Raw genomic sequence first — 72089 nt, 5'->3', positions numbered from 1 at the left:
TCAGCTAAAGATCTTCCAAAGGACTTGACCATCTCCTGAACAGTGGCTGACTTCACGTAAATCAACAGAACATGAGTGTGCCATCCCCTTACGCCTAATACCGTCATTTAAATATATTCCGGTGTCATCTGTTGACGTGGAACGCTCATTCTCGGCATAGAAGATGCTATTGAAAGACAAAAGAAGCAGTTTCTCAACGGAAAATCTGGAGAGAGTGTTAGTTACTTACTGTGACAGTAATTATGGTTATGGACAATAATATAATGAGGATTTTTGTCAATCTGTTTATCTTTCTAGACAATAAAATTTCAGACTTTGGTCATCTGTTTTATTATGTTTGTAACCTATTTTTGTAAGAGATAGAACCTATTGTAGGTACATAATTTGAGATTTTTATAACCTAAAAGTCCGTGGTCTAATAATGACAGCTGTCGATCTGATCTCAACTTTAGAAAAAATTTCGACATGTCAGCTAAATTTCATAGGTAGTCATGTATAAACTAAAATTAACTGTACGCGAAGTCTACGCAATGCGTTTTTACCTCTGAACACTAAATAAAATTTTATGTAGTGGTTTACTTAAAAGTGTTACAGCAAAAAACCGCGATGAATAACGAAAAGAAATTCCGTCCCTTATCGATGGAAGATATCAGGCCGTAAGATGCAGAAGAATCAATACTTTTCACCGGATAGTTTCCTTGAAATCGGGTGGAATGTACTTCATAACTGCCGCCGCGCACGCGCCAGCGCTTCGTTGCAAGTACGTGTAGTTGGACTTTCTGTATCTGACGTCACGCTCAGCGTTTGTAGTAATTGGCGGACGTGGCATGTGCAAACCGCGACACAAAGCGTGCTACGCGGCGTCGCTTTCGGCATTTCCATGGCAACCTAGTCCCTTACGCGCTGTTTTGCCATGCGGCAGCTCTACCGGAAACTAGGCCGTCGTGTCTAAGCCCCCTGCTCAGAGTTACGTGGCGGCGAGTGAGAAGCTCGGCAGGCTTGGATCGTCAAATGCGACCACTGCGCACGTAGCACGCACGTGAGCAGTAAGTGCTGCCAGGTGTACTCAGGGCGTACATGTTTGTGCTGCGCGCTGCGAGAGGCAGACAATAGACTTTGCCCCTGGCACTGGTATGTGCGTACGCAGCGGCAAAACCGCCCGGCAGCAACGTGGTTGCCGTGGAAACGCCGTGAGCGGCGAGACACAGCGGTGTCTGCGTCGCGGTTTGCCCATATGCAGCTATGAAATACTTATCACTCGACTTCAAGGAAACTATGCGGTAGACAAATTTTATTCTTGTGCATGTTACTGCCTGGTATCTTCTCTCTTTACTTTAACCATTACACGAAATTTTAATGACTGTGCAGAGGTAAAAACGCATTGCGTGGACTTTGCGTACAGTTCATTTTAGGCAATACATTATTGCGTATGAAATATAGTCGACATATCGAATTTTTTGTTTAAAGCTGAGAGCAGAGCGATAGCTTATCACCGTTCTCGAAATATTGAATGATATGTCGGCGGACGGGGTGTGCGGTGACCGCGTGCTGGTCGCCTGCGATGAAACCGATACTTCGTCGTGCTCGTCGTAAACCATATGGTTGTATCAACCGCAAATTTCGTAAACGGTTCAAGAAATCAAAAAGTGTATTTTTTCAAACGATAACTTGTCAAAACTCTTGTATTTCGTCGCACTATAAACATCCAAAATCTATTTATCTACCGAGATATGAAAGTAGCTGCAGTTTTTCAGAATGGATAGATGAATTTTTTAAACCGCATTTAATAGCATGTGGAATGAGAACTACAGTGATATGGTACACGTTTATATTTACAATATTGTATATAGACTTATAGAAGTTAAACCGAAACTAATTATTTGGTATGTCATAAGATGTAATTTGCTAAGTATCTACAGCTATTGATTATTTCCTTTGGTCAGTAACAGTTAAAGCAAACTTAGTCAAATGGGGCTTCAAGGACGAAGGAGATAACAAATGCGACTGTGGTGAAGTTCAGTGTTCCATCTGCCCCACAACGTGTACCCTTGACGAACTATGGCTTGAGAAGAGAGAAACATTGGACTTGGCCCGACATTGGGCTGAAAGGCTTTGAAACAAATCTTTGGACAGGAAAAAGTAAAGTAAGTAAGGTAAGTAACAAGCGTTTTTTTCTTGCCCCAGTGTACTTTATATGTTCAAGACGCGTTTCACCTTATACTGTATGGTATATTCGGTGGAATCTAGAATGATTCCGTTTTGTTTTAATATGTGATACTTGCAGATTATAAAACAGTTCACATCTTTTCTTACGTGAATAACTGATTACTTACAGTTAATAGTGTTTTTGGATGACATGTGCTTTTCCTCTCACCTGGTCACATGCTGGAGGTTGAGCTAAAACTTAGCTTATGGAACATAAGCACTTTTTCATGTTCGCTATTTTTTCTTCAGTCACTAGCTGTAGACATTTTACCGAAAACTCTGATTTAAAGTCGTAACTACAGTGTGTTCACCTCATGTCCCTTCCTGTTTGGTTTGTTTCTGTACATGTTGCCAACCTAAAGAATTATATGCTGGAAACTAATGTTTGTTTATTTCTGTTCTCCTTATATCTGTATGTGTGTGGCTAGCCAGTGATAGTTATAGAAAGTTGTAAGTGAATGCAGTAGATGTCAGACAGTCGTTGAAAGGTTTGGTGTTCAGCTGATTTCAGTTTTGGTTTAAATGTTTTGTGGAGGAGTTGATGCAAGAGTAAATTCACTGCTTCCATTAACAGATCAAATAGTAGAATAACATTTCAACATATGATTATTGTCAGAATACTAGCACCCAACCCCTTTCTCCTCACTCTTACATGAACTGCCCCACAAGATATTTAAATCAAAACTCGAATCGCCTGAACACGAAAACTCAACTACGTTCCGGCATATATTAAATTCACATTCAATTTCTTCAGCTCAACCTGACAAACTACACGCACACATAAACAGATATAGAGAAAATAGAATGAACAATCTTTAGTTTTCAGCATATTGTTCGTTAGGTTGGCAATGTGTACATAAATAACCCAAATAAGAAGAGACATCAATTGAATACACAGCAGTTACGACTCTAAATCAGTTTTTGGTTAAATATTCGGAGCTAGTGCCAGAAGAATAATTGTGCTCCACACCAATTAGCGCAAAGAACATAAAAATTGTGAAGGGAAAAGATTGTAACGTGAAATTAATGTGCTTACGTCTCGTAAGTGATTTTATAGTGCAATCTACAGCCTGCAAGCAAATGAGTGAAAACGCAGGCGCCAGCCAAAAATTCGATTAACTGCCAGAAATCACTTATTCCCGTAAAAAGAATAAGACCTGAAATGTTTCATAATCTATAAATAACACAAAGATTCGACTGGTAGTGCCTTAAAGTAAAAGGCGAAAAGCGTATAGAACAAACAAAATACGTCACAGGAAGAAAATGGCGTTTGTTATTTACAAAAGGAATATTTCTGTGCTTGCTGCAGGTGATGGCCAAGTAAAAAAAATCTTATTTATTATTTCGTTTTGCCTTAAGATATTTTGTTTATTTGCAACGTTTAGAATACTTTATATTTACATGTAATAACACTTGATTGCCAATTACTCTTTCCAGCATCGCTAAAACCGTCTTTACAGTCAGATGTATAGTCTTTGATAAGTCGATTTCATTTACCTAAAGAGTTTACATCCCTGACCGAACCTTTGTATCAAACACCTTGGCAAAAAGCACCAAATATAATATTATGTGAATCATTTTCCATTTTCATGAAGTCTCAACGATCACAGTTTTGCAAGTAGTTATGAAGGACCAGTTATAATACCGGATTTCACAGTTACCATTTTAGGTGTTATAATCCAATCGCCAATTCCATATTTGGTTGCCAAAATACCGTTTTTATTTTTCGTTTAACCTGCTTTCCCCGACAAAAATGGCAATAAAAATAGTTTCATACGACGTTCGTGCATTCTTTAATATGTCTGAGAATGGTTACGTGACATCTGAAGTCAGCGGAAAAGCCTCCACGGCACAAAAAACGTATGCCAGCACATGTAAAAGTTCATTACGATACATTTGCCACTTCTACACAGTTAGAGAACTGCCAGTGCATTCGAAAGTCATGGAGAATACGTAACCAGTCATTGGTTGTTGTTTCATGAAGGAATACATGTCCCATGGAAAATGCTACAAATGGCAGAGTAGCCATAACAGTAATTAAACTTCATCATTTGCTGACAGTCGCCATAAGAAAACTGCATTCAAGTTGGAACTTGTTTGCAGAGACTAATAGAGATGTATACACAAATACATTACCAATGTATGTGCTAGAGGCTACATTAAACAAATATTCTGGCAATAAGTACGCAACTGACCAACCTAATGAAATGTGATGTTATATGCTGTTCGGCTGCATTAACAAGAAATACAATTCGTCTGTGTGTAGATGCAGTGTTCCACAGTAGTCTATCCTCTGCAGGCCTCTTCATCTCTACGTAACTACTGCATTCTATATCCATTATAATCTGCTTACCGTTGCTAAGCCTTGGTCTCACTCTACTATTTAGCCTCCATTACCAAACTGACGATTCTTTGACGCCTCATAGTATGTCCTGTCAACTAACCCCTCTTGTAGTCAATTCGTCCCATAATTTCCTCTTCCTCCTCTATTTAATTCCGTACCTCTTCTTTAGTTACACCATCCTCGTATCTAATCTTCAGCATTCTTATTTATCACCACGTTTTGAAAGCGTCCATTGTCTTCTTGTCAGAACTGTTCATCGTCCACGTTTCACTCACATACAAGGCTACACTCCACACAAATACCTTTGTAAATAATAACCAACCACTAGTAATTATATTCGATGTGAACAAATTTTCTTTTTCAGAACGCTTTTCTTGCTATTGACAGTCTTCATTTATATCCTCTTTACTTCTCCCTTCTCAATTACTGCTTCCCTTTCAAGTCATAGAAGTCTTAGAAATGCAGTTTGGTTTCTGTACAATTTGTAGATTATCTTGTGTCCCTGCGTGTTATCGATGACATCTCCAGGGCTTTAAATAATTTTTTCAATTAAGATTGTCAAATCCGTTCTCTAAACATGCAAATGCTGTAAACACAGTTTTGCAGTTCTTCAGTCTGTCTACTTAGCTAAGTGGTAGGATCAGTACTGCCTTGCGTGTTCAGACATTTCACAGGAATCTAACAATGTGCTTATGTTAGTTTGTACAGTCTCTCCCCCTCTCCTCTCTACATATTCCTTCCACTTTCTAGACTTCTCTTATTTGCTTAGTTCTGGCTTGCTAAATGGGTTTTTTGACAGCTGGATCCCCTTTGAGCAAAGTTTTCTTCCTTCTTTCTTCTTTTCATTCTCCTATGATTTCCAAGTGCAAAATCACGTTGCGATTTTGGACTCTATGTCAACGTCATGCTTAGAGATTTCTATTTCTCAAGGCCTACTTTACTTACTGCATTTTAAAATTTTTCCCTGTTGTCAATTAAATTTGATATATCACGTTTTATCCAACGATTTTTACCGTACCTTTCTCCCGTTCACATACTCTGCTGCATTCACCACTCCTTCTCTCAAAGATATCCATTCGTATTCTAGTAGATTCCTTCCTCTTTTTCAACCAGTCGTTGCATTACAATAACTTTAAGATTATCGGCCGCGCGGGGTTAGCCGAACGGTCTTGGACGCTGCAGTCATGGACTGTGCAGCTGGTCCTGGCGGAGGTTCGAGTCCTCCCTCGGGCATGGCTGTGTGTGTTTGTCCTTAGGATAACTTAGGTTAAGCAGTGTGTAAGATTAGGGACTGATGACCTTAGCAGTTAAGTCCCATAAGATTTCACACATATTTGAACGTTTTTTTAAGATTATCGAAAAACTGTGGGTCTAGACTTATTCAAGTTCCATCTCCTTAATTTGCTACCGTTTACTGCCTCTTTAGTTGTAAACTGCAGCTCGTAACCAATAAATTATTGTCGGTTTGCGTCCGCACCGGGAAGTGTTCAAATGGTTCAAGTGGCTCTGAGCACTATGGGACTCAACTGCTGTGGTCATCAGTCCCCAAGAACTTAGAACTACTTAAACCTAACTAACCTAAGGACATCACACACATCCATGCCAGTGGCAGGATTCGAACCTGCGACCGTAGCAGTCGCACGGTTCCGGACTGCGCGCCTACAACCGCGAGACCACCGCGGCCGGCACCGGGAAGTGTCTTACAATTTAAAATATGGTTTCGAAAACTCTGTTCCAAATATGTATTATTCTTTGATGATTCTAAGCAAGGTGGTGGCAATGATTAAATTATGCTCTGTGCAAAATTCTATCAGGTTTCTTCCACTTTCATCCCTTTCCCTAACCCTTTGTTTTCTTACTGTTTTCCTGTACCTGTTACCGTATCACATTTTAAAATTTTGTCTCCCTGAACTATCTGAATAATCTCTTTTATCGTACATTGTTTCAATGTGTTAGGAGATAGTGAACAATCATGAACGGTGCTCATGAAATCTGTTTATGAGAAAACATGAATGATGAAATATGGGAGAGAGAATATTGCACAGAAAATGAAAAATTGGTATGTCTTCACCCAACTTTGTCTTGCCTTCGTGCAGGTGTAAGATATTTTGTTGTTGTGGTCTTCAGTCTTGAGACTGGTTTGATGCAGCTCTCCATGCAGCTTCTTCATCTCCCAGTACGTACTGCAGCCTACATCCCTCTGAATCTGCTTAGTGTATTCATCTCTAGGTCTCCCTCTACGATTTTTACCCTCCACGCTGCCCTCCAATACTAAATTGGTGATCCCTTGATGCCCCAGAACATGTCCTACCAACCGATCCCTTCTTCTGGTCAAGTTGTGCCACAAACCTCTCTTCTCCCCAATCCTATTCAATACTTCCTCATTAGTTATGTGATCTACCCATCTAATCTTCAGCCTTCTTCTGTAGAACCACATTTCGAAAGCTTCTATTCTCTTCTTGTCCAAACTAGTTATAGTCCATGTTTCACTTCCATACATGGCTACACTTCATACGTATACTTCCAGAAACGACTTCCTGACACTTAAATCTATACTCGATGTTAAGAAACTTTTCTTCTTCAGAAACGCTTTGCTTGCCATTGCCAGTCTACATTTTATATCCTCTCTACTTCGACCATCATCAGTTATTTTGCTCCCCAAATAGCAAAACTCCTTTACTACTTTAAGTGTCTCATTTCCTAATCTAATTCCCTCAGCATCGCCCGATTTGATTCGACTACATTCCATTATCCTCGTTTTGCTTTTGTTGATGTTCATCTAATATCCTCCTTTCAAGACACTGTAAATTCCGTTCAACTGCTCCTCTAAGTCTTTTGCTGTCTCTGACAGAATTACAATGTCATCGGCGAAGCTTAAAGTTTTTATTTATTCTCTATGGATTTTAATGCCTACTCCGAATTTTTCTTTTGTTTCCTTTACTGCTTGCTCAATATACAGATTGAATAGCATCGGGCAGAGGCTACAACCTTGTCTCACTCCCTTCCCAACGACTGCTTCCCTTTCGTGTCCCTCGACTCTTATAACTGCCATCTGGTTTCTGTACAAATTGTAAATGGCCTTTCGCTCTCTGTATTTTACCCCTGCCGCCTTCAGAATTTGAAAGAGAGTATTCCAGTAAACATTGTCAAAAGCTTTCTCTAAGTCTACAAATGCTAGAAACGTAGGTTTACAGTTAATCAAACGCACCGGGCGTTTCAGTGGGTTCCGCCCGTACCTCAGTGGCTGTCCGTCATTGGCTACCGCTAGCGTCTGCCGCTTCCAGACTGGAACGTCAATTCCGCGAGCCGCCGCGTCAAAGCGGAAAACGCATGCTGCTGCCGTTGCCGCACGCCGCGATGCCGCGCTGTAGTGGGACCCGGTCTTTTTAGCCGACGCGCTGCAGCATCCGAGCTTGGCTCGCATCGGAATAACAGCGGCGGATACTGACCGACCAAACAACATCGAACATGAACCAAAAGCAAACGATACCTCTACGGACCGCACGATGGGGACGAATCCCAGTTCTGACACCAACGTACATGTGCAGGGAGAGGAAAAAGATTGTTGCATTCGGCTTATGATGACGGTGTATAGTAGGACTAGCGGTCAGGACTTGTGAGTGGGCATCTAGGGACGGATTGAAATGACAAAATAGGAAATTTGGTCAAACAAAGAGTATATATTTCAATGTACAGAATACAAAGGGCGCACCTAGGGGCAGTATTTAACTGATATAGACCAGTGTAGGAGGTCAAAAACCATTTGAAGTAGGCAGCTGGGGGGGCAGAGCCAGAGGCTCTGCCTGCCCAGAAAGACGTCCTTCTCGTCGAGGCCTGGATCACAAGCGAGATAAGAAGTGATGTTCTGCTCTGCAGAGTCCTCTAACCTCACACATATGACCTGTATCTCATACGCCCTATTGGCTAACACAGATGGGATGAATTCGCTATCAATTTCAGCAGAATGCTGAGGATGTCTCGTGTCAGCAGCTTTAACCGACAGAACTGCCTCGGTTCTGAAAGGCAGGCAACTTGTTCAAATGGCTCTGAGCACCATGGGTCATCAGTCCCCCAGAACTTAGAACAACTTAAACCTAACTAACCTAAGGACATCACACACATCCATGCCCGAGGATTCGAACCTGCGACCGTAGCGGTCACGCGATTCCAGACTGTAACGCCAAGAACAGCTCGGCAACCCGGCCGGCAGGGGATAAGAAATTTGAAAGAAGGCCCAGGTTATTTCTAATATCCTTAAAAACACTCATCACCACAAATTATACCCCAAAAGATGTAAAAGCATATGGTGAGATATTACCAACGCACACAGCCCTTCAGTAGGGCGAATTAAAGCCTCGAAGATTGACAAAAACAAGAGTACAGTTAAAACAACTGTAGAAGCTGCACATGGCGCTAGTAAAGGGACTGAAATTCAGCATTAAGAACTGATCACTCTACCTCTAGAGTTTATAGGGCCTATATTAAGATGATGAGAATGAAATCATAGATCGACTACGCCTACATACAGCATCAGCTGCAACAGCGAATACAGGTCATATTAACGAAAAGTTACCAATCATATCTTAGCTTTGAGAAATGCGTATCACCGACTAATTATGGAGACAGCTGTACACACACACAACACGCAGAAAATTTCTGCGCCGACATGTGATATTACAAGCATTGGATGATTTATGGCAGGCTGATCTCTGATATATGGGAGACCACTCGCGATCGAATAATGGTTTCAAGTATATTTTTTATGGTCAGAGATGCATATTACAAATTCTCTTGACCCCTACCTGTGGAGACAAAGATGAGAAAAAAGGTCTCTGTGGTTTTTGAACAATTGTTGCTGATTGGAACAAATCCAATCTCAGACAATCTCAGACTGAGTGTGGAGGTAAATTTTTGCAATTTCAACACAGTAATTGAACGATATGAAATAAATCACTGATCGAGATTGTCACCATACAATTAAGAAGAGATCTGCTGATATTCGTGATAATGGACTTCTAAACATAGAAAGTTCTACCTACCATACTGGCTAACAGAAATGTTTACTGTTTACAATGTGCAGCACACAAACTCAGAAACAGGTATTTTAAAAGACAGTAATGTCGAAGAAATTTCACATGGTTTTTGCACAGAGGAATTTCATAAAAGCTCTGAATCATAAGTGTTCCTTGTAGAGCTGGTCGTAAGACATCGATGGAACAAAACACTGTTGAAATGGCACGGCTTCTCATAAAGATACAACAGCTGAATGAACGCTCACAATTTGCTATATAATAGGAAACACAAACATCAAGCCACTGAGTAGTGTCACGTTAGTGATAGGAAACGTATCAACAGAGGTGATGGCGATATTCTCGAGAATCTTTTATTCTTATTTCGTATCCCTAGATACAATTTTTGTAAATTTGGAACAAAATTGAAACAGTGCTTAAATTGCCTAGCTCACAGTGATAAGGGAATTAATATCCGAGACAATGCATTTGAAGAACACGACGTAGGTTATGCTACAAACAAAGGCCTTCGCATTGCAGACGAAATACTAGCTGATAAGTCAGGACAGATACATCGGACAAAAGGACAATGGCATTCGTCAACATATTGCTGCATTCGTGATCGATAAGCCAATGTGTGCCAAACTTAAAGTAGAAGCTGAAGTAACTTCCGAGGAAATAATTAATTTAACTCGTCGCACGTTAAAGAATTAAAAACTGCATCAAATCAGAAGTGACAGCTGCGAAAGCTGCCTTGAGGCAGAAAGATGGAAGGAAAGGACATGTTAAAACCCCCAGGATCTTGCCAATACCAAAGATATCTGGCGCCATTTCTAATCCCTGCATTAAGGGTCTAACACTCAAGCAGTAAAGATTGCCTGTATGCAGAGAAGCAATTAAGACAAGCTCAAAGGCATAATATGACCATGGATACCATCGTTATAAGTAGTGACCTGTATTTCAAACAATACAGGTAAAGGCTTGGGTTGTACAGACACCAAAAAGCCCATAGCGATACTACTGGACAGACCGCTTACAAACATACATCTACTTAAGCTCTTCAGAAAACTCAAAACCAGAGGCTTCACGGTGTGTTTATGGGGGACACATTGCCTGAGGCAATATAGAAATACAATGAATAATGGACTGTCACAGTGATTAAAATTCTTCTGGGTATTATGCAGCGTCATTGCCAGAGGAATTTTAATCACTATGACACCGGCCGCGGAAGCCTACGTTCTTATATGGATTGTCAATTTAGAAGTTGTTTGGGGATATGGAACTCTCTGAGTTGTGCATGTTTAAAAAATAATGAAAAAGAAACAAAATACCAACTACTACTTTGACTGATTCGGTGTCAGCTGAAAAACTGCGTCATTACTTCAGCAAAGGGAATCAGTAGTTGCACAGTTTTCAACGTTAGCAATACTTCAGTTCATATCGCTGTGGTTATGTCTGCTTATGTTTCTTCTGAGAACTGCATAAAAACAAGCAATATGCACGTCAACGCATCATTTGACGTTCAGATGTGATATCATTTACTCTAACCCTAAAAGAACATTCGTCTAAAATAAAAGCGAACTACATTTCTCCAATAGCTCGTAGCAGGATGGAGTGTTGTATGGCGTTGACCGGTCTGGAAACATACAACAGCATAGCTAATGCCACTGAGGTAAATAATGATCTATGTCTAGCGAGTAGGGAAGTCGTAGTAATACATCCTGGCTGCTGCGACATTGACGATTTAAATGCGTGTATAAACCGATTTGCAAAATGATTTGATCTACATGAACAGTTAAGCACTTTGAAAACTGAAATAATAAGAGGAGGAGAGACAGTGGACTTTAGTGGCAAAGGTTCAATAGAATCACTACTAGGTTTTTCTGCGGACCAAGTGCTGGAGCATAACGCCGATAAGACTTTGGAGTGAAATCAGTCAGTGGACATACTGCCAGTCAATGTAATTTGTGCACAGTATAACATCACTATGCATTCGTACATTAACGACAGACTTGTCCATGCTACACTATGTGATCAAAAGCATCCGGACACCTGACACTGACATTTTAATTTTTTACTTCTCTGGCTCAAATGGCTCTGAGTACTATGGGACTTAACTGCTGTGGTCATCAGTCCCCTAGAACTTAGAACAACTTCAACCTAACTAACCTAAGGACATCACACGCATCCATGCCTGAGGCAGGATTCGAACCTGCGACCGTAGCTGTCACGAGGTCCCAGACTGTAGCGCCTAGAACCGCACGGCCACTCCGGCCGGCTTTTACGTCTTTACTACGAACTCTGTTCGCAACACATTTTTAGACAGAATTTACACATACAATTGCAGGTAACTGCAAATTATATCGACACATTGTTCAGGAGATATGACGTCATAAAGGTGAGGAAGGAGATGGATAGAGTTAGGGGAAAAAGGAGGAAGACAGAGAGAGAGGAAGGGGGAAATGGACAGAAAGGGAAGAGGAGGAGATGGAGAGAGACAGGGGATAGGAGATGGACAGAGAAAGTAAAGGGGAGGAGATGGAGAGATGCGGGTGGGAGGAAGTGGGCAGAGAGAGAAGGAAGAAGGACTTAGAGGGAGTGAGGAGGAGATAGAGGGGAGAAGGAGATGGGCAGAGACAGGGGCAAAGAGAGATAGAAGAAGATAGGGGGAGGGGGATTTGGACGTAGATGGGGAGGAACAGATAAGCAAAGAGGAAAAAAAAAGCTGTTGGACAGAGAGCGGACGAGCAGGTGGACAGAGAAAGGTAAAATAAGGAGATGGACAGAGAGAGTGGAGGGAAAGAGAGGAAATGGACGGAGATAGTGAGCAGGATGAGATGGATAGACGGAGGGGGAGGGAGGAGAGAGACTAATAGAAGACTTGAATACGTACATACTAGCGCAAAGCCGGGCACTCAGCTAATTCTTATCGTTTTTGCGTGACGAGCGGCCATTGAAAGCTGTCAGCTAAAAAAATAAATAAATAAGGGGAGAAAAGAAAAGTCCAGCAGAGTGTGCACTACAGTGCGGAGCATCTGTAGCAGATGGCTACGTTGTTGTCGATATATTGCACGCAACATGGTATAGCAAACTGGGTTAGAAATACAGAAAATTACCACTGAAGCTAGTACTGCTAGGAAAATGTGGTTAGTCACCCGCCCAGCAGACGGAGGAGTAGTGTCTGTCTCTCGTAATGGTACCACGGATCCGAAATGCTGTACGCACATGTGAGTTATAGAGTTTGATAATGACGTATGCACTACCACGCAGGAATGGTAGGAAATGTGGATGTAGAATATTCTCGACACATAGTTGTGCTGCAAGCGTTAGAGCAAGAAGTACCGTAATGGTCACGAATTATAAGCGATGGCTTTCAGAGAAGTAATGTTTAGTACCCATAGTTTATAGAGTCCGAGCATCATTGTTCAAAATTTTAATTGGTGGTTGCGAGTAAGCTATTTTATTAGCATGTGGTGGTACTATATTACGGAGAAGGCTCTTAGTGGTACTGCCGAATAACCACCTGTTACGCATAAAAGTGCGCAGAGATGCCGAGAAACAGTTGTAGGCTATAAATAACTACCCAATAAAATAAATGAGTTACTATATTGCGAAAAACACCATTTTATAAACCTGTATCATTGACACAGGTTTTTACGGGATTACACAAAATAACGTCAATAAATATGAATGTCCAATTAGGGCGCTGAAATTTCGGTTCACGAAGTACCACCTGACGCGGTCAAACAAAAAAAAAAAAAAAAATAGAATATCATAATTTCTTTGGATGAAGCACTTCTGTTTTCTATTGCAGGTCATGTGAAGTGATGATCTTGCTATTGTTAATCGTGTCGGCTATGGGATGAATGTATGACACGGGTTTTTTTAAAAAAATATTTTATTTTTAGTGCTATTTCCTACCAACTACATAGTGCGATTTTCAACCAACTACTTAGTATAAATCCGAACACATGCTGCACTATACATACCATAATCTAAACTATCTCAGCTCATATATCTTAACGTTCAGCGTGCTCGCTTATGAGACACAGATGTATGCCACACCTATACATGTATAATCTGCGAGACCGACTAATGACATCAGTTTGGCACGGTTAGCCCAAATGGTGTTTTAGGCAGTTTACCACGGTATTTAGACAAATTCAGGGATGATTTAAATCTCTACCTCTGAAAACACGGTGCAAAAACAACTAAGATACGATATCACCCTTAAGACGTTTACATGATTCACAGATTTACAAATAGGTAGGTAACCCGGGTTTTCTCCTCTAGCTTAACGGTTGACTGTGGCACAACTAAGGGCATCCAGCAAAACTCATCAAACAGTGGGCCCTCGTCTAAGGGGGAAATTTGAAGCAAATCCTGTGACCATATATCGACGCGAGGAAGAAGATAAGGGGTAGCTCAGTTGGTCATGGATGTGACAGGAAGGCGACTGTAGTCAGTTCAAAGGAATCTTCTCGGCATTCATGTATAGTGATATGGGGCAATCATAGAATTCGTAAATCCTATGAGTCGTACGGCGATTTGAAAGCTGGTCTTACCATCTACGCCATCTGAGTGTAAACGAGTACTTAGCTAATCAATGTAACACTTCTACTCAGTACTTTTCTAGTTTAAACTCGAGAACTGATAACGGAAAATTTGTGTCCTTGATTACACATGTTAAGTGTAATCTATTTTAAATGTTGATTGTGTCTTGTGAAGGTATTAGCGTTACATTGTTATTTAACCTTTTGGTTCCCCATACACTCGTGTTTCGCGTCTTGAAGTTCCTCTTCCTCCCAAAAAATGTTGCGGGAATCTTCTTCACAACTCCTTTCGGGCAGGGTGTCTGTTCTCACTTAGGGGCATGTTACAGAAAATTTTCAGGTTTTGGTTCAGGGCTGTTTAGATGATGGTGTCAAAAACTCAAACACTATACACTAGTCTATGTATTTAGTTTAAAGCGAGTGATTCATTTTGCAGATGCGCTCTACTTTGATACAGTTATCCTAATAAATCGCCAGCAGGAGTGGCCGTGCAGTTCTGGGCGCGACAGTCTGGAACCGCGAGACCGCTACGGTCACAGGTTCGAATCCTGCCTCGGGAATGGATGTGTGTGATGTCCTTAGGTTAGTTAGGTTTAAGTAGTTCTACGTTCTAGGGGCTGATGACCTCAGAAGTTGAGTCCCTTAGTGCTCAGAGCCATTTGAACCAAGCTAATAAATCTGAGAACACACCACGAAGCTTAAACAGGGCTTTAACCTGTGTAGTCCTGAAGTCTCTGGAGCGTCTTGGGAGAATAAGCCCCTTTGCGCTCGCCAGAAAATGGTCCTGTAGCTTTTCGGTCACAATCGATGTACCCATACCTAGCTCCAAGGAATTTTATTCAGAATGGCGTTGTGATACATATGCCCAGCGTACAGGGGTTATTTTGTAGTTTGCTGGATTGTCACTGGCTATCACGTGCATAATTTCGACTGCCTTCTGCCTTAATCTCCAATAGGATCGAAGTACAAACCTAAATACCTGCTCAATATATTTATTTTTATTAAAATTATATGCAACCTACAGTAGGGTTCCTGATTACAAAAAACATACACATATGCAGCGGGCAATTATTCTATATAACTAATTTTTATTTGTTAAGTGCACACAATTGCTGTCTGAGCGAGTGCCACATACGCTCTATCCTCTCACTTTGCTCTTGAGTCAGTGGCCATTACACTGAGGAAGTCATCACTGTGGGCTACTATCCCACCATGGTTTCGCCTCATCTATTAATTCCAATAACAGTTCTGTGTTTACATACCAGAACACATGGGGGCAAAATGACGTCTGAGAAGAGCCTTTGATAGTTTTCTTGATCACCATAATTAGTCACATGTTCTATAGATTATGTGATCAATTGTTTGATGGAAACGGTGTGGACTGGATCAGTTTACAGGCAAAGATGATACAAGATTAGCGTTAACGTTAACGAACACATTATCTCTTTAGCCCTATTTATTCCACTACAGTTATAAACTATTTTTTATAGGGTACCACTTTTAAACAGAAACCCGTCAGTGGAGATGTCCAAGAAAAATGATTTTATGTTAGATATAAAACTTCCTTTGATATCTGTCAGACATTTTGTGATATTGGGTCTTGTTCGAAAGTTCTGGTTCCTGCTTATTGAACTCCTTTCTGAGTCACTCACAACTTTAATAACGGGCAATAAAAGGTAATTTTTCCTCTAGTATTGCAGGTATTTTTTCCTGTAGTGTTGCAAGTATGGATATCACGTTTCTTCTCCAACTCTACTTGACTACTCATGACGAATTTCATTAGCGAATATATGTATTGTGATGATGCAGTTAAAATGTCCAACTCCCTGAAGAGGTACCTACATGACGACCACAGGTGAACACCACATATTATTCTTGATGTTTGCGTTTGTGCAATTAATACTTCTTTTCCATAAGGCGTTACTGAGAGGAAAAATGCAAAAAATTACAAACTTGATTCTTTTGTTCCCAAGAATAACAGTTATAAGAAGAGCAAAAGAAGCTGAACTTAACTGTATGGAATGCTCAGTAATATGATTCTTCCAGTTCAAGTTTACATCCATATGTACATCCAAAAATCTGGAGCATTCTACCTTGTTTACTGACTCCTGTTCACGAGCTACATCACTTGTTGGTATGAATGTATTTGTTGTACAGAAGTTTATAAATAGTCCATTTTCAGTGAAGTACTCGATAATTCTTTGTACAACTTCATTAACAATCTCTTCTGTGGTGCTCTCTCTTATGGTATTTATTATAGTATTAGTATAGTCTCGAGTGGACACAAAATTGAACCCTGTGGGATTCTGTTAGTGATTTCTTCCAGTCACTAAAATTTTCCGCCTTTCCTGCATTGTCTGAACAACTTAGCACAACTTTTTGCACGTTCTTTTGTATGATTCCAATCAACTGCTTGCGAAGGCAATAGCTCCATAAAATTTTAATTTTTCTAAGAATGTCACATGGTCTTGTAATATTTATGGCTTTGCAGTCATCGTGTTCAGATACTAGAAGCTCTTCTTAGAGCAGTTGAGGAGGCAGCAGTAGGAAGACGACGTAATGTGATGTGAGGTATCGATGACAGATGATTTGTTATGTACTGGTAGGCCGCGCCGGATTAGCCGAGCGGTTTAAGGGGCTGGTGCGGCTGGTGCCGGTGGAGGTTCGAGTCCTCCCTCGGGCATGGGTGTGTGTGTTTGTCCTTAGGATTGTTTAGGTTAAGCAGTGTATAAGCTTAGGGACTGATGACCTTAGCAGTTAAGTCCCATAAGATTTCACACACATTTGAACATTTTTTATGTATGGGCATCGTGAGAAAGACCCCCTAAATTAAGGTCCTTCGCCGCGATTGGCTGCTGCGTTCGCGCCAAAAGGATAATCTCCTTTTGGTAATATTACACAAACTAAACAGCGTACTTACTTTCAGTTCAAATTAAAGCATCTCTCAACAGCTTGCTATCGTTCCAGTATTTCACAAGTATTAATTACCTTCAGGCTAATAAACAACTACTAAACGAAAAAGGCAAACGAAGCACCGCGGTGATCTTCGGATTGCGCCTATTTCGGATGGTGGGCGAAGTGGTCCGCTGTGAGATCATAGCTGGTTCGGAAGTATCGGAGAACAGACATGTTGTCAGTTGCGGCATCAGTTAAGACTTAACTTGCAATGTCTAGTTTGTAAATGTGAGAACTGTAGTTACGGAAATACGCAGTGTATTAATGTGTTGAAGAACAGAAATTATTTGTGACTCTTAAGTGGAATGTAATTGTGCATTTTGTCGTGTTCTGTCAACAGAAACTGAGAGGCATCCCGTATAAACAAACCGACTGAAAATTTAATTATATCTAAAATAACAGTTCCCCGCTAAAAGTTTCTTACAGCCTGAAGATTACGGATTCGTGACCTATGTGCTGATTTCTGCGCAGGGGAAAACAACTATGGAAGACTGCAGGTTGGTGAAAGTTTATTAGAACTTAGGCATTCCACTCAGGGCGGTGGAAGCAAATAGGCTCCTCGCGTGTACTGCAATCGAAGTACAGATGAGATCAGTGCCACGTCATCTGTGATAACACAGAGGAGGTATGAAGAAGAGACATTTTCGAGAGTAAGCGTTTATGATACGCACATATATGTATCACCCTATCGCTTTCTCTAACAACTCTCGTATTCAACTTTCCGTAGTCTACTCATATATGAATCCATATCACAGATGTATGTAAATATGATCTTAGAAGTAACAAAGACGTATAATATAGTCTGTTTCACCGGTCAGTTCTATGTTTATACTATATGGCAGTTAAGAAAAGCGTGATCAAGATTTGTCACTAAGATTAGACGCCAGTAATATAGATAACATAAAATGAAGCCTTCCAGAAGCGAATGTGTTAGTTGCTGATGAGTCTTATGGGCTGTATGGCCATAGTCGAAGAAACTTTCCGGTGCCTCACGTTTCGTCTAGAGCTGTGTTGGACATCTTTGGAGGTACTCCTGGAGAAACTGAGGTAAGACTCAGAGTCGCCAGAAGTACCTTCGAAGATGTCCAGTGCAGCTCTTGACGAAACGTCGGGAAACGGAAAGTTTCTTCGACCATGGCCATACAGCCCGGGAGGCTCATCAGCAACATACACTACAACCGACGTACTTTGAAATAGGACGGGTTTCATATCCTGTCTTATTAAAAACAGACCTCGTTGTAATTTTATTTTAGGTATCCACTTGTTTATCTGCTTTCTAGATGAACATCAAGCTGAAAATCAGACAGGATTTATACCTGACACACATGTCATTGATGTAGTGACAAGTAATCTAAGTATTTTTCTGCTATTGTATATACAGTTGTCATATTGTAGAAACTGATGTACATTCAGATGCTTGTTCATCTCTTGTCAGATATCACTAACGGTAGGTTATGCACCGGAATACCGGTTTGGCTAACAAATAATTTGTCTGCAATTCAGGGTGTTTAGAAGATGTCCTTTATCAAATACGCATTAACTGTTTCAGCCTGAACATTGTCTATCATTTAGGGCTTTACTATCTTGCTGGACACTTTTTGGAAAATTAACCACGGAAATTATACTGAGACGCCCAAATAATGATTCCAGTTCGTTTTCCCTGTCTGTATGCTTTAAATCTGCATTGATATCTCCACAAACTACTAACTATATTGTCTTATCTGACAGGTAGCGCAATAATGCGTCTATATTTCCCATAAATAGGTGAATGTTTCCTAGAGGGAATCTGCATACTGTTGCAGTTACAGAACAAGTTTTCTGCAGTAACATCTCACAAGAATATGCTTCTAGTTTCTGATCTAAACAGAGCTCTGTGTCCAACTTTTAGTTATGTTGAAAATCCTCCTTTTTCCGTGTTCAGCCTACAAGAAAATCCTTACGTTCAACTTTTACACCACTACGGTTATACGGAGTTCAGAGAGGTACAGAACATGTGTAAGTAGGCTGTTTTGGTTTTCTTATTGGTGACGCCGCTTAGCGCTCGGCATGAAAAATCACTGGCTGTGCTGTGCGCAGTGTGTGTTTAGTTTGCATTGTTGTCTGCCATTGTAGTGTTGAGCAGAGGCAGCTGGATGCTAACAGCGCGTAGCGTTGCGCAGTTGGAGGTGAGCCGCCAGCAGTGGTGGACGTGGGGAGAGAGATGGCGGAGTTTTGAAATTTGTAAGAATTGGTGTCATGAACTGATATATATATTATGACTATTAAGGTAAATACATTGTTTGTTGTGTATTAAAATCTTTCATTTGCTAACTATGCCTATCAGTAGTTAGTGCCTTCAGTAGTTTGAATCTTTTATTTAGCTGGCAGTATTGGCACTCGCTGTATTGCAGTAGCTTGAGTAACGAAGATTTTTGTGAGGTAAGTGATTTGTGAAACGTATAGGTTAATGTTAGTCAGGGCCATTCTTTCGTAGGGATTTTTGGAAGTCAGATTGCGTTGCGCTAAAAATATTGTGAGTCTGTTTAAGCACAGTCTTGTATAAATTTTTCTAAGGGGACGTTTCACATGTCACTTCAGAATTTTCACATCTTCTAGAATACTTTGTTCTCGTGAAACAAACTAATCAGGCTTTTCTGGAAACTGTTACATGTATTACGTTCCTTTCGGTTCTAACTTCATTCAGAGATTTCTATCTATAACCTGACTGTAACCTAAAAAATGAGCCTCTCTGACTGCAGCAACCACAGTGATTTTGATTTTTGTGCTTGTGGCCCTCCTTACACATTCTGCAAGATGCTTAGCTAATATGTTCTTCCTCCTTTCTAGCCAGGCGCATGAAAATGAGTTTTTTTAATTACGATATCCCAATTTCAGCAACATGTACAGCACAGATGTGGGACTTCCTTTCAGTCATAAGCAGTGCATTCGCTCTTTATTTACGCGGGTGACTGCTGTGTAACTCAGGGCTGTTCATGACCCTGTAAATCCCCCACAAGCCCACGATGGTTCTGTGCTGTTGCGGCACTATTTCCTCCAGGTAATCTTTAGTACTGTAGTCTAAGTTGCTGTCCAGGCTCATTTCTACTACTCCTACTACAAGTACCGGATCCCCTTCATAAAAGTCTCTACACATAGCCCCTACGTTCTTTGTCGCCTGGCTAAGCACCGCATTAGGTTTCAGGATGCCTGTCATGTGGCATTCAACAGCTACACTATGTGATCGAAAGTATCTGGACACCTGGCTGAAGATGACTTACAAGTTCGTGGCCCCCTCCATCGGTAATGCTGAAATTCAATATGGTGTTGGCCCATCCTAACCCTTGATGACAGCTTACGCTCCCGAAGACATACATTGAATCGGGTGCTCGAAGGTTTCTTGGGGAATGGCAGCCCAGTCTTCACGGAGTGCTGCACTGAGGAGAGGTATTGACGTAGGTCGGTGAGGCCTGGCACGAAGTTGGTTTTCGAAAACATCCCAAAGGTGCTCCATAGGATTTAGGTCAGCACTCCGTGCAGGCTAGTCCATTACAGGAATGTTACTGCCGTGTAAGTACTCCACCACAGGCCCTGCTTTATGAACAGGTGCTCGATCGTGTTGAAAGATGCAATCGCCATCTCCGAAATGCTCTTCAACAGTAGGAAGCAAGAAGGTGCTTAAAACATCAATGTAGTCCAGTTCTGTGACAGTACCACGCGAAACAACAAGGGGTGCAAGTCCTCTCCATGAAAAACACGACCACACCGTAACACCACTTCCTCAGAATTTTACTGTTGGCACTACACACGCTGGCAGATGACGTTCACTAGACATTCGCCATACCCACACCCTGCCATCAGATCGCCACATTGTGTACCGTGATTCGTCACCCTGCACAACGTTTTCCCACTGTTCAATCGTCCAATTTTTACACTCCTTACACCAAGCGAGGCGTTGTTTGGCATTTACCGCCTTGATGTGTGGCTTATGAGCAGCCTCTCGACCATGGAATCCAAGTTTTCTCACCTCCCACCTAACTGTCATAGTACTTGCAGTGGACCATGATGCATTTTGGAATTCCTGTGTGATGGCCTGGAGAGATGTCTGCCTATTACACATTACGACCCTCTTCAACTGTCAGCGGTCTCTGTCAGACAACAGACGAGGTCGGCCTGTACGCTTTTGTTCTGTACATATCCCTTCATGTTTCCACTTCAGTATCACATCGGAAACAGTAGACCTAGAGATGTTTAGGAGTGTCGAAATGTAGTGTACAAACGTATGACACAAGTGACACCCAATCACCTGACCACGTTCGGAGTCCATGAGTTCCGCGGGGCTTCCCGTTCTGATCTCTCACGATGTCTAATGACTTCTGAGGTCCCTGATATGGACTACCTGGCAGTATGTGGCAGCACAATGGACCTAATATGAAAAACCTATGTTTTTGGGGGGGGGGGGGGGTGTTCGGATACTTTTGATCGCATATTGTAGCTTTCCCTGTAGCATCTGGCCTACAACTCCCCCATTTCTGCTACCTAGCAGCAGAACTCTTTTCTTGCCACTTGACTTTCCTATAGTGCAATTGAGTTAAAACTCACTGCACAGAAACTTAAGAACCCAGAGACCTTTTAATACACACATCTAGCGTGTATTTCAGGCCACCATGGATTATCGAAGGCGCCTGCAGTTGTATAAAAATTGCCATCGACTGCTTCTGAGTTGACTGATTTATGGTTTCTAACACAGGATTGACCTCATCATCCGTTGATTTATCATCCCGAAACCCTTACTGACTTCAAACATGACCTACATGTGGCCCCTGATCACAAAGAACTATCTCCTGGACCTAAGTGAGAGTACTGATGAAAATGAGCTGGTCTACGGCTTTTGGTTTCTAGTGAATTTTATATCTTTGTTAACGACTACTGTCGTAACTTTTCTCCAGATGTCTGGTACCCTTCCCAGTTATAATGACTCTTAAATTATGGATGTTGCATAAGACCGCAATTATTGGCACTACGCTTTGTGAAACCTCGGGGCAGATACCATCGACGCCTGGAATCTTCCCTCTTTTAAGCATAGTTGCTATCAAAAAAGCTGGCTTGAGGAATACACATTTTCCTGGGCAAATCCATGACGGCGGAATTGTCTCTCTGTCTACCTGCATGTGCCGGTGTCCTATTCAGTGATGTCATCAGGGCGACGTTTAGGAGAAGATAGTCTCTCATTTGTTCATTCTACGATATGTGAATTGGAGAGTAGACAGGACCACGAGCGCCTCCAGTTTCTGTGTCACTAAATGGTGTCATGATTTAGTTACTCTCCCATTTACTGCTCACTGTGTGTCTATAGCTTTATTCTACAGTTTTCTTTATCATTTCGATTCACCGTTAAGTTTCTGTTCGTCTTCTCCTGCCCCGATATCTTTGATGAATTCTTCTGATACACTTCGGCTCTGAAGTTGTATAGCTCTAGGTTAGAAGATGCTTTAACAGTTTCTACGGGTTCTTACCGTTTATGCATTTTTTTGTGCTCCTTGAATTAATACAGTGAGAAAATGAGATCCATAATCCGCATTGCTGTTCACCATGTTAGATTTGATAGAGGCTACTTCAGTGTATTCTTCGAGTTAGATTGTTTTGATAGCGACTATTACATTGTACTGATACACTCTTCATCGTATAACTCTTGAGATCTTTCTAGATTTTTAAGAGGGTTAACGGCTGAGTTGTCTTGCTCGGTAAGAATTCTGAAGTGAGCCGGTTACCTATCAGGTTGAAGTAACGTATGAGGGCAGCGTGAGTGTTCGCCGCCTCGCTTTTCTGGGAGAACAGTATTACAGAAATACTGGAAAGTTTGAAGAGGAAGAAACTCGCAGTCTTGCGAAAATCTGCTTAGCAGTTTCCAAGAATCAGTTTTCAGGGTAGAAATCACGAATATTGTTCAGTATTCCACGTACTGCTGTAGTAGGATATTTGAACATGAAATAATTATTGTAACAATGGGGAAAGCGGCTTATAAGCAGTTCTTCTTTCCGTAAGTGCAACGGAAGATAATTTTTATGGGGTATTTCACAACTCCTATGAAAGGCTTCTAGGAGTTGTAGAGCGACCGTACTAGTAAAATTATGATGAGTAACCCATGTCCGGAAACATACCGTTTGAAAATAAAGTAATTCTGAAAATCGAGTCACTTGCAGATCTCTGACTTCGCGGTACGTGCACATCGAAGACAACTACATGTGTCACGTATGCTCCGCAGAAGCCCACGGCACTGTTGCGAGTACTCGTCTTCGGGCTCTTTTCAACGTGACGATGGACGTCCGTTCCAATGTCGAATGTGCGGCGCATTCATGGCTTACAACAGTCAACCCTTCTATTATCGAATGCAGCCGTTGTAGTCGTCAGACGAAAAGGGTGTGTGACGTCATAATTACTAAAGGACTGACGACAGTGTCCTCGTCTCATTTTGTGTGCTGTAATCTCCCCCTTCCTTCCTTCTTCCATCTATTGTCCACACTAAACAATGCCCAGCTCAAGTAATTAATAAGCAAAGTCTTTTATGAAGATTTGCGACAAGGGAAGATTACAATCAGCTTTCAAGTTTACTTAGCTTGTCGTGTTGAGATGGCTGCCGTCCTTCTTGTTTAGGGGAGCTTGAAGCTGAAAATCTAACGTAAGGTCCTCACGGTTGGTTTGAACTAAATAAATTGTAAGATTGTTGTTGCAGAGTTTTTTATGTAAATATATTTTCCACTGCTTTTCTCACAGTTTAGTATATCATACAGTATTTTGATTTTTCACATTAACAAAGCCGAAATTACATTGTTCACATCCATTATACAAAAATACGTACGATTGCATCAGAGGCAAGCTTACGACTCTCACGCTCTGCGGAAATAACGATATTCCAAAGGGTTTACAATTTTTCTGAACAAATGAATTCCTACTAGTTTTCGTTACATTATAAATTTCGATTATTATTTCATAAATGAATCCAGAAATAAACATAGTAAACAGTTAATAATAGAAGTTTTAAGTATGCAAATAATTTGTAATTTCAAATGTTTCTAAAAAAATAATTTTAATTGTAAATTCAGAACCATCACTTTTCGATTATAACATTGAAACTAAAATATTTTTTAGTGTAATTCCTGTCCATAAATTTTTACTTGAAATACAACATATTGTGTATAAACTTATGAGACTTTTAAGAAATGCAACTGAGATAATGCTGAGCTGACAAAAATTAAAAAAATGTCACTGGCATCAACAACTACTGTTGACAAAAGGTAATGCTAGAGGAAGTTGCCCCGTTGCAGTGCGCACAGTGAAACGCCTGAGATCCATTTCGATTTTGAAGAAGATGGAGCACTAAGCTACCTCATCTAGTAATACTTATCGTTAGATTTTTATCTATGAATGTTGTTTCTCGAGTTTCCATTGCATCTTCAGTCGCCATAGTAGAGCCCGCAATCACTATGGGAATATGATAAGTGTGACACAGACCGTCAGTAATGCTTTTGGACTCACACTTTCTCCAAATAGTGGAGGATGTGTCGAGTGGGGGTTGTGTGTGAATAGTGGGGTAGATAGGGGGAAGATCGCTATTGACAGATGCGACTCAGTTCACGAAAAAAATTGTCTGTAATTCTTTGTTTGCTTTGAGCTGTACGTTAAGGACGTCTACTTGGTTATATGTTTTAAACCGAATCGTGAGCTAAACAGTGAAACTGACGTGTTCTAGGCGCTACAGTCTGGAATCGCACGACCGCTACGGTCGCAGGTTCGAATCCTGCCTCGGGCATGGGTGTATGTGAAGTCTTTAGGTTAGGTTTAAGTAGTTCTACGTTCTAGGGGTCTGATGACCTCAGAAGTTAAGTCATATAGTGCTCAGAGCCATTTGAACCATTTTTGACGTGTTCTACTACTACATTTGTCTTCACCAAGCCACCTTTCGGTGTTTGTGACGTACAAATTGTGAATGCTTTTCATTTTTTCATCTTTCTTCTCTATTTGCAGATTTTGCGCTGGAAAAACACTTGCTGATGGATTTCTAAATAACCTGTAATTTCTGTGGTATTTCAGATACGTGGCGCCGCGCGAAGTGGCCTCACGGCTTGAGGTGTCATATCACGAACTGCGCGGCCTCTCCCGCCGGAGGTTAGAGTCGTCCCTTGGGCATGAGTGTGTGTGTTGCATAAGTTAGTTTAAGTAGTGTGTAAGGCTAGGGACCGATGATCTAAGCAGTTTGGTCCCTTAGGAATTCACACACATTTGAACATTTTAATTACGTGGCGTCAAATACACTCCTGGAAATTGAAATAAGAACACCCTGAATTCATTGTCCCAGGAAGGGGAAACTTTATTGACACATTCCTGGGGTCAGATACATCACATGATCACACTGACAGAACCACAGGCACATAGACACAGGCAACAGAGCATGCACAATGTCGGCACTAGTACAGTGTATATCCACCTTTCGCAGCAATGCAGGCTGCTATTCTCCCATGAAGACGATCGTAGAGATGCTGGATGTAGTCCTGTGGAACGGCTTGCCATGCCATTTCCACCTGGCGCCTCAGTTGGACCAGCGTTCGTGCTGGACGTGCAGACCGCGTGAGACGACGCTTCATCCAGTCCCAAACATGCTCAATGGGGGACAGATCCGGAAATCTTGCTGGCCAGGGTAGTTGACTTACACCTTCTAGAGCACGTTGGGTGGCACGGGATACATGCGGACGTGCATTGTCCTGTTGGAACAGCAAGTTCCCTTGCCGGTCTAGGAATGGTAGAACGATGGGTTCGATGACGGTTTGGATGTACTGTGCACTATTCAGTGTCCCCTCGACGATCACCAGAGGTGTACGGCCAGTGTAGGAGATCGCTCCCCACGCCATGATGCCGGGTGTTGGCCCTGTGTGCCTCGGTCGTATGCAGTCCTGATTGTGGCGCTCACCTGCACGGCGTCAAACACGCATACGACCATCATTGGCACCAAGGCAGAAGCGACTCTCATCGCTGAAGACGACACGGCTCCATACGTCCCTCCATTCACGCCTGTCGCGACACCACTGGAGGCGGGCTGCACGATGTTGGGGCGTGAGCGGAAGACGGCCTAACGGTGAGCGGGACCGTAGCCCAGCTTCATGGAGACGGTTGCGAATGGTCCTCGCCGATACCCCAGGAGCAACAGTGTCCCGAATTTGCTGGGAAGTGGCGGTGCGGTCCCCTACGGCACTGCGTAGGATCCTACGGTCTTGGCGTGCATCCGTGTGTCGCTGCGGTCCGGTCCCAGGTCGACGGGCACGTGCACCTTCCGCCGACCACTGGCGACAACATCGATGTACTGTGTAGACCTCACGCCCCACGTGTTGAGCAATTCGGCGGTACGTCCACCCGGCCTCCCGCATGCCCACTATACGCCCTCGCTCAAAGTCCGTCAACTGCACATACGGTTTACGTCCACGCTGTCGCGGCATGCTACCAGTGTTAAAGACTGCGATGGAGCTCCGTATGCCACGGCAAACTGGCTGACACTGACGGCGGCGGTGCACAAATGCTGCGCAGCTAGCGCCATTCGACGGCCAACACCGCGGTTCCTGGTGTGTCCGCTGTGCCGTGCGTGTGATCATTGCTTGTACAGCCCTCTCGCAGTGTCCAGAGCAAGTGTGGTGGGTCTGACACACCGGTGTCAATGCGTTCTTTTTTTCATTTCCAGGAGTGTAATTAGCTGTTTGAACCTTCGTAGGCCGTCAGTTCCCACAATTTCAGCTCTAAGCTTTTAAATATAGCATGGTATCTCTATCGCGCCACATGCTATTCGTGTTAGGTGCTCATCTTCGTCACGCTCTTACACTGACCCAACAAACGCGTGACGAAATGTGTAGCTCTTATTTGAATAACACCAGCCTTATCTATTAATCGTACCTGTTAAAGGCATACAAGACTGGTTGAGCTAAAGAATTCCTCTATTCATGGCTTTCTAAGCTAAAAATCTGCAATAATTTTATTTCCCTGTTTTACGTGGCCTTCAGGTTTAAATCGCTCCAGTCTATAAAGTCTATAAACAATGTTGCTGTTGTTTGATACAGCAGTCTGTAAGGTGCAATATTTTTCGTTTACTTATTCTAGGACTGAAGACAACTATGTAAGTTGAAATGACATGTTTAATGTCTCAATATTAGCACAAAAATACACGCTTTTACACAGTTTGCGATGTAACAACAGAAAACAGTTGTTAGGTTAACGCATCTCATCAACGTCAAAAATTGAAATAATCCTAAACACCACAACATTAAATAATAACTCTCAGAAGGTTAAATTATCCTAAACACGACAATATTAAAGTTTAACTAGAAGTTTCTTTTTCAAAATTGTTCCTACATTTATGTTATGAAGTTGTTCAGTGCTACAAAAATCGTCCGATTCCGGTTCAAAGTTCGGTACTGTTTTTAGGGTGACAATCAAGTCTACGGTGGATGGTTAGTTACGTGACAAATTGAGCAAAAGGTTACCCGATGTCGCTGGAGTTTACAGGCGATGTAAGCTGGTGAACCAACAAGTTTATGCCTCCTCACGCGTTATTTACCTTAAGCTGCGCTGAGCTGTCGTCTGCTAGGCCGCTCTCTTCCGCTGAAATTCCTATAAAACTAATTACCCCTTTGCTGAATTTTCCAGCAGAAACGAGAGAGAACCGGTACTCATCCCTAGTCTTAGGATGTGGCGATATACACTCTAATGGTTGGAGCAGCGTGCGTATTACAATGCCCTCTCAGATCTCGCAAGAACAATTAACTAATTGACTGGTTCGTTTCTCCACTGTTGTAGCTAAACAATGCGACAGATAATTTCTAGCTGGATATCAGCTGCTGTGAACGCAGTGTTCACATAAATGACTCCTCTGCGTCGTACAGAGCGTCACACACTCCGTTCTGCACTTGACGCCAGTTCAAAGGAAAGTCCATGAAAATTTCCGTCTCGTCTCACTCATAGCCTAACTGTCTCCCCACCTGGGTTCTTTCGTTCTTCACGTCACGGCTTTTTTCGAACAATAGGAGTGTTCCTCTTATTTTGTGGAAACTCTCTCTACCAATCACAAGGCCCCTACCATTAAATTGAATCGAAACTTCGGCTCTTTTCTCCTTCCTAGTTCGTTTCCGCCAATCGGCGTTTCGTGCCCGTTCCAGACGCTTAAATGCGTACATTGACTCTCCCATATGTGTATCACTCGCTGGACACGTGACAGAACATGCGTCACTGGTCTTGTTTGGTACCCATTTGGAATTCCGAAATGCAGTTTTCTAAAAGCTTTCTTTTCTGTCCTCCCTCAGATGGGCCATTATACTCGCTCTCCTCCTCTCAGTCACCTGGTCGGTTGTTGACTTTCAGGCTGGGACATCCCTTTAAGTGGTTTCCATGGTACCCCTGTAGTGCGGCCTTGCCTCTGCCCTGATCCCTCTGAATACCTATCTAAAATACCTCTCGCTGCTTGTTTCACATTCTGTTGAAACATGCATAATAGGAATGGTCTGTTAATTACCGTCAATTCAGGGTCATACATTTTTGCATTACATACTGCTAGGCAAATTTGCTCATTACCGCCGAATTAAGTTCGGTGTCATATTCACCTTCCCATTGCGATGTATAAAGTTCTCAAGTAAGATGTGAATCTGACCTTCATTTATTCCGCTACCTTACAAGTTCTATTAGTAAACCCTGATCGACTGTCAGCAACAGAATGTTTACTGCCTGATGTGTTTCAGCCCTACGTCGCTGTAACAGTAGAGGCTCCTAATTGCAAGTCATGCCATAAACACTACTAACACGGTAAACAGTTTTCCATCTACACTGCCTCAAGTAGCGGACGTTAAAATACAGCCACCCTGTATATTGGTCTTGTATGCCTTTGCGTTCCACTGCAGCCCACTGAAGTTAAGTAAACGGTTATTACGTTACAGCTGTTATGTCTTTCATTCTCTGCTTTCTGTAACAAATCCCAAGAATATCTACCGCAGGGTCTCTAGGCTGTCTGCACCAGCACATTGCACAGTACAAAGTGCAGAAGACGGCGTCACTTTGTTGACGAAGGTGGAAACACCCACTCCTCGACTTTGCACAATAGCCTTGACCCTCTCCCCTTACGCTTATCTCGCTCGCTCCGCCTGCCTCGACCTGTTTCTAAACTTGATATCTGTTTTCTTCGTAATCGTCGAAAGTTTATGGAACAGTGGTCGGAGAGCATAGTTTGATGGAGCAGACGTCTTGAAGCTGAAGCTCTGCTGCGTGTGTTAGCTTACAAATAGATTTGTTTTTCGAGAGGGTCTGTCTTGAGCAAAATACAATTTTATCTTTTTTTCTATTTCCCAGACATATTTCGCTGAAGTTTCAGCAACATCAGTGGGCATTTATTTTCTTTCTTGCTACCACATACAGTTGTTGCCCTTAGTTTCCATGTATTTTAGTACCCTTGTTTCCTTTCACGGTTTTTCATTTTTTCTTGTTTCCCCATTATGTTCATTGTGAAGATGTACACTGTGTAACTTTCTCTGTCACTGTGCACAAACTTCGAAAACAACATTGTTTTCGAAGTTTGTAAAAAGTGACAATGAAAGTTACCCAGTGCCGATCTTCTCAATGAAGATGATAGGGCAACCAGAAAAAATGACGAACTTTGAAAGAAAACAAATCTAATAAAATATGTGAGACCTCATGGAAACCACAGTATTTGGTAACAAGAAAGAAATAAAAGACCACTGATGATGCTGAAACTTCAGTGAAAAGTATACGAAACAGAAAAAAAGATAATATTTTGTTTTGGTGATACAAGTTTACCGGTGCAAAAGAATTTAAATAATAATAGTAACTTTAAATTAGGCTTCGATTGAAAATTATTTATTCTGTTTTCTCCTTTTTCATTTGAAATTACGCTACTAACATCTGGAACAAGGGATTGGCCACAATTTTTTAAGTTACAACTAGAAATCTAGTTTTCGTACAAGACAAAACAGAAAAAATATTTCATATACATACGTGGAATCAAACATAGAAATAATCTTTGATGCTTCAATGTGCACCTTAGGAAATTCTTCCTTCGATAAATTCTGGTAGAATTCGAGTAAACCATTGGTACCGTAAAACAAGTCTTTTCAGTGATCATCGACTTACAAATCGATTAGTTCCAAATTGATATTGGGTGGGAGGCGCACTTTCAATTACTATCGTAAAGGGCTTTACAGCGACATAAAGTATTGGCTGCATGTTAGTAACTTCCTGTAACAAAACAAAACTGTAAGTTAATAGATGAAGATCATGTATACACTAATCGGTCAAAACATTACGACCACCGCCCTACTATCGATATAAACCCGTTCAGTGTCACCTAAAGTCCAACTGGCCCGACATGATACTCCGTCCGTCTGACGAGGAATGACTGCTAGTCAGACACACGCACGGTGCATGTAGTATCAGTGAGCGTGCTGTCGTGTGCAGAACGGGAAAGGCAAGCGATATGAGTTTGACCGAGGGCAGAATGTGATGGCCTGGAAGCTCGGCACGAGCATTTCGGAAACTGCACAAATTTTTGAGAGTTCGAGGAGCTCTGTGGTGAGAGCCTTTGTGGTGAAACCAAGGTGAAACCATATCCAGACGTTGTGGGGTTGGGCAGCCACTCCTCATTATAGATGTCGGAAGTCGTAGGCTGGGCCAACTGGTAATACAGGCAGGCAGCGAACTGTGGCGGAACTAAGAACAGACTAATGGTGGGCAGAGTACAAGTGTGTCTGAACACACAGTATACCGAACACTCCTAGGGATGGGTCTCCGCAGCCAACGGCCGATGCATGTACCAATGTCAACACCGAGACATCGGAAACTGCGACTGAGATGTGCACGTGACCATCAGCACTGGACTTTGACGCAATGACAGAGCGTTGCAAGGTCTGATGAGTCCCGATAACTTCATCATGTCGATGGGAGGGTGCGAATCCGCCGTCATCCAGGGGAACAACTCCTTGGCACCTGTACTGCGTCCGCAGCTCGTGGTCGTGCGGTAGCGTTCTCGCTTCCCACGCCCGGGTTCCCGGGTTCGATTCCCAGCGGGGTCAGGGATTTTCTCTGCCTCGTGATGACTGGGTGTTGTGTGATGTCCTTAGGTTAGCTAGGTTTAAATAGTTCTAAGTTCTACGGGACTGATGACCATAGATGTTGAGTCCCATAGTGCTCAGAACCATTTGAACCAGCCAGCACTTGTACTGCGTCACGGAGACAACGTGGCGGCGACTTCATTACGCTCTGGGGAACATTCAAGTGAGCGTCCATGGGTCCAATGGAGCTGGTGTAAGGCTCTATGCCGGCCAAGGAGCGTCGTAAATTGGTTGCAGACCACACATACCCCCTCATGACGATCATGCTTCCCGATGGCAGTGACAGTTTTCAACAAGACAATGCGCCATGTCACAAGTGTCATCTCAGTGTGATGGAGTGGTACGAGGAACACAGTGGCGAGATCCAGTTGATGTGCTGGCCCGCCATCTCACCAGATCTGAACCCGATCGACCACGTCTGGGATGTGATTGTACATGGCGTCAGAGTTCATCGCCCCTCTCCCCTAAGTTTAAGGAAATCAGGTGACTCGACATTGTCGCTGATTTGCTGAGATATTGTTATACTGGAAAGTGATATTCGGCTTTATGAGGGAACTAATGAGGTACTCACTGTCTCTAAATGTCTAACAAAATATTCTTCTTTAATGACCCTTCCATAAACGACTTCCCAGCTCTTTATAAACGTAGAGCAACTTTATAACTAGCTGTAAGACTCCTTGCGCAGCATCTTCTTCAGTCTAAATTAGAGAAAAAAAGATTGTATTACGAATAATACGAGCGTAAACGGAAACTAATACACACTGGAGAGGAGTGTGAAGAACTTCAATTCGTTTCGCAGGACCTTTAATCAAAATAAACCTGCTGAAGTACTGGTAAAATCATAATTTGTGGATACAGAATTCCCTTCTTTAGGAGTTTGCAACTTTCTTAATTCTTCTTCTCTGGAGTCTCCTATGAATTTCACTGCATTCTTCTGAATGCAATTACCTGCAGTGTCTTTCACTAGACGGATTTCTTACACGCGTAATTACTGTATCACAGTTTAGACATTTGGCTTTGTCGTTACAACTAAAAAGAAAGGAAGTTCCAACTCCAACCTAATGGACTTTCGGAAATCTCTTCTTTTTTCAGAGTAGTCTGATCCATTATCCTAGTAACTGTCTAGCATTTACCTGTTTCAGTGTTGAATAAATCGTTTGTCAATGCACTCGGCAGCGGGCGACGGCGGCTTTATGTCGACAGTCGAGTTGAGGCAATTTAAGCCCAGCTGGACCGATGCACAGTGCAAACACTTGCTGCATGTCGCTTATACCCGCGTAATATCAGAGTGTGAGAGGCTCTGATCTACAATATATAAGAAATTAGTGTTTTCATTGCTATTGTGCTTCATGCACATTTTGTTTGCGTGTGCCTCCGCTTTTGCAGCGGACACAAAGGACGGCACTGCACGGTTCCAGTACTCCTGCCCTCCCACCTCGACAAATAAGGCTGTCAGAAAAGCGTTTCGAACAAGCGCTTAACGAATAGTGCCATCTGCAGACTAATCTGGGCGCTACCTGCACGCTTCTGGACTATGATGTCTTGCCTCTGCCCAATACACACCAGGCGACACGTTCCCTCAGCTATCAAACATCGCAAATGCCTTCGTGCGTGTCACACTGCTCCACGCCCAAAGGCGTACCGTTACACCTCTCTCTATTACCAAAACGACTGTTGCTTGATTTTGTTTTTGTTTATGTTCACCATACAATCTCTTTTCAAGGCACTATCCTAAGTTATAATACACTAATGGCCATTAAAATTGCTACACCACAAAGATGGCGTGCTACACACTCGAAATTTAATCGACAGGAAGAAGATGCTGTGATATGGAAATGATTAGCTTTCCAGACCATTCACACGGTTGGTGCCGGCAGTGACACCTACAACGTGCTGACATGAGGAAAGTTTCCAATAGATTTCTCATACACAAACAGTAGTAGACCGGCGTTGTCTGGTGAAACGTTGTTGTGATGCCTCATGTAAGGAGGAGAAATGTGTACCATCACGTTTCCGACTTTGATAAATGTCGGATTGTAGCCTATCGCGATTGCGGTTTATCGTATCGCGACATTGCAGCTCGCGTTGGTCGAGATGCAATGACTGTTAGCAGAATATGGAATCGGTAGTTTCACGAGGGTAATAGGGAATGGCCTGCTTAATCCCAACGGCCTCGTATCACTAGCAGTCGAGATGACAGGCATCTTATCCTCATGACTGTAACGGATCGTGCAGCCACGTCTCGATCCCTGAGTCAATAGATGGGGACGTTTGCAAGACAACAAGCATCTGCACGAACAGTTCGGCGATGTTTGAAGCAGCATGGACCATTAGCTCGTAGACCATGGCTGCGGCTCCCCTTGACGCTGCATCACAGACAGGAGCGCCTGCGATGGTGTGCTCAACGACGAACCTGGGTGCACCAATGGCAAAACGTCACTTTTTCCGATGAATCCAGGTTCTGTTTACAGCATCATGATGGTCGCATCCGTCATCGCCATACTGGCGTATCACCCGGTGTGATGGTATGGGGTGCCATTGGTTACACGTCTCGGTCACCTCTTGTTCGCATTGACGACGGTTTGAACAGTGGACGTTACATATCAGATGTGTTACGACCCGTGGCTCTACCCTTCATTCGACCCCTGCGAAATCCTACATTTCAGCAGGATAATACACGACCGCATGTGGCAGTACCTGTACGGTCCTTTCTGGATACAGAAAATGTTGGACTGCCGACCTGGCCAGCACATTCTCCAAATCTCTCACCAATTGAAAACGTCTGGTCAATGGTGGCCTTGCAACTGGCTCGTCACAATACGCCAGTCACTACTCTTGATGAACTGTGGTATCGTGTTGAAGCTGCATGGGCAGCTGTACCTGTACGCGCCATCCAAGCTCTGTTTGACTCAATGCCCAGGCGTATCAAGGCCGTTATTACGGCCAGAGGTGGTTGTTCTGTTTACTAATATCTCAGGATCTATGCACCCAAGGTGTGTGAAAATGTAATCACATGTCAGTTCTAGTATAATATATGTGTCCAATGAATACCAGTTTATGATCTGCATTTCTACTTGGTGTAGCAAATTTAATGGCCAGTAGTGTAATAACACTAATAGTAAACTCCGCCAATCTGGATCATAAAGGTCCCAAGATTACTTGTTACGGGCAAGGACAAAAGAGTCTTAAAGGAGTAACACTGCAACACAACAACAGTGTGTCCACATATAAATTTTTTCCTGCTTTGTTCACTATTTACATTTAAATGAAGTGAATAAATATGTTGTCTATATTATTGTGGTGTATATATGTTTTAATAATTTCCTGTGTGCAAAATAACCAATGAAAGAGAATGTAAAGAATTGTATCAGACGCACTGGCCAAGTCATGGATTATCGTTATGTAAACGAAAGAGGTTATTGTTGTCGTACTATCACTGGGTGCAGGAGAGCGCCGCAGACGGGCTGTGTGTCTGGTAGTAACGATAGTCGGTTAATAGCGAGTGAGCGGTTCGGACAAAAAGCAGGAATTCTGCTGCGAGAGGATGCAAGACTTGGTTCACTGCAAGATTCCACGTACGATATGGCCAGGCATAATGTGGAGAAGTAAGTGGGCAAAGCACAAAGCATCAAGGTTACCAGTGTTTAAGAAGAGCGCTGGGGGCCCAAAGTTAATTGTGGTGAAGAGCCTGTGGTCGTACATTGTCGTGGTATAATGGATCTCGCCGCACCGACAGCTCCGCTGTGAAATAAGACCACACCAGTTTATCAATTAGAATTACAAACGCCTTGCCAGTGTAAGCTGCGAATTGTCCAATAAAAAATTCTTTAGCTAATTATTGCGTTAAGGCGTGTAATCCTCAGCAACAATTACCTGACAGTATCCTCTATGTATTAATATTTAATCGGGTGTGTCATTAAGGAGGTGAAAGTAAATGATAATAAGAGTGAAGTTACCGAATTGATCAATAGTTTAAATGGAAGTGAACAAAAAGGTTAATTTTTTTTCGACTTTCTAATTAAGTGCTGATTATTGACGAGTAATTTGTCAAAGCAGTGTATTTAACAATACTTCGTGTAAAGAGAGTTTTGTATGATAATTTTCGTAAGAATAAGTCTAAGTAGTGAGCTCCTCAATCACTTTAAAAACCAGTTATCATTGTAGAACAGTCAGTTTAAATACTGAAAATACTCTTTTCAAGAAGTTTACCTTTTGCAAAACAGATTAATAGTAGTTAGCATTACAGTGAGAAAAACAGTTTAGTTGCTAAGCAACTGGTAGTTTAAAGAACTAGTAATTAATTTCGCGAAGTAATTGCAAGTTTGCTTTTGTCTATGACTGAAATTTTTCTGGGTGATCAATGTGTTTTGATAATGAGCGCGAATCAGTGCCTTTGCGACTGTCCACGCCTGTCATCCCTGGTAGATGGCCTGCGCCGAATTCGCCGGCCGTTTTCAGTGTGCATTTTGGTTGATGATGCTGCATGTGCTCTCTAATTTTCCTTGAGTGACAGGATGGAAGACACCAGCTGACCTCCACCTCTTTGCATCCTGAATCAATATCGAAAACAGAGACGATAGTCACAAGTTTAAAGGCACGCCCGCTGAAAAAGCCTTCACACCGTTTCTTGCTACCTAGCGGTCCCTTCTCTCCCTTCCTTCACCCCCCCCCCCCCCCCCACCCTGTAACGCCGGAAATCCTCCTATTTCCATCTATTGCACTGCAAATTGTTTTCCTTATTTTGTTACCTGAAGATATAACATTTCTGTGTCTTTGTATATTGTAATTGTTTTACTATTTGTATATATGTGCATGGATGTCGATGTATAATTGGTTTCTTTTGTGAATATTATTTGTATTTATACGCTGGGTCTGGCCTAGGGAAAACTATGCTATCGAACAAATACATCGATACGTCGTGTGGAGATCCAAAGTGTTTAGAATCTTTGGTAGTGTTAACTCTGTCGCGTGGAGCGAGGGCAAAGAGGTGTCTGGCTGGAGTAGTGCAGTGGAGCAGGTGTGTCGTGTGACGCTCCCGCGAGTTGCCGCGCTTTCGGGTAATTGCGCTCGACTTGCTATGTTAGTTTCTGACAGGGTGTCGCGGATGGGAATCATTAGCTGGCACACATCAAGAGCCCGTTTCGGCTGGAGACCGTGTCGAGAAGAAGGCGGGCCAACATCCAGCTTCTGCAACACAGACTGCCGACAATGAGTGACTGTCGCCACCTCCTCGATCGACGACTTCAAACCTACAATCAACCGACAAGGAAGACTGGTAGCACGTAAAGTTTTAGAACTGTATGGCAGACCTCAGCTTTTCGAACTGTTAAATTTTTCTCACTAAATTACAGCAACGTAGCATGAACCTTTGTTGCTCATTGTCCCAATTTGCATTACCAAGCAGGGTCCCTTCCTTTTCGGAATGAACCCGAGTGTCGTTGAAATTCAAACGCCAGCATTAAAGTAATATCATTCGATTTCACTGCTTTAATTTCAAAGTTCACTTACGGTATTCATAGCTGGCTACAAAATTTAGATTACAGAAGCACAAATTAAAAGAGCGAGTTTTGTTACGGTATTTTAGCTTACTTGTGACTGCAGCTCAGCTTGGTACGTACTAAATTTTACTATTGTTAATTGTTCAGAATCATTTAATTCAAGTTCAAAGTTAAATCTCTTATTTCTAAATTGCGTAGATTCAAGTAGCTTTTGAAATGATTGTTGAGGTAGCCCAAGACTAACCGTATTTTACTGAATTTCGATGTGCTTCAGAAACAAAGCTCACTATTAATTTCAGTCACTAAATTAACTTTCAATTTTCCGGTTTTATTAATTCTTTTGCTAAATTAAGTCAGAGCTTAGAGAAATTTATTACTGCTGACAAACTTTCAGTTTTCACACTACACGTATCAACTTTCAGTTGCCAAGCGTCTAGTGCTAATTATATGTGTAATAACCTTTCTTTTTCAGTTACTATAGTAATTGTCCATAGGACTGGCGACCATAATTTCCCCCAAATCTCAAATATCTGATTACCGCTAGTTAATTGTTAAATTAATGGCCGCACATTTACTTTCTTTATTAACTTTAGCCCTTTTCAAAATTAATTTCCACCAGTTTCATTTGCGTTTTTCCTTTCATTTAGATGTAACCCTTTCCTCCCTCTTTACCGACAGATTAACTTCGGTGACGATTGCTTTTTCCCAAATTTCCATTAGGTACACGCGGTTTAATTTTTCACTGTCATTAACCCTAGGATGCATGGTGCCGAAAACACACATGAATGCATATGCGGGGCCTCCTTGGCCCTGCTCTAATTTAATATTTTCCTCTTTTCATATAATCATTCTTTGGGGTTAAATTTATTTCTGTCAAATTCATTGTCATATTGAAAGATTCCTAAGATACAGTAACAGGATCTGGTGGGCGTGATTAACATTTTACTGATTTTTTTAAAAAAAACTCTAAGAGTGAATTTTAATAGGCACATCCATTTACATACAACAATACACAAATAATTTTATTTATTCACTTATAAGTGGCAGTTTACATTTTATAACATTTATTACAACCAGTTTCTTCAATTAAAACATACTCTTTATTCACAATATTATGTATATACGCAATATACTTGGCTACAAGTTATTATTAATTTTTCACATAAAACTGCATTTTTCTTAGTTTTCAACATGTGACAAACAAGAAGCACAAAGAACGCCACTATGTTCCTTACAAATGTTGGTTTTACACTTGTGCATGTCATACCACTTTTCCTGTGTTTATTATATGGACAATAATTGCATCTTCTTCTCTTTCATGAAACAGGTAGTTGGTTCGGCAATATGACATCTTTTTGAACACCACATCTTTGCATGGCATCAACGATTTTCTTTGGAAGATTAGGGATCTGAATACGAAGTTCCATTAGTGGTATTACCATTTCCTCTGCTAAATCTCTTAGGAACAAACGCCTTTTATCACTTCTTCCACTATGGTATGTCAGGTGTTGGGCGGAAAATAAAATTTCACTGTTCATTGCTTCGACGTCCATCATATTCATCCATAATACAAATGGCCATCTTCTTGTTTGTCTCTTGCAAGTGTAATAACGAATTATCTGGTCCATTTGATCTACTCCACCCTTCGTAGAATTATAGAACTTTATTACATCAGGTTTCTTTTTTGCATGAGTTTCATCAATGTTTCTGTCGTGATGCATTGTGAAATTGAGGCATACAGACTTTCTTTTTGGGAACATGACTCACCATTGTAATGTCACCTCCAAATGCAAATAAAGAGGAATGAATCGCTCTTGAGGCAGATGGTTTCATCCCATTAGGAATTTCTGGTTTATTTTGTTTGATTGTTCCCACCACTGTTATTCTCTTCTGAAGCATCTCTTTTGCCAGCTGCACACTAGTAAAGAAGTCGTCAATAATAATATTTTTTGATGATCCTTCAATGCTTTTAGCAAGATCTTTCACCACATTCAATCCAACATTTTTCTGAATAGGTTCATGGGGCTTCCTTCCCGTGTACACAGTTCCGTCTAAAGCATATGCAGATGTAGCATCAAATAACCAAAATATTTTTATGTCATACTTGGATGATTTAGAAGGCATATACTGGGTGAAGCTGCATCTTCCACTGAATGGGACTAGCTGTTCGTCAACTGTGAGCGAATCATTGGGAATCATTCTATTTCTACACTTGTCAAGAAATAGTTCCCATACATAGCGAACAGCTGCAAGTTTGTCATCTGCAGATCGAGCTTCACGGGTATGCCTGTCATCAAATCTAATCATTGTCCTTATATCCTCGAATCTATTTACTGACATGGTGGCCTTATCTGTAGGACTTGCCTTTTCGTACAAGAATAATTCTCTAATAGGGACATCCCAAGTCTTCTCAACACCAGAAAGCAGTAAAAGACCCAGAAAACTCTCCATTTCAGCAAGCGAAATGTTTTTCCACGTTTTACCACGCAAAGCAGCCATTCTTCTGCCTTCAATATTTGTGCAGTTGATGATTTCCTCTAGTATTTCCTTGGAGATGAAATAGTCTCAGGCATGCTTAGGTTTACAGGTTTTCAAACCACAGGCTGGACCAGGTGCCTTTACGATATTATGGACAGGCGTACGAAAAGTTGCAGGAGGATCTCATTTCCAAATCGTTCCATTCCGACTAATGTATGTGTGGTGTTCTATACCTTTTTGTGGTGGTTCTTCATCTTCAGACTCTGATGAAGTAATATTATCGGAAGGGCTGTCACCTGCCTCAGTATTCACATCTGCAGGTTTATTGGTTGATTCTTCACTACTTGCATCTTCAAAAATATTTCCTTCCTCCCAAGATTCATCTTCTTCAAACCACTGAGCCACAACACTTTCAAAATTAGCTGCATTTGCACGTACTGACTCTCTTGCTTTGCGTGTCGAAGCCATAGCAAAAAGCGTGTCTCTCAAACAGCAGCTTGTGCCGCACTAAACGAGTCATACTCGTAACAATATGGGCCTTGCAGCAACAAACAAACTACAGTAACAATGAGGCTGGCAAGAGCAGCACAGGATAACAATACTATGCAATAATAAAACATTTGATAGCAAAAATATCAATAATAAACCGACGTCGCCAATATGTGAAAGTAGTGTGTCGTATTTTTTAGTTATACTATACTGTTGCTGTTGGCACTCCTGTTGCTGGAAACACCACTACAATTATTTTTCAATTAATAACTGCTCCCAAACAAATGTTGAAGGCAATATAGGCTAAAGAACATTTATAAATGTGTGAGGGATTCTGAAGCCCTGCTGATGCATTCACGGTGTATGGGTAAACGTATTGAATTATACAAAAAACTTAAAAAGGTATCTCGTTCAGACTTGATAGGAGGAATGCCACAGTGTTAGTGAAAGACTACTGGAAAGCAGTTTGAAATCAAACAAAAAATTACACAATTTTTTTTTTTAAAAATGAAGTCATTTAAGGGTCTCGAAGGACCTGCATATGCATCCTAGGGTTAAAGTCGATAAGTGAGGAGGAGGTTACAGCCCCCTCCACCCCCCACGCAGTCGCCGGTCAATGGGGAGCCGCAGGGGTGCAGGCCTCACATGATCCTGCATCCTCCACCATGGACTCCGAGCCCAAATTACGTAGCCCACCACGTGGGGTCGTATTCGGCCGGAAGTAGGGTAGGGCAATGCGGGTCATTATCGGCCACAAGGGGTACCCAATGTTTCTCTTTGCTGACTGACAGGGGCTCCTCATCCGTCACCAGAGCTAGCTGAGACCGTGCCATAAGCAGGAGACATTCCATTCTTCGAGCGAGTGCAGTTGAGTTGCAATCCCATCACTCTCGGTGACCATGCTTTCAAGTCGACCCCGCAGACTGCCGGCGCTCGTAGGTTGGCACTCTGGACACGGCCACAGCGCCGTTAGAACCTGCGCCCACTGGATCACTACCAGCAGCGGCAGCAGCCGGTGACCGAACTGGTGCAGGATTGGCAACCCATGGCGGTTGAGTCGCTTTCTTCAATACTACGTTCGCCCAGCAGCAACGGCAGCCATGAGTGTACCAGAGAGCAAATGAACAGGATGTCGCAGGGATGGAACAACCGAAATTGTGATAACGATGGCGTTCACAGCCACTGGCAGGGCTACCGCACAACGCTGCCCCTTGCTCCGGTGGAGGAAACACAGAACTGGTCGTTTCCTACCTAAGCGCTCATTGAGGGCGGGAGGCATTTAATACGTCGCCGGATTCGAGCATCGTTACCGAGGTGAGCGCACCTGCGTTGGTCCTCCAGTGCTGTATAGTTTCACGGTCGCACCGCGGGTTGTGTAGATGCTGCTTGAGTTGGTAAGACTCGGTGGCGGCATTTTTCTCGTGCGGTTGTGTTGATGTATCCTAAGCTTTCCAGTCACCGACGTTAACATTTGCACACATTTGCACGCTTACTCTTCGTTATTTCTCTCGGTTTGCTATTTACTGTTCTTAGCTTTCACTATTCTTAGCTTGCACGTTGTTTCGATTCCATCTGGTTTGCCCTTTCATCACTGGCAGTTTTTCAGAAACTGCCTAGAGACACTCCAACAGCAGGGTAGTGTGTTTCTACAATTATTATTAGTATCGATGGCTCATGTACTATGCATATTATAATGGTAACTAGATAACTGTATCTCAGTAGTCGTAAGAGGGAGCACAATGACCAAAAATTCCCAGATGAAGAAAAAGCATTAAGTAAATGAACAAATAAATAAAATAAACAACAGAGAAGAGGCAATTAGTGCCCTTGAAAAACTCTATGGAATACCAGTTAAAAGTGGACTGGAAATTTCTGATGGAAAAATCCGATACATGGAAGGTTCTCGTCGATACGTAGTTGGACAGTCCATGTTTACACGGATTGGGAAAATGTCTCATGTGTCGAGACTTATATACCTAGGAGATATCATCCAACCCTTGGGACTGAATCGTGGTACAAGCCACTAGACACCCTACAATAAAAATAAGTAATTCACAATGCAAAGTTAAAACATTACGTCAAATTAGTCACATCTGCAGGTTTATATGCTTCACAGACTAATCATTGGAGGTAGGGCATTAATTACGGAAATAAAAAAGAAGGAATGTAAAATAGTAAGCAATATTTGTGGTCCGGTTTATGTTGAGAGAATCTGGACGAGACGGAAGTCTAACCGATGATATAACAAATCTCGGACACAGGAAGAAGAGGCCAAATTCTCAGAACGAACGATAATAGGCTGACTGAAACGATACTCTACCTCGCCCTCTTAATGAAAGTTAAAAACAATTTAGTACTTGGTATTGAAGTTGTTCTTCAGGAAATAGGATTTATGGACACAATTCTACGGGACAGAGCTGCATTCAAAAGTTTAATTGACAAGTGTCAGTTTCAAGCTAAAGCAACTGTTACATCTAACAAGAAATTTTGGAGTGCAAGGTCCCTAAAAAGTCAGTTGTGTTTACGACATTCGACGCCTCACATATTGTCAACAATGCAACCACAATACTGGCTGTTAATGGAAGAAGGGGCTGGACTGGAGGTATCCAATAGTGAGCACACAACAGTGCTAAGGTGCTAGTAGTGTTTATACAAATCAGAGCAACGGCAACGATAAACAAAACAATCATTGCTTTTTATCTACAACAACACTTGCCGAAGTGTCATTTCGTCAGGAAGGAATCCAAAGAATTTAAGAAAGTGAGAAAGAAGTGACACATGTAATATTAGCGTTTCTGCGAGGTGAGTCAGTGGAATGTGTGGTGCGGTATACGCTCGTCTGTGCGGACAACGTACATGAGGAGTACAACGATGACGATACATGCTTCATAAGTGAAAGGGATCCTGAAACAGATGTCGAGCCTTATAGTTCAGCATCCTTGTACAGGGAGCCACAAATCCCGTCTCCAGTCAAACGTAGTGAAGTACAGTAGTTGTCAAAAGGACGGGTACAAAACATAACTATGTACATTTAAGATTTTCCGCACCGTAGTAAAAGAACAATTACGAACACATTTTGAATATGTCCTGCAATATGACTGTGTAGTGAAAAAGAAAAACTACGGATATTCAAGCGAGAACAAGGCACCATTGTTACAAAACTGGTATTTAGGTGCTTCAACGAATTTTAGTATAATTTACTGGATGTGCATAATGGTGACCTATTTCGTTATGAGCATCAAATTGCGGGCGACATAGACTGAAACAGATGTCGAGCCTTATAGTTTAGCATCCTTGTCGTACAGGGAGTCACAAATCCCGTCTCCAGTCAAACGTAGTGAAGTACAGTAGTTGTCAAAAGGACGGGTACTAAACATAACTATGTACATTGAAGATTATCCGCAGCGTAGTAAAACAACAATTATGAACACATGTTGAGTATGTCCTGCAATATGACTGTGTAGTGAAAAAGAAAAACTACGGATATTCAAGCGAGAACAACGCACCCTTGTTACAAAACTGGTATTTAGGTGTTTCAACGATTTTTAGTATAATTTACTGGATGTGCATAATGGTGACCTATTTCGTTATGAGCGTCAAATTGCGGGCGACATAGACTGAAACAGATGTCGAGCCTTATAGTTCAGCATCCTTGTCGTACAGGGAGCCACAAATCCCGTCTCCAGTCAAACGTAGTGAAGTACAGTAGTTGTCAAAAGGACGGGTACTAAACATAACTATGTACATTTAAGATTAACCGCACCGTAGTAAAAGAACAATTATGAACACATGTTGAATATGTCCTGCAATATGACTGTGTAGTGAAAAAGAAAAACTACGGATATTCAAGCGAGAACAACGCACCCTTGTTACAAAACTGGTATTTAGGTGTTTCAACGATTTTTAGTATAATTTACTGGATGTGCATAATGGTGACCTATTCCGTTATGAGCGTCAAATTGCGGGCGACATAGACTGAAACAGATGTCGAGCCTTATAGTTTAGCATCCTTGTCGTACAGGGAGCCACAAATCCCGTCTCCAGTCAAACGTAGTGAAGTACAGTAGTTGTCAAAAGGACGGGTACTAAACATAACTATGTACATTTAAGATTAACCGCACCGTAGTAAAAGAACAATTATGAACACATGTTGAATATGTCCTGCAATATGACTGTGTAGTGAAAAAGAAAAACTACGGATATTCAAGCGAGAACAACGCACCCTTGTTACAAAACTGGTATTTAGGTGTTTCAACGATTTTTAGTATAATTTACTGGATGTGCATAATGGTGACCTATTTCGTTATGAGCGTCAAATTGCGGGCGACATAGACTGAAACAGATGTCGAGCCTTATAGTTCAGCATCCTTGTCGTACAGGGAGCCACAAATCCCGTCTCCAGTCAAACGTAGTGAAGTACAGTATTTGTCAAAAGGACGGGTACTAAACATAACTATGTACATTTAAGATTAACCGCACCGTAGTAAAAGAACAATTATGAACACATGTTGAATATGTCCTGCAATATGACTGTGTAGTGAAAAAGAAAAACTACGGATATTCAAGCGAGAACAACGCACCCTTGTTACAAAACTGGTATTTAGGTGTTTCAACGATTTTTAGTATAATTTACTGGATGTACATAATGGTGACCTATTTCATTATGAGCATCAAATTGCGGGCGACATAGATTAAAGTGATTTCAGGGGAAGTAGTGGATGGCTGTGGACCTTTAAACAGTGGTAGAGAACTGAAAGACGTAAGATAACGAAATTTCGAATAAAGCGTCAACTTGGCGATGCACTGCAGATTGCGGAATCGGCCTGAAAATTAGTAGATCAGATAAACAAACTTATCCCATTGTTCAGTAACGAATTAATTTTTAACTTCTACCAATCGGGATTTGAAGAGGAAATGCATATGAAAGGAACCGTGGAAATTAGAGGTACAAAGAGACTTGTATCTAGACTATTAATATCATTGCCTTAAAGCACATGTATACAATTATGGCGGCTTTTAATCTGGATGGTAAATTGGCTGGAAAGTTATTTATTGTGCTACGAGAAGTTGGAGGTTCTCTGTCCATTGCGATTCTTTCTCATGAGCGTGATCTTGGAACGGTATTAGGGAATATTTACGTTAGATCAAACAGCAATTGGACAATGGGCGTAAGAGAAAACTCAACTACTGTGTGAGCACTGCTTTTGGCCAACAGCTGTCCAAAATAACTTACTTTTGCTTGGTTTCCGGTCTGTGAATAAAAATCATATTCCCTTAGAGGGAAGTGTCCTTCCTGAAATGTGTGTATCATTGCAATTCATACCGCAAGGAACCACTGGACAAATTCAGCCTGTGGGTGTTTGTTTCTTGTGTGCCTATAAAACATATTATCGCTGTATTTGCAGCTACGTCTTAAAGGATATCCAGTTTCACTATAAGATCTGCGAAAGACTGTTTCGCATTCGGTAGCATGCCACCATATTCCATCATTTCTCATCACCACTTTACACCAATATGATTGTACACTGAAGCGCTAAAGAAACTGGTATAGGCATGCGTATTCAAATACAGATACACGTAAACAGGCAGAATACGGTGCTGCGGTCGGCAACATCTGTATAGGGTAACAAGTATCTGTCGCAATTATTAGATCGATTACTGCTGCTACTATGGCAGGTTATCAAGATTTAAACGAGTTTGAACGTAATGTTGTAGTCGGCGCCCGAGCGATGGGACACAGCATCTCCGAGGTAGCGTTGAAGTTGGGACTTTCCCGTACGACCATTTCACGAGTTTGTTGTGAATATCACGAATTCGGGAAAACATGAAATCTTCGACGTCGCTGCCGCCAAAAAAAGATCCTGCAAGAGCGGGACAACGACGAGTAAAGAGAACCGTACAACGTGGCAGAAGTGCAACCCTTTCGCAAACTGCTGCAGATTCAATGCTGGGTCATCAAAAAGTGTCGGCGTGCGAACCGTTCAACGAAACATCATCGAAATGAGTTTTCGTAGCCGAAGGCCCGCCCGTATACCATTGATGACTGCACGACACAAAGCTTTACGCTTCGCCAGGGCCCGTCAACATCGACACTGGAATGAGGATGACTGGAAACATGTTACCTGGTCGGACGAATTTCCTGTCAAATTGTATCGAACGGTCTTACATGCACGGGTATGGAGACAACCACATGATTCCAAGGACCATACATGTCATAAGGGGACTGTTCAAGCTGGTGAAGGCTCTATAATGGTGCAGGGCGTGTGCAGTTAGAGTGATATGGGACCCTTGATAGGTCTAGAGAGGACTCTGACAGTTGACACATATGTAAGCATCCTGTCTAATCACATGCATCCATTCATTCCCATTGTGCATTCCTACGGACTAGGGCAATTTCAGCAGGACAATGCGACATCGCACACCTCCCGAATTTCTACAGAGTAGCTCCAAACACACTCTTCTGAGTTTAGACACTTCCGCTGGTCACCAAGATCCCAAACATGAACATTATTGAGCATATCTGTGATGCCTTGCAACGTACTGTTAAGAAGAGATCTCCACCCCCTCGTACTCTTACAGATTTATGGACAACCCTGAACGATTCATGGCATCAGTTCCCTCCAGCACTAGTTCAGACATTAGTCGAATGCATGCCGCGTCGTGCTGCGGCACTTCTACGTGCAGGCGTGTCCCCTACACGATGATAAACAGGTGTACCATTTTCTTTCGCTCCTCAGTGTATATGCACTACTTATGAGTAGATACCTAGCTAAACGTCCCGCAGGCTTTGTAACTCCGAAGGAGTTCGCTTTCGATCTTGATGGTGCGAACCTTTGTGGTTACTATGTCGTGCCATTTTTCAGTCGCTGTTCATGGTGCAAGTTGATGGTTTGTTTTGAATATTTCTGAATGTCGACGATGCCCATTTTGCGACACCCTACACGTCCAGAATTACTACAGAGTGGCTCCAGGAACACTCTTCTGACTTTAAACACTTCCACTTGCCACCAAACTCCCCAGCCATGAACATTATTGAGCGTATCCGTCATGCCTTGCAACGTGCTGTTCGGAAGAGATTCCCACCCCCCCCCCCCCCTCCCGTATTCTTACGGTTTTATGAACAGCCCTGCATTATTCATGGTGTCAGTTTCTTTGGCCCCCCTCTCCGAAGGGCAGGGGGCATCCTACGCTGAGGAAAAATAAACATGGCAGGCACATCTGCTTCTCTGGCATTAACTGCACAACACGCTGTAATGTTCTTCCTCATTCCCAGCTTCTTGCTGAGCCAACTTGTTTCACTCCTTTGGGTGCTAAACTTTTTCCTGGATTTTGAGCTACTGACATCCCAGTTTCTTCAAGACAGTAAATTCTAGAGGTATCGAACTTATGGATGTCCAATACAGCGGTGAGGTTCGAGAGAAAGAGTGTAACTTTACATGCGTTAAAAACCGATATCCGATTAGGACTCCGCTACGGTCGCAGGTTGGAATCCTGCCTCGGGCATGAATGTGTCTGATGTCCTTAGGTTAGTTAGGTGTAATTAGATCTAAGTGCTAGGGGACTGATGATCTCTAGCTATCCCTTTGCTGTAACATCGTGGAGTACGCAATTCATTTCATCCACCCTTTCCCCCTTTCAGTCGTTCTGACTCTTTTTCTCTCTATCTGTGACAAAAAAACAGTGTGTAAGATCGCACACACTTCCAAAAATCCCATAGTGCTCAGATCCATTTTGAACCGGTTAGGACTGGTAGCTTCAGTCATGGGGATGCTGACCGACGGATGTCTTGTAATAAACCCAGCGAACCAGTCCTTTACAGCTGTTTTGGATGATTTATTAAAATTATCCTGAATATATTTTGCCTCAACATACTGATATACCAACTTTTTCAACTCCAGTGAAGAAATTTCATTAAATGTCTTTTCTAACTAAAGCACAGGCTTAGCTATGTCATCTTCCTGTTCTTTAGAAATTGTAAGTTTCCTTCCTAAACTCATTTTAGAACTGTCTCCAGATTTTAACCTATCTGTTACTGTAGAAAAAGTTATTCCATACAATCTTGTAGCTCCTCTCTCTGGCTATCCCTTTGCTGTAACATCGCGGAGTACGCAATAAGTTTCATCTACCCTTTCCCCCTTTCAGTCGTTCTGACTCTTTTTCTCTCTATCTGTGACAAAAAAGCGGCTTGTAAGATAGTACACACTTCCAAAAATATAAATCACGAAAATACTAAAACAAATTACAATACGGGGCAGTAGCGTTCAGCATGCGGCAAATACCGTGCGTACTGTGGGGTGTTGCCAGTGACAACATGACCTAGCACTTTTAATTCTAATCCAACAATCACGATGTTTAACTGTTAACAGTTGATGTTTAAAACAAGTTCAAAAACGTCGCAATGAAATTGACCTACTTTAAATATTTTTACTGTTAACATATTTAACTGTTCGCCCCCGGTAGCTGGGTGGCCAGCGTGACAGGATGTCAATCTTAAGAGCCCTGGTTCTATTCCCGGCTGGGTCGGAGATTTTCTCCACTCAGGCACTGGGTGTTTTGTTTTCCTAATCGTCATCATTTCATCCCCAACGACGCGCAACTCGCTGAAGTGGCGTCAATTCCGAAGACTTGCACCCGGCGAACGGTCTACCCGACGGGACTCCCTAGTGACACGACATTTATTTAGTTACCTCTACTCACGCGATTCTGCTGATTTTATAACAAAACAATCAAAAGCAAATGAAACCAATAGTCGAAAACGACTGTGCCGTTGGATGCTCACGACCTCTCTGCAGTTCTTTTCGCTATGCGAGAGCACTATGAACCGCTCTTTACTCTCTTCAGGAAATTGGAAAAAGCGGTGCACGATATTACTCGACTGTATGGAATTACCCCGCCTTCTCCCACAGTGTACAGCACTTAATGCACAGGCTTAGGTTCTACAACTAGTGCTCACATCTAATTTTTTAATGCGCAGACGCATATAGATTTTTTCACTTGTAACAGGATTTTTATGTTTCTGAAACGCTTTAAAGTATTTACCAGTATTCCTCTCACTGCCACATTGTCCCCTATATCCTTGCGGCCCCTTGCCACAAACTAACACGTAGACAAAATAGTGCCATTGGTCTGGGTGTTTACAATTTCATTTTACTTATATGCAAATGTAGAACGTGTGACCAGAAGTAACATCATATTCATGGGATTTTAAGTGTCATCATTTCGATCTTCAGAGAATATGAAAACCTTTGAAGAAAAGTCAAACGCTTCAGGTTGGATCCCTGGAAGTGTTTTCTAATACGAGTGCGTTACCGTGTCGTATCGTTATAGTTTCTGCACCGATTAACAGCGTTGGTATACCTGCTATTTCGGCCTTGGTGTCTTAGTAGTTATTACCCCAGGATAGCTGGGAAGTTTTTGGTGTGCGTAGTCCTCTCGTGCCGGGCCCCTGGTAAATGTCAGGCGGACCCGTGTCCACTAAGGAGAAGTTCGCTGAGCAGCCTACGCGACTCTCCGAATCTTGCACCGCCGCCCTTCGGGGAGATCCGCGTCGGAAACGCCTATCGTCACGGCCTCCAGTCGTGCACAATGCTCCGCCCACCTCGCAACGGGCGAAGGATCGCTTGAATCGCGTCAACCGCCACAAATCGCCGGTGGACACCACCGGCACTGAAACCGATCATCATGAAGACTGTCTACCGTCGCGTGTCAGGTTTCACCTGACCGCCTAGTAATTGATCTTTCTCGTAGTGAGGCGGCGAACACATCGACTCTGTCTGACCACCACCCGACTGTACCTGCACCTCTTTCTACGCCGGCCCACGACAGTGGCGAGTCTTCTGGACACCCTGATCCAGTCGGAAAGTCCTCTGGCCGTCGCTCCAGACGCCCCTCCGCCCACGCGGGCTATGGTGGCAGCGGATCGTATTCCGATACCCCCCTGTCGGGGGACGCCGCACCGGATGGTCCTGTGGATGAGGAAATGGCTCATGCTCACGACCCTCCTTCTGAAGAGATCCCGCCAAGCCCTCTGAAGAAAGAGAAGATACCCCCCAATGTGGTATATAACGTCACTAATTATACGAAACTGAACACTGCGCTCCAGCGGCTCACTGTCTGCCAATTGAGAGCAGTTTACCAAAAAGATCATGTGAAATACCTGCTTGACAGTAGGGACGACTATGTTACCATTCTCGATTTCGTAAAATCAAAGGCGATGCCTTACTTTACCCACCAGACGTCGGGTAATCGCCGAACCAAAATCATCATCAAGGACTTGCCACCAGAGGTTACGGCAGAGGAGGTCAAGGAGGAACTGCTTCGACTCGATTTCAAAGATCCTTTGGTCCACCAGTATAGCCAAAGGAATCCTGAGACCAGGGCATTGATCCCCTGCCCTACCCACGTCGTCTCCCTTTCCTGGAGGGAGGACATAGAGCGGATTTACCAAATCCGGTATCTTCTGTACACGAAAGTCCGGATTGAATCGTACCAGGGCCGCAACGGGCCAGCCATCTGTCGCAAATGCCAACGTTTACGACATACTGGGAATTACTGCTCCCTGCCGTTGCGGTGTGTTAAGTGTGCTGGCCCACATATAGTGGAGCACTGCACACTCCCTGCTTTGGAGAAACCTACCTATGTCAGATGTTTGCGAACGACGCACGATCCCCCCATACGGCATCCTGGAGGGGGTGCCCTGTTTACCAGAAGACACTGAAGTCGTCTCGTCCGCCCAAACAGAAACCAAGAACAAATCGACCTCCACCACCGCTACGGGACATGACCAACTATCCTGTTTTGCGGGGTCAGCCTGGTGCACTGTCATCAGCAGCCACTCTGGTACCAGCCACTCACACACCAGATGGTTCGGTGGCTCCTGTGCCCCTTCCTGCCCAGACTCCCACGACATCCTTTGCTGCTGCAGCCCGGTCTCCTCTTCATTGTCTGTCTTCCGTGACAGCTCCCACTGCTCACCAACTACAGGAGGCAGCTGCAGTCCACTCCAGTCCATCTGTGGCTGTATCTCAGCTCTCTGCCCCTACCCCCACTCTGCCTACTACTACACCTGCACCTGCGCTCCATAGGGGCAAGCAGACCACCCGGGACCCTCCCCCAGTGGTGGAGACTGATGCGTCCTTTCGGGCGGACATGAGCGAAATCCTCCAGGTCATCTCCTTTTTCACGAAAACCCCACATCCGAGCTGTTATTCGTGACACTGCACAAAAAATCTGTCAGTCGGAGGACTGGCTCTCCAAGGTCATCGCCCTAGTGGAAGGGCTTAGTCAAATATTGTTGTAATGGCGAATGGACCTCCACACCACCACCAGCCCCCTCGGGATCTTGTCACTTGCATTTTTAATGCCAATGGCATAAAACGTATGAAGGCGGAATTGAACACCTTCCTCCATGATTATCATGTGGATGTTTTGCTGGTCACAGAAACACACCTCAAACCGGCAGACGATTTCCGCCTTCACAACATGGTGTGTTACCGCTCTGATCTCCTCGACAGCCATGGTGGAGGCACAGCTGTATTCCTCAACAAAGCTCTTGTCCATACCAAAGAGACTCTCCAGCCAATGGAACACAGAGGCCACAGCGGTTACCATCTCTACACGCCTTGGTGCCATTACCTTTGCAGCAGCGTATTTGAGGCCAAACAAGCCACTGCTGGAAGCAGACCTCCGCACATTGTCATCCTTCGACAGGCTCATCATTGGAGCAGATCTCAATGCCAAGCACCCAGCTTGACATTCTCGCGTGTCTAACCCCAAAGGCCGGCTCCTCCTTTACCTGGAGGATACTTTAGCACTATCAGTCTATGGCCCCCACGAACCTCTCCATATCCCAGTCTGTACTAACTGCCAGCCAGACGTTCTGGATGTAGCCATCTTCAAAAACATCACCACTCAGTTTTCACTGGAAGTTGTCCACGAACTGGCCCCTGACCATGAGCCACTACTCTTGCACCTCACCAATGCTGCCCTTTCATTTGATGTTTGTTCCACTGCGACCCTCACCAATTGGGACAAGTTTGCCAGGGTACTTAATAACACCACTCGACACGACCTCGATTTGAGAACACCGGCCAATATAGTACGTGCTGTGGATTACCTTACCGCCAAAATACAGAAAGTAGTGAAACTCTCCACCTCCACTGCACCTCGAAATTTAACACCCCAGGACGACTTGCCCCCTCTGTTACGAGAGCTGAAGGTGCAAAAGAACCGCTACCGCCGGAGGTGGAAGCAGTTTGGTGACCCTCAGGACAAACGCCAAATGAGACGCCTCCAACGCGAATTCAGCCACCGGCTCGCCGAATGGAGGTCTGAGCAGTGGGAGGACAGGATGTCCACTTTCCTACTCCACCAAAAATCTGACTGGGCTGTCATTCGCACCCTGCAGCGTTCTAAGCCAGCGACTGCGCATCCTATTCGCACAGCAGCGGTCTTGTCATATGTACCCTGAAAATTGTGGAAACGCTGGCAGATGCGTTCGAGGCCCAAAACCGCCCTCTGGTCCAGGACCTTTCTTCGAACGAACTACAGGAAGAACATGAAGTCCTCACAGCTGTTGCTGCTTTCCGCAACCGCCCACCCCAGTCTGCTCCCCTTCTTACGACCATGGCAGAAATTCAGCGCATCCTTCGACGGAAACCTGGCCGGTCGGCCCCTGGATAGGACGGAATTTTAAATGAACATCTTTGCCACCTTCCCCGCACACCACTCATCTTGTTCACCAAGATTTTAAACTGTTGTCTCACATCTGGCCTTTTCCCCCCTCAGTGGAAACAAGCCAAGCTGATTGCGATCCCCAAGAGGTTCAAGGACCCTACAGTCCCCACCAACAACAGGCTCATCAGCCTCCTAAACACTATGGCGAAGGTCCTTGAATCTGTGATCCTTCACCGAATTTCCCAACCTCTAGCAGCAGTTGGGACGATCCGTCCTGAACAGTTTGGATTCATTTCGCATCTCTCTGCTGAACTTCAGGTCCTACGGATCACTGAACACATCAGCAAAGTCTTCAACACTGCCAAGTCGACGGCTGCCGTTTTTCTGGACTTGCAAAACGCCTACGACAAGATCTGACAAGACAACCTCGTACACAAGATGCTGACACAGACCCCTATACCGAATATTTATGTCAAGATCGTGGACGACTTCCTCCGTTGTAGGACTTTCCTAGTGGCTCAACGGGGAATGCGTTCTGGCATTCGCCAATTGTCGGCAGGCACTCCGCAATGATCGGTGCTATCTCCCATCCTTTTTACTATCTATGTCAATGATATCCCGGTCATCCCCGAGTGCCACCTTTCACAATACGCTGACGACACAGCACTATACACCAATGACCGCATTACTGATGCCGTCGTCGCCCGCCTACAGCGACAGGTGGACGCCACCATCACCTGGTGCCGGACAAACAAAATAGCTCTCAATGCCGCCAAAACTATGGCAGTTTACGTCCAGTCCTCCGCCGCAATATCTCGATTGCAGGTGTGCAGGTGTGCAATCCCCGACAACCACCTATCTCGGGGTCCAGATGGACCACAAGTTGCTCTTCCACTGTCATGCGTAGTATGTCACCAACAAGGGGCAAAAGCTAACCAGGGCTTTGTACCCGCTACTTCGCAGTAGGGAACTTAACCTGCCTACCAAGCTCCGCATTTACCGAACAGTTGTCCTGCCTGCCCTCACGTATGGATCTGCAGCATGGGCCACGATTAGTGTCACCAGGATGCGGACATTGCAGCGCCTGCAGAACAAGGTGCTCAGGTGGAGCCTGCACGCCCCGCCACTCACCAGAATTTTCACTCTCCACGAGGAAGCGGATATCGTCCCCCCTATAGACGACCATACGCAACAACGCGCGGCGGCTCTATGAGAAAGTGGATGCCTTGCGGGACACTGTCCATGGGTTACGCCACGTTGGGACCACACTTCCACGCCCCTGGCATCGACATCCGGTTCCCCTAACCATCCTACAGGAATCGGATTCCGACCATGGCTAACGATAGGTCGGCACGCCCACCACGGACGCATCCTTTGGCAGGACTAGCCCCCATTCTACGTCCAATACTTTTCAATCATACCTGCCCACGTTAGGCTAAATTTTTCTGCCTGACTGATGTAGTACTGTCACCGTCAGAGGGTGGTACGGGACTACAAGCCCCACCGCCACACCTCCAAAGTGAATTGCAGAGACGCATTCATTGCCCTGTGGATAAATTTACTGCCTCACCAACACAGTTAGACCGCAATAGACCGGTGATGCTGTATTGTAACATATCACAAAAAAATGAAGAAAAGTCTATTTAAATGCTAGATATCTGTGGCCTTTGGGAGGTAAACTTGTAAATGTAGGCCTCTGATGAATCCAGAGGTACACCAAAAACTGTTTTTTGTACGGTTCTCGTAGCCTGTACAGAATGGAAATCCGTCTACATTCATCTCCAGAATAAATGCCGTTGTGCAGTTTAGTGCATGATGTGTGAGGCATTGTGTTAGCGCACCCTAAGTATAGAATATCCTTCGATGGCTGCTTGTTAGCTATTAAGCAACGTCAAGACAAACAAAGTGAAGCTCGATTATTTTATGCCGGCAACGGATATCAAGCTGTGGTTTTCCTTTGTGGTGGAGGGTTGAAAGGTTGGGAATGAAAGCATAATCCATGGGCTGAACATGCTGTTTGATTTTAGAAGTATTTGTTTGTTTTTATTATAAAGGATAAAGATTATGTACATAATATTTGTCAGAATAAAGGTGCTATAGTTAGTGCAAAGAATGTAGATGATGTTAAACTTCCATCAGGACAACAGGTGACAGTAGTAGCTAGAACGGTGCCCGGCTGTGTAAAATTTACTTCAGAGAGGGATTGGAAAACAATTGCTTCAGTACAGATAGATTGCTCCTCGTTTTAAAAGTGCAGCTCCATATTTTTTCTGTGCTGTGTGTTGGAAACAGTACCAACATTTTTGACGTAATTAATCCAGTGTTGGTGAATTAACTATTTCAAATTCTTTCAAGTAAAAGACAGTCTCTGACACAATGTTTATTGACAATAATGCGTTTCATGCTCTTGGCGCATCATCAGATTAACTGCGGACGTAACAAAGTAATTATTAAATGTGCTTTATGATTCACAGTCCTATGAAAACCATTAACTGGCAAAAAAAGGTAATGGTGCGAGGATGCCAACGTACTTTAAAAGGGCAGTGGACGCTGAATTAGTCAGAATGCTGGCAATCACCGTAGTCAAAATTAAAATCATGGAAACAACAGCTGAAGCGGAATTGCAATTGCCAAACTGAATATAAAAATTCTGAAACGTTAAAAAAATTATCATGCGGCAACGAGTAACCACGAAATACACAGACAGCCGAGTATTCAGTATAATGAAAGAAAATGAACTCACCAAGCATCATCAGCAAACGGTGTAGATAGGCCGACATTCACGAGCGTGTGTTTAATAAAAAATACTGCCGTCAATCAAATGTCTGCTGTGGCGTGAAGCGTGTAACGCAGTTACACAAGCGTCGAGGGTAGACAGAGCCCATCTGGTAGTGTCCATCCACAGCTGTGGAGTCTGAAGATGAATCTTTCATAGAGACGAAACCGGTCACATGAAAATGTGCACAGTACCTTTTGCTGTCTTCTTATGCAACAACTTTTATTATGCTTGTCAATGTAATAAAATATCTGATATTTTGTACATAATCTGATACTTTGCATAATATGGCAATAATAATGTAAGCACTTATATAGGCACATGTATATCCAGCTTATGCTCTGAAAATGCTGCTGATTAAACATCACAGTACACACTAAACATCTACTGAAATACGTAACAACACTGTGATAAAGTCTGTAGCTTCGAAACACTTAACTTGTATTAACTTGTACAAGAGGACAACGAATCATGATATGTCCATCACTATGAAAAATGGAACATACTAAACTTCACTATAGAAATAAATACACTCCTGGAAATGGAAAAAAGAACACATTGACACCGGTGTGTCAGACCCACCATACTTGCTCCGGACACTGCGAGAGGGCTGTACAAGCAATGATCAAACGCACGGCACAGCGGACACACCAGGAACCGCGGTGTTGGCCGTCGAAAGGCGCTAGCTGCGCAGCATTTGTGCACCGCCGCCGTCAGTGTCAGCCAGTTTGCCGTGGCATACGGAGCTCCATTGCAGTCTTTAACACTGGTAGCATGCCGCGACAGCGTGGACGTGAACCGTATGTGCAGTTGACGGACTTTGACCGAGGCCGTATATTCGGCATGCGGGAGGCCGGGTGGACGTACCGCCGAATTGCTCAACACGTGGGGCGTGAGGTCTCCACAGTACATCGATGTTGTCGCCAGTGGTCGGCGGAAGGTGCACGTGCCCGTCGACCTGGGACCGGACCGCAGCGACGCACGGATGCACGCCAAGACCGTAGGATCCTACACAGTGCCGTAGGGGACCGCACCGCCACTTCCCAGCAAATTAGGGACACTGTTGCTCCTGGGGTATCGGCGAGGACCATTCGCAACCGTCTCCATGAAGCTGGGCTACGGTCCCGCACACCGTTAGGCCTTCTTCCGCTCACGCCCCAACATCGTGCAGCCCGCCTCCAGTGGTGTCGAGACAGGCATGAATGGAGGGAGGAATGGAGACGTGTCGTCTTCAGCGATGAGAGTCGCTTCTGCCTTGGTGCCAATGATGGTCGTATGCGTGTTTGGCGCCGTGCAGGTGAGCGCCACAATCAGGACTGCATACGACCGAGGCACATAGGGCCATCACCCAGCATCATGGTGTGGGGAGCGATCTCCTACACTGGCCGTACACCTCTGGTGATCGTCGAGGGGACACTGAATAGTGCATGGTACATCCAAACCGTCATCGAACCCATCGTTCTACCATTCCTAGACCGGCAAGGGAACTTGCTGTTCCAACAGGACAATGCACGTCCGCATGTATCCCGTGCCACCCAACGTGCTCTAGAAGGTGTAAGTCAACTACCCTGGCCAGCAAGATCTCCGGATTTGTACCCCATTGAGCATGTTTGGGACTGGATGAAGCGTCGTCTTACGCGGTCTGCACATCCAGCACGAACGCTGGTCCAACTGAGGCGCCAGGTGGAAATGGCATGGCAAGCCGTTCCACAGGACTACATCCAGCATCTCTACGATCGTCTCCATGGGAGAATAGCAGCCTGCATTTCTACGAAATTTGGATATACACTGTACTAGTGCCGACATTGTGCATGCTCTGTTGCCTGTGTCTATGTGCCTGTGGTTCTGTCAGTGTGATCATGTGATGTATCTGACCCCAGGAATGTGTCAATAAAGTTTCCCCTTCCTGTGACAATGAATTCACAGTGTTCTTATTTCAATTTCCAGGAGTGTACTTCAGTCTTTTGTGGTGTTGGGCAACATACTGCACCCTTTGACGAGGTTTTGCTACCGATGGATGGTCTAGCAGCTTTTACACAGTGGCTTCCAAGTCGTAATTCCCATCGTAATATTTGGCCAGTACAGTCGTTACTGCAGCAACATAATGTCTGCCGCCTTCACAGCAGACAACGACTTCCCACATTCCCTCGTAATAACATTGTCACCTTCGCTTCGTCGACAAACAGCTGCTTAATACTGTAGAATTCCGCCCATCCGAAGCTGTTTAAAAATTATTGTGTTATTTTAATCACAAGGCAGTACAGTACGTGGGCATCGCACCATGCGCTACTCCACAACCTTTCAGACTCACAAAGAGGACTGTCCTGAACTTTTTGTCCCAACATTTCCCTTTACGCTGGTAAGACCGTATAGATTTTAACTTCAGCGTAAAGCCATGACTCGTTACAGCTTTAATGATAAACATTTGAAACACAGTTGCAGAATATTGGTTGCGTACTTTGCAGGCTGGTGGCGGTGCCCTAGTGGCGAGCTGCTTTACTTTACCCTGCTGCCGTTAGATGCCATGGGCGCCCTAAGTGCTGTATCATTTCACTGCTTTCTTTATACAGGTTTACACAACTGCCCTGCCACTTATCGTATTTTTTAAGTTATAGCAGAGAGTAATGAAATAAGTTCTAAGAAATGAAATGGAACAATTCCTATAGACTGTGACGTATACTTGTGCTGTTACCAAAAGCTGGCTCTGAGCACTATGGGACTCAACATCTGAGGCCATCAGTTCCTTAGAACTTAGGGTTACTTAAACCTAACTAACCTAAGGACATCACCACACATCCATGCCCGAGGCAGGATTCGAACCTGCGGTCGCGCGGTTCCAGACTGTTGCGCCTAGAACCGCTTTCTTTTTTAATAAAACAAACTGAGTTAATTGATCAACAACTAACTTAAAAGGGTGTTATACGACGTCCGCCCTGAGCAGATGCTACGAACAAAAAGCGAAGAAAATTTGATAAAAAAAACCACTCCTGCCGGCGCTGTTACAAATATCCAAAGGAGAGAGACATCTGTGGGATCGCTATGTCGGTGAGACTCTTGTAGTAGATGCTACAACAGGGATATTGTGCATCATGGAGAGGTTTTACTGCAGCAAATTCGAACGAGTATGTTGCAGATAATGCACTGACAGAAAAAAATCGCAACAGCAATAAATAATTAATGTGGAGTAATGAACTTTCAGGATTATACTTGTGGAGGTGGTTTCCAAAAGGTTTCGAACCCAATTGGACAAGTTTTTGAGTAGAGAAGAAAAATTCCATGTAGTCCGAACACTTCCTGTGTGCAAATCACAGTTGATACATAGGTTGTGTGGGACTGACTAAAATATCTTTTAGAAAAATTTAAGGTATTCCTCATTATTACTGAACAATTTATGAGGATCTTAATTTTGGATCTGGTATTTCTGTCATAAGAAATTATTTTAAAAATGTGAAAATTAAAGAGCATGAACAAATAATACTCAATATTAATATATTTTGTGACATTTATTGCAAATGACTGTAGAGGATACGTTTAGCAAACAAAAATTTAGAGCATAATTTACCCTTTTCTTAGTTAGAGCATAACATATCATATATTAATTGTCTGCTTAACCTTCTAGAATTGGATTTTCTTGGATTTATACACAATTATTTTGTTTGAGTGATTAAGAGATACTACAGTAGTAATTGTTACACATATAGGAATTAATTTTTCCTAGTGTTACTGCTAACTGGCTCAACACATCAATCATAATGAACATCCATGTTTTCATTCTCTCCAGCATCATTAACTACTGGAACATCATTATCCCTACTTCTTATCATTTTGTGTTTGTATCCTAGTATCATAACATATGGATCATTCGGACCAACCAGTGCCGATGTTTAACTTGATTAATTTTAAAGGTTTTTGATTTCTGAACTGATATTTGAGTTCTTGCCAATTGACCCAGGAAAATTCAGAATTCAGGGAGTTAATTGTTTCCACTGGCTCAAATACACTGTTATATTCCTCTGGGAACACTTCAGTTTCAGGTTTCCTTAGTTTCTTTTCTACAATACCAAGAGATCTGTCTGCAGGCATGTGTGAATGATCACGTACAGGGAAGAATCACTAAGTCTGAAATCCATATTGTGATGCAGTCATGCAGAACATAAAAAATACGATAATTTTTATTTTGAAGTTCATAATTGTCACAAAAGAGCAAAGACTGACTTTGATAAGTGCCATAGATATGAACTACTTTCCTTTGGACCTCTATTACCTTTACACTCAAGTGACTTACAAAAATGTGTCTTCCTTGAGGAAATAATTTTGCTCTCTCCATGAATAACTGTTCCCAGCACATGATAACACTACTGGCGTGAATAATACGCTCTATTAATTTGTACCACTGGTAAAGACCGATTCCGCACCAAACCAAAGTTCACTGTTACTCCAAAATCTGGAAATTTATTAAGGTTATGAATAAAGACTTTGCTTTTAGTTTCTGAACAAGTTACTCCACAAGAAGGTTTTTCTTGATATCTTCATCAGTAGCAGCTTTAAAACGAACTTAGAATCCTAGGCAGTTTTTGCAGGTGTCCCGTTTTAAGTTGACAAACCTCAGATTGAATTTGGTGACAAAAATCTGAAGAAAAGTAAAAAAAATTAATTAGAAATTTCCTTTTAGTACACAGTGATCTTAACAGAAATTTTACACATAATACGAGTCTAACTTTTAACTGTCAAATTGTATCGTATCTACTAGAAAACTAATTTGTTTCTCATCTTTTACTACATTGTGTTGAGGTAGTTCTGCCAGAAGCTCTCTGCTGACAAAATAAATTCCTACTTTTACGTATTGTTAATTCTGGGACAAGAGTTTTCTTAACGGTGTCTTTTTACTCCTCCAGTGTTGTTTTCTGCATTTAAACATTTTTATGTGAGCTATAAATTGAGCCTGTAGTTTCAGTTTCTTCAGATAATCACGAGGCCGTGCACTGCCTCTTTTCAGAAACTGCTGCCCCACTATTCATTCTCTCATCAGTTGCATGCTCATCCTTCCTTCTCACAGCATTAAAAATACTTAGGAGTATAAATCTACAAATAGCTCTTCCCCCCGAAGAGCAGTTTGTATGCTTTGGCTATTGTTTTCTTTTAGCTTATATATTCTTTCTCACTTTGTTTACATCTTCGTATTTCAGGATAGTTCATATCAATATACCACGTTGAAAAGTTTCTCTGACTGATAGCTTGTATATTGTTTCAATATCTGTCATTTTCACGTATCATGTCATCATCTGATGTGCATAATACTGTGCAAAAGTTATTATTATTTTGACAAGTGATTTATTGTTTTACGCTTATAGCAGCATTATGCTTTTCGTGTTTTATAACATTCTACGTCCATATAGTTATAGATATTTTATGTTTACTTAGCTTTTCTGTAAATTCAGACACATCTGTGTATACATCGGACATATAAGAATTTACTTTAAGCGTTCACCATAAAGAAACACAACAGAAAAGACAAGAATATTGTATGAAATAACACCATAACAAACTGAAGGCAGCCATTGCTGAAACCACAACGTATAATCATGTATACTGACTCACTGCATTTGTCACGTCACAGCACTCAGTCAGATCAGTGAAAGAGGGTTTGGTTCTTCTTGCTATGAAAGTTGAAGTGAATTTGGTATGTTTGAATGTAAAATGCTAGATTTAACGACCTCTTTGTAGGAGATTTGGTAATTTTTGCAAGAAAATATTTACTCAGATCCAGCAAGCTATTACGTAGGGGCTGCCATGTTTGTCATATTTTGAAGTTTTTGGATTTGATATCTTTTGGAAATAAGCTCCACATTTTTGTAGGTAACATATTAAAGTGACTAACATTACAAGACCACAGGTTAATTTAACGGTGAGATAAGCCATTGCAGATGTGCAACACTGGTACATTAATAAAAGGTGTATTCGCCAGAATGTTGAATGCGAGTATGCAGAGGCGTATGCATTGTGTTGTACAGGCTCCGGATGCCAGTTTGTAGGATGGACTTCCATGCTTGTTGGATTTGGGCGGTCAATACAGGGACAACGAATGGTGGTTGTGGATGACACTGGAGTTGTCGTCCTATAACGTTCCACATGAGCTCGATTGGAGGCAGATCTGGTGGTCGAGTTGGCCAAGGTAACATGTCAACACTCTGTAGAGCATGTTGGGTTACAACAGTGGTATGTGGGCCAGTCTTATCCTGTTGGTAACACCCTCTCGAATGCTGACCATGAATGGCAACACAAGGGGTGTTTGTGATGTCCTTAGGTTAGTTAAGTTTAAGTAGTTCTAAGCTTAGGGGACTGATGACCTCAGCTGTTAAGTCCCATAGTGCTTAGAGCCATTTGATTTTGTCCTTGAAGTAACCGATTTGTAGCAGTTCGTTGTGTCTCCGTGGTGCCACCTGCTGCTCAAATTGCTGCTGCAGATGCAGGACTATGATCCACAGCCATATGCCGAACACAATGGTCCTCCCTCTCGGTAGTGCATCGTCGCAGTTCTAAGCCCGGTCTTCTTCAGACCGTACATTCCCATGACCACCGCTGCCAGCAGAAATGTACAGTGGCCACATTCCTGCCAATTCTTTGTCTAGTATCGCAAAAGGAACCTCTGTCTCCTCTTTACCCTATTATACGACTTCGTACTAACTCAGTGAGGTGCAGGTAATGGCGCCTTTGTCACCTTGAGGGTATTCTTGACTAACATGAACTCACCACCTCCAGTCTCAAAGGTAGCTAACGTTCATGAACAGTGTATATTACCTCCTCCCACATACCTCTCATGAAATGATCAAAACGAGAGAACGAAGCTAATTTGGATATTTACCTACAATCATTTTTTCCTAGCATATGGTGCAGGGGAGATGGTTGAGTATCGTATGTTCTCACCCTCACATAACGTAAAATTTCATGCATCTACTTACAATGTAGGAAGTAAAATCTGTTATTTTAAACACTGACATGGTAATAATAAATTAAGAGTACTATAGTAGCTAATCGCCTGTTGGCTGCAACAAAATGTGAGGGAAACTGCCGCTTATTTAATTTTAACGTACAAGAGACATAAAAGAGGTACGGGTTTTATTTATTTTAAGATAATTTTAAAGCACTGATGTAAGCAATTAGTAATAGTGTATGAGCCGGCCGGAGTGGCCGTGCGGTTCTAGGTACTACAGCCTGGAGCCGAGCGACCGCTACGGTCGCAGGTTCGAATCCTGCCTCGGGCATGGATGTGTGTGATGTCCTTAGGTTAGTTAGGTTTAATTAGTTCTACGTTCTAGGAGACTGATGACCTCAGAAGTTAAGTCGCATAGTGTTCAGAGCCATTTGAAACATTTAATATGGTATGCTAATAGTATTATTTTTATCACCATTCTTTATTCACTTTTTTGAGGTGATATAACCACAGCAAGTTAAATGCTGGTGAAGGCCACTAGAATGAAATTAAATTAATTAGGAACACTTTGCTCAGTGCACTTTCCATCACGAATGCAGCATAGATATAAATGTATTTTGAAAATTATTTCTTGTACTAGAAAAATGATTTGTGTGGCTTTGTGTCCCAAACCAATGCATCCCCGTAATGGCTCATTCTGCGTCTAGCCTTTCTCCCATTCCCATTTTTTTTTCTTCTGGCGGTCCACTCTGTCCGATAAATAGGATAAATTGGCAACATGTTCTCTGTATAAGAAAGAAACGTCCCAATTCTGTCGTAACTCTTTCTAAAAAGTCATTTGCTTCATTTTCGAGTATTTTCTTTGGTTGCGTGAGAGCGAAGATAAGAATCGTAATTTAGTTTGCAGCTTTTACTGGACATAGATATAAAGACATTACATCTGCTCGTGCATTAAGGTGACAAAAGTCGTGGGATACCTCCTAATATCGCGCAGGGCGTTGTTTTGCCCGGCCTAGTGCAGTAACTCGCCGTGGCATGGACTCAACAAGTCGTTGGAAGTCCCCCGCCGAAATATCGAGCCATGCTGCCTTTATAGCTATCCATAAGTTCGGAAGTGTTGCGGGTTCGTGATTTTGTGCACGAAATGACCTATCGATTGTGCAGTATAAATGTTCGATTGACGGCCAAATAATTCGTTCGAATTGTTCAGTATATTCTTCAAACGAATCGCGAACAGTGTCCCGCTGACATGCAGCATTTTCATCCATAAAAATTCCATCCCTGTTAGGGAGCATGAAGTTCATCAATGGCTGCAAATAGTGTCCGAGTAGCCGAGCATAACCATTTAACTGTATGTCAATCTTTTCACATATCGTCTCAGGACCGAGGCTGTTCATTACAGAATGTCAAATCAAACACCTTTCAGTCGTCTAAAATTCCAAATTGTTATTTTATTGTGCTACCTGCCCACTCAGCTGATTTTTAAAGTGATCACTGCCGCAAAAATCTATGGATACCAGTCATTAAATGCTGGCCCAAATTTTGACTGGACCAAAGTTGGAAATGTTCCTGCACGTCAGTCAGGGCGCCTGAAGATGGTGTAATATACTGCTGAAACTGGTAGCCCAATAAAACGTAGACGGCTGAAAGGTGTTTTATTTGACATTCCATACCCATATCCAGTCAGTAATCCATATAAACACAGCCCACACCAGTATGGAGCCACCACCAGCTTGCACAGTGCCTTGTTGACAACTTGAGTCCATGGCTTCGTGGTGTGTGCGCCACACTCGAAGCCTACCGTCAGCTCTTACCAACTAAAATCGTGACTCATATGACCAGATCACGGTTTTCCTGTCGTCTAGATAAGGTGACGAGTCCAGGAGAGACGCTCAAAGGCAAAGATCATCTGCTGCCATAGCCCATTAACGCAGAATTTCGTAGCACTGTCGTAACGGATACGTATGTTCGTCGTACGTCCCACACTAATTTCTGCGGTTATTTCACGCTATGCTACTTGTCTGGTTAAGTGATGGCCATCGGCCACTGCGTTGTCCGTGATAAAACGTAATGCCTAAAATTTGATGTTCTCGGCTCACCCATGATACCGCCGGTCTTGAAATATTGAAGTCTTCAACGTTTCCGCGTTCAAAGTTTGTTACTTCCCATCGTGCGGTCATAATCTCTTCGGAAACCTTTTCTAATGAATCACCTGAGTTCAAATGACAGCTCCACCAAAGCACTGCCCGCTTATACCTTGTGTTCGCGATACTACCACCATCTGTATAGGTGCACATCGTTATCGCATCTGTGAGTGTAACGTAACGCCAAGCGTGTCAGTATGCGAGGCAGGAAGGTGTCCAGGCCCGAATCGAATCTGGGTAGTGGACTGACGACTGTAGCTCGTGCACCGTCCAATCACAATGTGGTTTGCTGGCTGTTTACAGTCTCGTTTAAACGAAAGCTGGACTAGTCCCCACTTTGCATCTCAGAAAATACGATATGCAAACGGTTCAACTGCCATCATGCACATATATTTCATACAGCTCGAGGACAGGTGGTGGACACGACTTCTCTCCGTTAAGTAATTGACGACTGACAAGAAAGGGCATCTTGCCGTAGAAGTGAATTCGCCTAAACATAAATACAGCGGATCCCATCCTAGACGTGGTAAACGCTAACGAAAAGAAAAGGAAGATGATGATCATAGGTATAGTTCACTGTTTCCGTAACTTCTAACAGTCATTGTAGTCCACTCTAGCGGAATGTGCTCTACTCTTGGAGCTGCTGGCAGATAAAACTGTGTGCAGGACCTGACTACCTGCCTTTGGCGGGCAATGTTCTTAATGGCTGAGCTATCCAGGTCGGACTCACGACACGCCCTAAGAATGCTGTGGAGAGGTAATGGCGGAAGTAAACCAGCGAGGGCCGGTCTTGAGAGGTTCCTTCATGGCTCAGCCGGTAACAGCACTGCCACCCAAGGTCAAGGTTCCGGCACGCAGTTATAATCTGCAGGAAGTTACAGACTCTGTAGTGTCTAATACATACATTCACCCACAAGCGACAGTGAAAGCATCGATGTACACAGCATACAAATTCCTAATTTCAGGTGGCGCCCTGTTAAACACGCCCTACTTTCCTCCAAACAATGAAGTTTCGCGTTTATGGCATAATTAATGTAAATCGACCTGGTTGAAACCGCATGATACGTCGAATATACATAGCCGTGTTTTCCGGCAAAATTGTTTGAGCTGCTCGTGCAGTGGTTCTGGTCTTGTAGCACCTGTGTTTATGATTACTTTATCGCACTTAAAGAGAGCAGTGTACACTCCCGCCTTTCACTGAGGGGACTGCAAGTTGATTTAGGAAATTCAACTTCTCCCGTTTCCTTAATGATTCCACTACCCTCTGCTGTGACACATCCATGTTTCCATAGGTAACCTTCCCTTCCTATGGAATTGGATTTGTTATACTAAACAAAATAAGGAAATAAAATGTTGATAAAGATAGGACAACAAGAAAAGAAAATCTGTAGTTATAAAGTTAGAAAGAGAATATTGGACCTTACCTGTTCTTGCGGCATAAAATAATCCTGTAACAGAATATTTCATTAATCATGAGACTTCTGCTACAGGCCCAGAAGTCATCGTCGCAAAGCAGCAAACATGGAGACACAAGATGGTGTTATTGTTAATTGTCAACGGAAAGATGCAGTCTGGACAACAGTAATTAAAATCGGATTTCGTTAAAATCATAAACTGTAGGTTCGACTTAAAATGATGGTATGTGGAAGCTGTAGCGCACTAACGGTGCTCTATCGTTGCATCACCAAACTGACTACTTCCAATTGATTTGAAGGGCGAAAAAATATCAAATGTTTCATTTTACGGGAATGATAGGGTAATGTACTCAACTATCAAAGTAAAGTCGTAAATTACTTAAAAATATTATTATTTCATTGTACAAGAATGAACGACATTCTAGCAGCGAGCGTTGAAGAAGAAGAAGAAGACTGAGTCTCACTTCCCTTATTTTTTAACTAACAAAGATTAAGAAATCTCATAGATAATTATGACATAGAAATAAAGTTCGTACTCTAAGATATATAGTATTATCGGTAATATCTTTGAAACAAAATGATTCGTTTCAACAGTGAGTTCTCAGTTAACAAGACTTGGTTCAGGACAGGACTCTACATATCATCCTAAGTGGAACAAAATCTACAGATCTAAAGCTTATTTTTGCAATGCCTCAAGGAAGTATGATGGTACCGCTGCTGATTACAATGTATAGAAATGAGCTACTAGAAGTCGCTGGAAGTTCTTTCAGACTGTTCGCAGGTGATTCGGTTGTGCCGGCCGCGCTGGTCTCGCGGTTCTAGGCGCGCAGTCCGGAACCGTGTGACTGCTACGGTCGCAGGCTCGAATCCTGCCTCGGGCATGGCTGTGTGTGATGTCCTTAGGTTAGTTAGGTTTAAGTAGTTCTAAGTTCTAGGGGACTGATTACCACAGCAGTTGAGTCCCATAGTGCTCAGAGCCATTTGAACCATTTTTTTTGATTCGGTTTTTTGATTCGGTTATCTATAATAAAGGAGCTAGAAGACAAATTCGATTTGCAGAATGACCTTCAAAGGATTGACGAATGGCGCAGACTCCGGCAGTTGGCCGTGAACGTAAATGAATGCAACATACTGTACATACATAGGAAAAAGAATTCACTACTGTACAACTACACGATTGATGAAAACAGTATGTACCATAAAATATCGGCGACTGTAAATGGAAAGACAATATAAAACAAATAGGAAAAGCATATGTCACACTAAGATTCATAGGAATAACGTTACGGAAGTGTAACTCATCCAAGAAGGAAGGGCGTCCGGTGTGGCCGAGCGGTTCTAGATGATTCAGTCTGGAACCGCGTAACCACTACGGTCGCAAGTTCGAATCCTGCATGGACGTGTGTGATGTCCTTAGGTTAGTTTGGTTTAAGTAGTTCTATGTTCTGGGGTTCTGATGACCTCAGATTTTAAGTCCCAAAGTGCTCAGAGCCATTTGAGCCAAGAAGGAAGGGGGTTACAGAGCCCTTCTTCGACCGATTCTTGAGTATTTTTCATTAACATGGAATCATTACCAGGTATAACCGATAGAAGAGGTAGAGAACATTCAACGAAGAGTGGCATGTTTCGTCACGGGATCGTTTGATTGACGAGAGACTGTCAGAGAGATGCTCAAGAAACTCCCCCGGCACACGTTACAGGTGTTACATTCTGCATCACGCACATGTTCATCACTGAAATTTCGGTTGAGCGCTTTCCGGGAAGAGTCATGTCGATGCACCGCCACACACTGTTAGGTGGCTTGCGGAGTATGACGTAGATGTCGATGTAGATGTAGATCTTTCCTTTGTAGGAGTAATGATGAATTCGCCTTGAGACCTCGTTTCACAGAGATAAAACTGCAGAATTTGCTACGAAGATAACCTTTAACTACACTGCACATTTCTTTCTTTAACATCACACACCGCCACTCCTGTTATTGACTTAGCAGTTAGCCGGATAAAAGCTGTCCTTTCTGTCACCTTCCTTATCCATGCCTCTGCATTAGCTCTAATTTTCTGGTTCAAATGGTTCAAATGGCTCTGAGCACTATGGGACTTAACTTCTGAGGTCATCAGTCCCCTATAGCTTAGAACTACTTAAATCTAACTAACCTAAGGACATCACACACATCCATGCCCAAGGCAGGATTCGAACCTGCGACCGTAGCGGTCGCGCGGTTCCAGACTGTAGTGCCTAGAACCTCTCGGCAACTCCGGCCGGCAAATTGTCTGGTCGTGGTCATTTCGCGAGATATATGTGGGGAAATAATGTGTCCTCTGACTCTTCCCGGAAAGCTCTCAATTGAAATTTCAGTGGTGAGCATGTGCGTGATGCAGAATGTAACACCTGTAACGTGTGCCGGCGGAGTTTGTTGAGCATCTCTCTGACAGTCTCTCGTCAATAAAACGATCCCGTGACGAAACATGCCACTCTTCGTTTAATGTGGTGAATCGGTCGAACAAGGGCTCTGTAAGCCCCTTCCTTCTTGGCTCAAATGGCTCTGAGCACAATGGGACTTAACATTTGAGGTCATCAGTCCTTCTTCTTTCGGAGCTGAATCGCTTTCCGGCCAAATGTTCTTTTAACCTAGGGAACAGGTGACAGTCACTGGGAGCCAAGTGAGGACTATAGGGTGGTTGGTTATGTTCCACTGAAACTGTTGCAGGAGAGAAACGGTTTGCTGAGCGATGTGTGGGAGACCGTTGTCATGGAGAATGTGTACTCCCTTGCTCAACATTCCTCTTCTCCGGATCTGAATTGCCCGTTTGAGTTTTTTCAGAGTCTCACAGTACTTGTCAGCGATAATTGTGGTCCCAGCGATTCAGCTCCGACAACGAGGTGAAAGAAGTGGTTCATAACTTTCTGAACAGCATTGAGGCGAGCTGGTATGGCATGGGCATACAAAAACTGCCACAGCGTCTACAAAAACGCATCGACAGAAATGGTGATTATGACAAAAAATAGCTAAATGTTCAAGCTATAAAATGTCATAAATATTGTAGAAATAAACAGGTCTATGTACTCATAAAAAAATAGGAGACCTTACTTTTGGGATTACCCTCGTAATAACAGCAATAAATTAGAGGTGACAATATCATCAAGTGCCATATGTTCACTATCACTAAACCAAATCAATTAAAATTTTCTAATGTTGATGAATTCCTAAGAGACCAAGCTGCTGAGGTCATCTATTCCTAGAGTTACACACTGCTTAAACTAGCTTATGCTAAGAACAACACACACACGCATGCCCGAGGGAGGACTCAAACCTCCGGCTGGAGGGACCGCGCAACCAAATAAATGAACTGGCTTGATATTGGTGTAATAATATATTAATCTCTAAAACAAGAAATATGAGATAGCTTTCAAGAACATAAAATAAGTAAGTGGGACAAACACGACCTTCAAAATCAGAATGTGGAACAGGCGGATTTCTGCTCCAGTCTGTGACTCAGACCCTGACTTCCCCCAACCAAGTTATCATCATTGCTGTAAGCAGAAAATACTTCCAGGAGGTCGAAATAGCTGCAGTGAACTTGGATACGCCCGAAGTCTAAACCAGTATTGGAGTAAAACGATACCGAAGATAACTAACTAGACCCTTATTATACTCCTGAACTGAAATAAAATTGCACGAAAATGTTACTTAACTAGCTACCCTCCATAGAAAAGCTATCATATTCTCCATGTCTCTAAAACGATGCGTAGCGCGAATATTAACGGTTCATAAATATGTAATGACCCAAAGAGAACTCGTTGTAAACAGCCTCTTTTGTACATCATTGAACGCTGAATTTGGCGCATAAGCAGAAAGAAAACAACCTACCATAAGATTCAGAACTCAGCTCAAGAATTTCGACATTCCAGTTAATAATATGATGACATATGAAACGGAGCGCATACACCATATGTCTTAAATATTTACAGCGAGCGAGATGGCGCAATGATTAGACAGTGGACACGTTGAGAGGACGGCGTTTCTAATCTGCGTCCAGCCATACAGCCCTAATTTCTCCGTGAGTTCCTTTAATCATTAAAGGAAAATTCCGTGATGGTTCCTTGGTTCCATTAAAGGGTCACGGCCGAGTTCCTTCGTATTGCGTTACAAATGGTTCAAATGGTTCTGAGCAGTATGGGACTTAACAACTGAGGTCATCAGTCCCTTCGACTTAGAACTACTTAAACCTAACTAACCTAAGGTCATCACACACATCCATGCCCGAGGCAGGATTGGAACCGGCGACCGTAGTGACCGTAGCAGCAGCGCGGTTCCGGACTGAAGCGCCTAGAACCGCTCGGCCACAACGGCCGGACATTGCTTTACAAATCAGAGCTTCTGCCCCATCTCTAATAAGAGCTTCGTCGACATAAACTTAAACCCTAATCTTTACTCTTTCTTTCCTTCGGAAATGTTAGCAATAAAATTTTATAGGGGACAAGAGTTTAAAATTTGTACTTGCAAATAGGGCAAATAAAGAAGTAATGTCACGACTTAAACCCTAATCTTTACTCTTTCTTTCCTTCGAAAATGTATAGCAATAAAATTTTATTGGTGGCAAGAGTTTAAAATTTGTACTTGCAAATAAGGCAAATAAAGAAGTAATGTCACGAATTTTCTTTAATTGCCATAAACAACTTACACCTTATATCAACAAATTATGCTCGTAGTACCTGTTGGTCTCATTTAGCGCATTAGAAAGACACACATAAATTATTAACCCTTTCTCATGTATCCTTGTTATCTGTTTCATGAGTTAAGTAGCTAGCAGACTATCAGCCGGTTCCTCCTCAGTTACAGCTGACGTTCCAGTTACTGGAGGAGTCATGTTACCTCATAAGCAAAAAGTTCACCGTGACCCAAAAAAATTATTGTGTATTATTTTCTAAGTGTTTACGTTGAAGTAGAAATATGGGTAATTTAGAAGGGTTGCCCAGAAAATAATGCATCACATTTTGTTCTTCAACAATTCCATACTGGACAAGGGCGTGTGTGCTCTGTCGGTACAAATCCTTGTCCTGGTGGCGGAGCCAGTGCCCATTGTGTGAATCACATTGTCATCGTCCTCAAAGTGTATTCCGCGCATGGCATCCCTTAAAGGCCGAAACAAGTGGAAGTCCGAGTTGGCTATGTGAGGTGTGTCAGATGTGACAGCCGTGGATGGTCTACTCGACCGCCGCAAATAGTGGATCTTTGCCAAGCCGTCTTCTGATGACCGCACTCTCCGTGCCCAGCGACCAACTGTACTTCCGTCGACAGCAGATGCTCCATAGACCTTGCACAAGCGTTTGTGAATATTCCCCACAGTTTCTTTCTGTGCAGTGAGAAACTGAATGACGGCACGTTACTTGTAACGTACATCACCTACAGACATCATTTTGAAACTGTCCCGCAGCTACGCTATCTGTCGGAAGTGGTGGAAACGTGGCCCTCTCACTCAGGAGACTTCAAGTAAGACATACGTAACGTTTTGCATTCGTAGCATTGTTTCCGGCTGAGAAAAGAAATGTGATGAATTACTTTCTGCGCAGCCCTCTTACAAACAAAATACTCCATTTAGGTTCATCTACCGTTGGAGTAACTTTAACACTAAAGGTTTGGGACAAATTGTGTACGTGTGAGTTGCAGGATAACCTGAAAAAGAAAAAGCCGTTACGATACGATTTCGACGCGTTACATGATGAAGGCGATGATGCAGCGCGCAGGCCAGCCGCGTGGGCGTAGGCGCCCGACAGATTGGATTTGGTCGCGTGTCGCACGGCGATCCATTCCGCTGGCCGCTGATCGCAAGACCACGCAGCGATGCGCCAGTCGGTAATCACATAACTACCACCTGCGCCACAATTAACCGCACCACCCTCTCCCGCCAGCTTCAAATGGCTGCGTTAAGCTCGTGGCGTCTCTGGCCTATCCGAGTGTTAATTTCATAGTCATCCACGGAAATGGAAGATTCGTAACCAACGGATGCTTCCTCCACTCCTATTCTTCTGTGTGGAAGATATATTATGTTTGCTAGCTCGGATTGTACTTTCCTATGATAAAAAGCTGAGAATGAAGCACTGACTGAAAATGCTGCACAAATGTTAAGTCCGCACTTGATGCTATTTGAAAGTTTTGCAAAGTTCGGCAACTAGTTTCAAATGTCGGTAAATGTGATTTGTACGTTTCAGAAGATGCAAAAGAGGTAGGATCCTATGACTACAGTATCAATCAGTCATAAATGAAATCATTGAACTCGCACAGATACTTAGGCTTAAAAGTTGGTAGGGATAGAGCTCAGTCGTATGTAAAGAAGGTGAAAGACTTCGTTTCGTTGGTAGGATATTAGGAAAACGTATTCAGTCTGCAAAGATTGGATACTTAAATTCCAGGAATGACAGGGGATGCTGAATGTAGGCCTTTACAAATAAGGCCAGCACCTGTGATCTGACGTTTGTTTAATCCATGAGAT

Source organism: Schistocerca gregaria, chromosome X (assembly GCF_023897955.1).
Source record: "Schistocerca gregaria isolate iqSchGreg1 chromosome X, iqSchGreg1.2, whole genome shotgun sequence".
NCBI lineage: Eukaryota > Metazoa > Arthropoda > Insecta > Orthoptera > Acrididae > Schistocerca > Schistocerca gregaria.
Note: the sequence above shows the minus strand (reverse complement) of the source record.